At 41.7% G+C, this 69,689-nt stretch overlaps 4 protein-coding genes across 4 annotated transcripts in view; all 4 read left to right on the forward strand.

The window, feature by feature from the left end:
- Positions 1–19,106: 19,106 nt before the first annotated feature.
- Positions 19,107–26,032, forward strand: LOC311625690 (uncharacterized protein C2orf78-like; the record flags this gene model as incomplete). Its single annotated transcript, XM_084890215.1, has 3 exons — positions 19,107–19,113; positions 22,592–23,320; positions 24,153–26,032. 3 exons carry the CDS (start codon positions 19,107–19,109, stop codon positions 26,030–26,032), a joined length of 2,616 nt encoding a protein of 871 aa, XP_084746341.1.
- Positions 26,033–33,642: 7,610 nt separating this feature from the next.
- On the forward strand, positions 33,643–40,123 carry LOC311625691 (uncharacterized protein C2orf78-like; the record flags this gene model as incomplete). The annotated part of the gene is made up of 3 exons (XM_084890216.1): positions 33,643–33,649; positions 36,680–37,408; positions 38,244–40,123. 3 exons carry the CDS (start codon positions 33,643–33,645, stop codon positions 40,121–40,123), a joined length of 2,616 nt encoding a protein of 871 aa, XP_084746342.1.
- Positions 40,124–51,802: 11,679 nt separating this feature from the next.
- Positions 51,803–55,025, forward strand: LOC311625692 (uncharacterized protein C2orf78-like; the record flags this gene model as incomplete). Its single annotated transcript, XM_084890217.1, has 2 exons — positions 51,803–52,313; positions 53,146–55,025. The coding sequence occupies 2 exons, from the start codon at positions 51,803–51,805 to the stop codon at positions 55,023–55,025; spliced, it is 2,391 nt and encodes a 796-aa protein (XP_084746343.1).
- A 9,457-nt stretch (positions 55,026–64,482) lies between these two features.
- Positions 64,483–69,689, forward strand: part of LOC311625693 (uncharacterized protein C2orf78-like) — a gene marked incomplete at both ends in the record, with an annotated part of 12,307 nt that continues 7,100 nt past the window's right edge. Inside the window, 3 exons of the mRNA XM_084890218.1 lie at positions 64,483–64,519; positions 66,184–66,912; positions 67,745–69,532. Coding sequence (XP_084746344.1) covers positions 64,483–64,519; positions 66,184–66,912; positions 67,745–69,532 — 2,554 coding nt within the window. The remainder of the gene's footprint in view (positions 64,520–66,183; positions 66,913–67,744; positions 69,533–69,689) is intronic.

The following is a 69,689-nucleotide window of genomic DNA, read 5'->3' on the forward strand; positions in this document are numbered from 1 at the left end:
CCATTTGGAAGGCAGGAGGAAGGTGGCTTTCTATGTCAGCACTCCCGGCCACGGGAGGACCTCACAGAATTACAGAAGTTGGAATTAAGATCCTAGTGGTGGACGCATGTGGTTTCTTGGCCATCCATTTACCCCATTTCCAGTAACAGCCTCCAATGTTTGTGGGGGAACCACCCTTCCCAGCCTTCGGTCCCCGTGGTTTTTATGGCCCTGACAGTACCTCCCCACCACCGCCATTCCAGGGACTGTGTGTGTGTGAGACCCAGGCTTGGCACCTGATCCAAAGCATCAGTTTCTCCTGTGGTTGGTGATGGGTTCAGTGACAGACACATAACTCAAGGGAGGCAAATCAGAGCCAATCAACCTCCCTCTGTGGGTTTGTCTGGGCTGCTGGGTGTGCCCGTGGAGGCAGACTTGAACCATGGAGAAATGTTGGCTGGAGCTAGGGTTGCCATCTCGCCAACTTGCAAAGTCTGAACATGAAGCCAACAAACAGAGCAGAGGGGAGTAAAATGCAGAGCAGTGGGTTCTTGTGGGCTCTTCTGAACACTGACCATGCTGTTTCTGAAGTCAGAACTATCTCTAGGCTTTTCATTTGCAAAAGCCAACAGATTGCCTTTTTCTTGAATCGTTTAAACCACTTCGAGTTAGGTTTTCTGCACTTGCAACCAAATCCTAATTGAAATAATGTCTTGGAGATGGTCTGTCACCACATTCTACAGAAACTGAGTTTAAGTAACTGAAGATCTTAGCCAGTTGGTGGCAGCATATGAACTGAGCTTTCAGCTACCATGTACTCATCTGAACTCTTTTATTATCTCCTCTTATTTTATTTACTTGCCTATTTATTTAATTTTAAGTTCTTTAAAAAATTTGATTTCAGAAAGAGAGAGAGAGAGAGAGAGAGAGAGAGAGAGAGAGAGAGAGAGAGACTTCTTGTTCCACTTATTTAAGCATTCACTGGTTGATTCTTGTATGTGCCCTGACCGGGGGTCAAACCTACAACCTTGGTGTATTGGGATGATGCTCTAAGCCAGGGGAGGGGAACATCCCACCCACTGGCCATCTAAGGCCTATGAAATCATTAGGTCTGGTCCTGCCAAGGCATTATGGGTGAGTTAATTAAACGTTTGACCAAATATAGCAAGCTAATTTTTAAGTTGATAAGTTTGTATGGCTAGAGAATGATGTAATAAATATCCAAAATGGTCCTTGGCAGAAAAAGGTTTCCCACCCTTGCTAAGCTGTAGAGCCTATTTAAAATAAATGTTTTGAACCCAGTGACTTCATAAGCGTTAGAAATGCCAGCCCTAAACAAAAGTGCCAGCCCTGGGCAATGTTTACCTTTGCTCAACCATTTCCCCTTTCTAGGATGTCCCGTCTCTCCCTTCGTAGCCACGGAAAACAGAATATGACAGATGTCACAGATACTTTTACGTGAACTTAACAAATAGAACCTTTACTTTCTCAAAAAGAACAATAAAAGAGCCCAAAGGAGTACATTTCTAACTCAGGGTTTCCCAAACTTTGCAGCATGTGGTTAGAGGACACATTTCAGAACCTTCTCAGAATTCTCTGAACTACCAGTGAGCACTCGCAGTGAAAACTTACCAAAGATCCTGAGAAATGTCCCTCACCCATCAGACTTCATTGTGTATTACAGTGTTTTTCAACCTTTTTTGGGCAAAGGCACACTTGTTTCATGAAAAAAATCACGAGGCACACCACCATTAGAAAATGTTAAAAAATTTAACTCTGTGCCTATATTGACTATATATAAAGTAATTCTCTTGAATAGGAATCAAATAAACACAAAGAAAGTATTTTATAATTACTTTATTATGAAATATTAAGTAAACAAAATAGTGAAAAATTATAAAATTCTTGTCTTGTCTGCACCTACGGCACACCAGGTAACATCTCGCGGCACACTAGTGGGCCGCGGAACAGCGGTTGAAAAACGCTGGTGTATTACAATAGATCCACTGGACAGCTGGTTACAAAAGACTGCTGGGCTCCCTCCCCTCAGTCTCAGCTACAGTCAGTCTGGTGTGGGGCCTAAGAATTTGCATTTCTAACAAGATTACAAGTGATGTTGATGCTGCAGATCTGGACAACGGTGTCCTTTGAAGAGTGCATTTAGATTGAAGTGTCTAACTCTGAGAGGGCACGGCCAGGTGACTAAAACCTCAACATTCCTCTGCTCTAGTCCTAGGAGTTAAGCACCCACACCCACGCACCAGCAGAGGTCTGCTAAGCTTGAGGGGCAGCCTGGGTAATGGTGGGAGGGGCCCCTGGTGTCCCATAGGGAGCCCACTTGTGAATCAGATGTGGGGCCACAGCCAGGAGTCCATAAGTGCTTGGATCTGCAGATGCTTGTGGGGTGGGAAAACATTTTTTAAAAGTCCTCCCATGCTGGGAAGGTGGAAACCCTCCATAGGGCCCATCATTACATCTCTGCTATTCTGGGGTGTATAGTTCTCTGGGGCTGTTTCAGGTCTGTATGCAGGATCAATTACATCATTCGCTGGACCCAATACAAAATAGAAATACAGAGCTGGATGGAGGTTGAGGGGTCAACTCTCCCTCCCACAGGCCCTAAGTGCCAACAGCAGTGACGATCCCCAAAAGGTTGCACGCGTCACATAGCTACTCTCAGTCCCTGAGTTGAGGGTGAGCATAGACCCCTCAGAGTTGCACACCTGCAGCCTGAGGCCAAAAGGGGGCTACCTAGAATACCACCCCCAGGTGCCATGGGGTGTGTGTACCAGGCCCTGACACCCCTACCCGCACCACTGCACCGAGGTCCATGCCAGCTGTGGAAGGCCAGGTGGGGCCTGTGGCACCAGGGGCAGGGGAGGGAGTGGTGGACAACCCAACCCAGGAGACAATGGGAGGCAGGACTGGGTAGGAGCCATGCCTCCAGGCCCTGGTGCACAGACCATTGTCCTGTCAAACTACTCTGCTTTACAAATCCAGATGCACAGATGAATCAATGAAGAATTTCAGGTTGGCCAAAGCAGAGCATTAAACCCATGTGCCAGACTCTTTGGGTGTAGTGCCCTGTGCCACAGCACTGGCTGCATACCATGAAACTGTCTTGCTTTGTACTCAGATACATGAAGGCCACAACATAGCTTTCATTTCTTGTCCTATATCCCTTCCCTGGTGCCATGAGACTAGACCTGTTCTGGCTCTTGCCTGGAATGGAGTTGGGGCAGCAGGATAGACAGAGGAAGTTAGTTCCTGGTATAATAGGAATTATTGGAGGGGGGGGGCAACAACCCTATAATTATATATTTTAAACGTTTTACCAGCCCCAGTTGGGTGCCTCAGTCGGTTGGAGCATCGTCCCCTGCACAAAAAAGGTTTCGGGTTTGATTCTCAGGGCACAGACCTACCGTAGGTCGTGGGTTTGATTTCTGGTTGGTTATAAGGGGGACACCTCTACAATGAAAGGACATTTTGGGACTCACAGTACTTGTAGTGAAGATGCATTTGTGATGCTCATCTGCCTTGCTCTGCATTGGGGAGGAGAGAAGGAATAAAGGAAAAATAAAAATCCCAACATAGTGTCATTCTCTTTCCCATGAGCTGAATCCAGATGTAAATGATAGAACAAACACTCCCGGGAGCAACTGGAAGGAAAAAAGAGGAGGGCACTCCTCCAAAGGAGACTGGGTCTTTAGAGGACCAACGTGCCCCCAAGGGGGCCATCTGAGGGTAGTTACCTCAGGCCAAGTAATAGCTGACTCAGGGGGCTTACATAGTTTACTGGCCTTTGGGATTGCATGGGAAGGTGCAGGGAGTGGATTCTGTGGCCAGACCAGTTCCATGTCAATAAAAATTCTTGCATACCCCAATACATGCCAGGTTGTAGTAAGTAATACAAAGTTTGGATAAAACCAAAAACACTGCGCTAAAGTGCATGAATGGTTCCCTGAATCCCCCTGGACCTGAGTTTGACTTGTAGAGGGTTTTAACTTCTCCATTTGGTGCCAAATTTGCCATAAGTGAGAACTCTTGATACGGATGCAATTCATACCTGCATTAAACTGGGACAGAAAAAGCCATTCAAAAAGCTAAAGCTCCCAGGGAGAACAAAAAGGAAGTAGAGAAAAGCAGCCTCCGAGAGAAATGGCATTTGATAACTCAGAGCAGACAGCAGACTCCTTCTTATGGAATCAGACCGAGTAAAAAGGTTCTTCAGACAGGAGGTCAGGTGCGCATGAGAGCACACTCAAAAGGGGGAGCAATCTTCTTGGCCCGGTGCCCTTCTCCGTCAGCATGGTCTCTATGTAAAGAGAATGGTATCCTGGTTCTCAGAAGCTCATGTTTCCTCCACGTCAGGGACCCTGTTTAGCTCATGATGGGAATTTTGTCCTCATCAGCATCAGTTTTCAAAATTCCTCACTTGGCTACAAAATTAAAAGGGATGCTGAGTCCCTTTGGGATGTGTTATATCATGTATCATCAGTCCCTTCCTGATTCTCCCGAGAATGCCATCCACATACAGAGTTCCCATTGACTCCTGTGTTCCCTGTCAAAGCCACATTCAAGAATGGAAAAGATGAGCTAGAGTCAATTTCACTTTGGACTCATCAGCTAAGTTGTACAGGCAGGGGTCAGAGTGGCCTAGGATTAAAGAGGCAGAGACACAGAGCCTACTATTCAAATACATAGGGGTTTTTTAACAAAGGGAAAAAAATAAACAAATGAGACTACATCAAAATTAAAAGCTTCTGTACAGCAAAACAAATCAGAGTCAAAATGAAAAGGGAACCCATTGTATGGGAGAACATATTTGCCAATCATACATCTGATAAGGGGCTAATTTCAAAAATATATAAAGTACTCATACAACTCAACAAAAGGAAGACAAATGATCCAATTAAAAAGTAGGCACAGAACCTGAATAGACACTTCTCCAAAAAGGATATACAAATGGCCAGGAGACATATGAAAAATGCTCAATGTCACTAATCATCAGAGATGCAAATTAAAGCATAAGTGAGGTACCACTTCACATCTGCTAGAATTCCTATCATCAATTAATCAGCAAACAACAAGTGCTGGCAATGATGTGGAGGAAAAAAAAGTACATTATTAGTGGGAATGCAGACTGGTACAACCAGTATGGAAAATAGTGTACAGTTTCCTCAAAAAATTAAAAATGAAACTGCCATTTGACCCAGTAATCCCATTTCTAAGAATATAGCCTCTAAGAAGTCAGAAACACAAATCAGAAAGAATATATGCCCCCTTATGTTCACAGCAGTGTGATTTATAATAGCTAAGATCTGGAAACAGCCCAAGTGCCCATCAGTAGATGAATGGATTAAAAAACTGTGTTACATTTATACAACGAAATACTATGCAGATGCAAAAAGAGAAGAATCTTTTACCCTTTGAGACAGCAAGTAGAAACCTGGAGAGAATTATGCTAAGCAAAATAAGCTAGTCAGAGAAGGACAAATGTCGCATGATTTCAGTTATATGTAGAGTCTAATGAACAAAATAAAGTGATAATAAAAAAAAAAGATCCAGAGATATTGAAGCATGAAAAAGACTGATGCATTTCAGAGTGAAAGAGAGGAAGCAGGAAGAGATTAACCAATGAATTCATGTGCATATATGCATGACTCATAGACAATAGGGAAGGCCTGAGGAGGGGAAGGGAGCAGGAAGGAGAGAGTCAAGGGAGGGAGGAGAAGGGGCATCTGTAATTCTGTCAATAATATAGATAAATTTAAAACAACAAAATCCACACATACTTGGTGGTTTCTAGCATTCTGGTTGTAAATGCATCCAATCATTTATATGCAGACTATTTAGAAGGAGATGAAGGAACAACAAAGACCCACATGTGTTCTTTTTCAACATACAATTCAGTCCCTTTGGGTGGTAACTAGACTATAAACATGTGCAAGTAAAGGAAGTAATTTGTCAGTTTCATTTTATTTTGTTTAAATCCCAGAACAAACAAGGGAGGTACAGAGTCTGTTCATACCTGTGCCTTATAATAGGTACAGAGACATAGTAACTCTGACTATTGAAAATGCTTACATGACTTAAAAGATTCTACAAGAAAAATTATTTTTCATTAACTTTGGTTAGATCCTCTCTGTGTAGTATTCCTCACTCTTTCAGGAAGAGAAGAGAGACCACCATGTCATGGTTTTCAGAAATTTGTTCTTTAGTATCGATTCCTGTGTTATTTGTAAATAAATCACACAATTTTGATTTGTTCACTCCTTCCTTCATTCATTCACTTTGTTTAGTCAATGAGCATCAATTTAGCACAAAGTCCCTTCTGTGTACCAGGCTTTGTGCTAAATCAAAAGTCTCAACATTCCACAAGATTTAAGCTAGACCCAGAGTCTCATAACATAAGCTTAAATTATTCAGCATACCTTGAACCAGGAAGATAGGAACTCTAATATAAACATACAGTTGTTAAACTTCATTAACTGTACACAAAAAGTCAGATTTACTGTATGCTAATTTAAAAATTTTAAATGATGTCCTTTGCTTACAAGAAGTACCCAATCTAGAGCAGGGGATAGAATCACAAATGAATAATGATATAACCTTCAGCACCTATGATGTTAGAGATTCAAAGAGGGCAATGTGGGAGTACAGAAAGCTACCTAACCCAATTTGGGGAGTGAGGCGTCAGGAACTTGGGATTGGCTTCCTGGAAGAACAGATGTAATTCTGTAATTCTGTTAATTAAGACTGAAAGCATAGTAGACAAAGAGTGAAGAAGTAGAATAAATTCATGCCTATGTAAAGGGCAGCAAGAACAAAGATGTAGGCTAAATGGGCATGGGAAACTATAAATAGCTTTGTTTTATTGGGGTGGCAACTGCCAGGTGGGGAGTAGCAGAAAAGGGTGGCGGAATGCCCAGGCCGTGGAAGGCTTCCAATACCGCCATAGACCACATTAACCCAAGAGGTCATCTTATCTAGAATCTGGTCTTAGTTCTGTCAACATTAACACATTGGTCATAATGAGATATGGCACTCCTTTGGGTCTTGGGTTTTTTGGTGTTTGGTTTTTTGTTTTTGTTTTTTTGGCAGAAGCTATGGGTGTGCACTGATACCCGTCTGGGCTTCTGTTTCCCAGACTCCCTTGAAACTAGATTGGCTGTGTGATCAATCCTGCTTAATGGATGCGAGTGAAAGTGACGCATGAAATACTCAGGGCTTGGCAGTCTACAGTATTCAGGTGCCTTTCCTGAACTCTCTTCCCATTCACATTGATCTTAGAGGCCATGTGTTGAAGGGCCATGCAACAAGATGGAAGGGACCTACATCACTGAGCCGTCACTTGGAGAGAATATATCTTAGGGTGAGCAATGCCAAGGAAGAGCCTGAGGCTAACACAGATTAACAGACTGCATCAGTTTTGCAAACTCAATTTTGATTACCACATTAGTCAGTTTTAAAACACCGGAGGACAAGGACACATATGTAATACCTTAATCAATAATGAAAAAAACATCAGAACAAAAAAACACCGGAGGACAGGGAATGATAAGCACAATGGAAATGTAATATCGACTGGATCTTACAAGAAGATTGTACTAGTGTAACTGGTTCTGTGTTATACAGGAAAAGTTTATTTTACATCAAGCTGAAAACAAGATTTTAAATAAACCAGGAAACTGTGAAATGAGTTTCCCGGTCACTGTGGAGCTCCGAGGGGATAGATTCTCTAAGTGGGGCAGATCGTTTCCAAGAGTATTTTACTTACTGCTGAAGCTGGGGCTCTGTAACATAGAAATGTTTCCACCCTGTGAGAAAACATACAAATCATTACCAACACATATTTGTATCCTGGAGAAGGAGGTAGTGAATGAAGTCCATTTTGACACCTCAAGTGGATGAAAGGCAGGGGAAAATGCCCCATTAAATGCCCCACAGAGGTATGATGGGCCTTTCAGGATTGTGCTTTGGACAGGTTTGGCATTTTGGATGTACCTGAGAAGTTATCTTTGGAGATAGTGTCCAGTAGTATTGCTTGCCCCATAAAACCATCCTGTCAGTGTTCCAATGAGTAAGTCGTATGCATATTGTGATATATGATGTTGCATGCAATCAGGGAGAAGTGGTCGAACATGTGACCCCACCTATAAGTTTCTTCTAGGGTCAAACTTACAGCCTTGTTCTAACCATTTCTTACTAATTTGTTGAACAGCTAAATGCTATGCTTCCATAATGTTATCTTTTATTATTTATTTGTGGGGGTTTTTGTTGTCACTTTTTCTCTTATTTTATTTAAAATCTTGTTTTTAGCTTGATGTAAAGTAAACTTTTTCTGTATAACACAGGCCAGGAAAAATTATATTAAGAGATACATGCATTTTATGAAATTTTGGTATTATCACCAAGAGTATTTGCAACCTGGGAAAAGAGATAGTCTGCAAAATTAATATACCTGTGTTTTCTTTCTTTCTTTTTTTTCTTTTAAAAATATTTTTATTGCCGAAACTGGTTTGGCTCAGTAGTAGAGCATCGGTCTGCGGACTGAAAGGTCCCGGGTTCGATTCCGGTCAAGGGCATGTACCTTGGTTGCGGGCATATCTCCGGTAGGGGTTGTGCAAGAGGCAGCTGGTCGATGTTTCTCTCTCATCGACGTTTCTAGCTCTCTATCACTCTCTCCTACTCTCTGTAAAAAATCAATAAAATATATTAAAAATATATATATTTTTTATTGATTTCAGAGAGAAAGGGAGAGGGAGATAGAGATAGAAACATCAATGATGAGAGAGAATCATTTATTGTCTGCCTCCTGCATGCCCAACACTGGGGATCCAGCTTACAACCTGAGCATATACCCTGATCAGGAATCGAACCGTGACCTCCGGATTCATACCACTGAGCCATGCTGGTTGGGCTCTTTTTTCTTTAAATACTTTTTTTCATTTACAGTTGACATACAATATTATATTAGTTTCAGGTATATAACAATGATTAGATGTCTGTATAACTTACAAAGTGATCACCTAACATAACATTGTCTTCTAAATCCCCGGTTGCTTTAGCTTTTAACACAGGTACTTCCATTAGGCACTCAGACTGTTTTAATGCTGGTAACTTAGCAGTAATATCAGCCAAATGGTTAATTCTAATTTCTCCATGTTTGTTATTGAATGTCCAGGGATTTTTGTGATTCCTAAGGACTTATGTAGATGACTAGCCTTTAAGAGTTCTAAAGCATAAGAACTGTTTTTTATCCTTTGTCTGAAAGAAGTCAAGTATCCTCTCTGCTTCCAGAGTATACCAAAGTCATGGGCCACATCAAAGGTGTACCTACTGTCAGTAAAACGTAAGCTGTTTTACCTTTCGCTAAATTGCACATTTGAAGTCATACACAGAGCTCTGCATGTTGAACAGAAGTTGCCCAGGGCATTGGACTGGCCTCAATGGTTTTATTTAGAGAGGCAACTGCATAGCCTGTTTGATAGTGACCTGTTTCATATTTTAGGGGGGAAAAACATCAGTAAACCAAACTAATTCAGCATTTTCAAGAGATGTTTCCTGTAAATCAATCTGAGAAGTTAGTGTGTTCATGTCAGGAAGCTGTAAGGGGTTTGTTTCATAAGAAGAGCACAGGAAGGAGAGTAGTAGAGTCTAACAGTGAGCAATAGTCACTTTAGACAATGATAATAAAACAACTTCATAGGAGGTCAGTCTGCTAACAGAGAGGCGCTGAGTATGATGAAAGTTAAGAAAAGCTTCTATTTAATGAGGCACATAAAGAGTCAGTGGGAAGCCCATTATTAGCTCTTCCACTTGCTGCAGTAGATTGGCAGGGGACACAATGACTCTCACCAAAGGGAGGGGACCTTTAGGCACCAGAGCTAATTGTTGACTATAGTATCCAATGGGTCTGTGTTGGCTTTCATGTCTTTGGGTTGAGTCAGCTAAGGCATTTCCCTCTCTTTCATGGACACAAAGGAAAAACAGCAATCAATAATTAGGAAGAACATGGGATTCCTCTGTCCATGTGAGGGGCTCTGTCTGATCAGCCTTGAGAAGAAAATATAAATGTTGAGCCATGAATGACAGAAAAATCGGAAAGACCATTTCTACAATATCTCACCAAATCTAAGCACCCTCTGAGTTGTCTTTTGGTCTTGGGAACAGGAGAAGTCAAAATGCTCTGGATCCTATAAGAATCCAAGAGGAGAATCAGTAACTAACGTCCCATATAGTTAGCTTGAGTTTTACTGACTGAAGTTTTTCTAAATATTTTATGTTCCCCCCCTTTTTTGGCTAGTTCTCATAGGAGGTGGTGTTGTGGCAGAATGCACAGGAGCATGATCAGCCAGCACTCTGAGGGAGGAAAGTGTAACCTTTATTTCACAGATCTGCTAGTCCAGCGGAATTCCAAAGCCTAAACTGAACTTGTGAGGAGGGTCTGACCTATGTATCTCCTCCTGTGGCGGGCCCCTGAGGGTCCCTGCAGCTCTGCCCAAGTCAGGTCTGTGGCGGGGCCCTGGGGTTAGGCTCTGCAGCTCCGCCAGGTCAGTCTGAGAGGGGAAGTAAGACTACAGTTTCAACCAGATACTGAACTAGCTTGCAAGTCCTGTGTCTCTCCCCCGCCCCCCCCCCCCCCCCCCCCCGTCCCCCTTTCATTTCCCTTTTCAGTGGAGGCTATCTCCTAGGGATACTTACTCAGAAGATGAGTGAAGGAGGAAATCATCCACAAATTATAAAAGAGTGGATAGGTATAGAATTCTCTGTTGGCAATATGTGCCTTCAAATTTTGGAAAAGTAAGTTGGAGTTTCAGTGTAGCTCTGAGGCATTACTCTCTAAGTATATTATTGTCCTTTGTATGTGAAAGTGCATAATAACTGGCTTTCAGAATCAACAGGTACAATGAAGAATATACTATAAAGATCTGTAACCAGCCCTAACTGGTTTGGCTCAGTGGATAGAGTGTCAGCCTACATACTTATGGTTAGATTCAGGCCAAGGGCATATACCTTGTTTTCGGGCTCAATCCCAAGTACGCCCCGGGGCGTGCAGGGGCAGCTGAATCAATGTTTCTCTCTCATTTTTTTTTTTTTTTCTCTCATTGATGATTCTAACTCTCTATTCTTCTCCCTTCCTCTCTGTAAATATAAATAAATAAAGAATATATATATATATATATATATATATATATATATATATATATATATATATATCTTCTTGGAAAACAACTTACCTTTTAATGGTATGGCTAAGAGTAAGGTTGAGGATTAGGTACACCTGGGTGTTGAGGTATGATTATGTTATTTATGACTCTTGGATCTTGAACAAATCATCAAGGAATGATGAGGCCTTGGTTGAGATATTCCTTAATGGTATGTCTAATTCCTTCAATGGCCTCTGCATTTAAAGGGTATTGACGAATGTTGGGCTGAGGTTTATTTTTGTCAATTTGAATTTTCATCCCTGGTACAAAATAATGTGACTGATGTCAGTGGCATTTTTTTTGACCAGTGTTTATTTGGAAGGGAATCTAAAAGAGAACTTGGGTCAGTTAAGGTGACTGGAAAAAAAATTAGAATAGCTATGACTGAGTCCATGAACAAGTCCTCTTGAGGGTCATACGTTTAAATGTAGTAAAGGCCTTGGGGCAGCTGGGCAGAGTGGAAGGAGTAACTGGGGGGCGGGGAGGGGGCGGGGAGAAGGAGGACATCTTTAATGCATTCAACAATAAAGATAACTTTTCTTTAAAGTTCAAGATGTAAGAATATTTCTACCTTCTGAGAGAAGGAAATATAAGCTGTGTGAGCTTTCAAGAAAGTCTCATCCTAGGAGATGAGTAAAGGCAGAAGGAACCAAAAGAAATTGGTGGGTTCACTGAATAGGTCCAAGATGAAAAGGAACTAGAAGGGATTTGGAGACAGTTATGGGTTGCTTGAAAACCTCTACTGTTTGCATGGTTTCAGTACTCTGAGGAGGGGAAATGGTGAGGCTGATGGGAATAAGAACTGATAAGGTGGCTCTGGTGTCTACCAGGGCCTTGGTTACCTCATTTCCAATAGTCAGATCAATTTCTTCGAAATAACTTGTTAGAAATGTGGGAAAATCCTTTGATTCTTGGAGCAACCTTACTGCTGAGAAAGCATAGATTGGAATCCTTGAGGAGGATTCACACATTTTATTGGCCTTGTAATTGTCTTGAGTTTTAAATAATCTTTTTCCTCCCCCCAAAGTCCAGGCTTTCTGAAATAAATACGAACCCCTTTGAATGGTTATTTGTGTTTGGAACCTAGATAGACAGATTTAGCCATCAATTCCAGTAATTTTAGGCTCATTAATTGGATTGCCTGAATTTGGGCATTTAGGGCTTATAAAGCTTTCTTTTTGGATCTCTTGGACAGCTAGGGTGAGCTGCTCAGACAGTTCACTAAATCATGGGTTTTCATGGTGGCCCAATTAATTTATAATTTTTACCCATTGTTCAAGTTCATCTTGTAGACCCTCAGCAAAAGCTGAATTAGGCCCGAGCCCAACTGGTGTGACCTTCCACAAACCAGAAGGTCACAGTTTGAATCCTGGTCAGGGCTCATGCCTGGGTTGCTAGTTGGATCCCTGGTAGGAGGCATGAAGGAGGCAGCCAATTGATGCTACTTTCTCTCTCCCTCTCCCTTCCTCTCTCTGAAATCAATAAAAACATATTTTGTAAAAAGGAAGCACTGGCCCTAGGTGGTTTGGCTCAGTGAGTAGAGTGTGGGCCTGCGGATTGAAGAGTCACAGGTTCTATTCTGGCCAAGGGCACATACCTGGGTTGCAGGCTCAATCCCAAGTATGGGTCATGCAGAAGGCAGCCAATCAATGATTCTCCCTCATCATTGATGTTTCTATCTCTCTCTTTCTTCCTTCCTCTCTGAAATCGATAAAAATATTTTTTAAAGGAAGAACTGATATATCATCGACTTCATCTATGCTGAAATACTGTTTAAAATTATTTTTAAATCTGTTATGCTCACACACACACAAAAAAAACCACCAAACCAGTTTCATTTTGTTTGTTTTTTTAACACATTTTTGAATTCTCTTTTTACCAATAACTTGAGGAAAAGCCTCAGGTATCTTTTTATTAAGCTGTTTGGTCATCTTTGAGGCTTTCTTCATGGCTTCTCAGCCTTGACAGAAAAAAATCTCTCATAGGGGTGTTATATCCAGCAGTTTAATTTTAAGTGGAGCAGTATGAGAAGCCCAATTTAAAAATGAGAGTTCAGCAAGTGAAGGGTAAAGAGGAGTAGAAGGTGCAGTTAAGGAGACATCAGAACTTTTAGAAGTCTCCTCAAGTTTAGTCAGTATCTGAGACAACTCTGAACTTGCTTTGGTTAATTTAGGATTTATATTTTGGGAAGAAGCAACTTTTGATGCTTGAAGACCTCAAAATGCCAACTAATATATGCTTCCCATTCAGATTGCTTAGTTTTGTAGACAGTTGAGTGTGCAGATAGACTAACTAGGGGAGTTCTAAAGAGCCTAAGTTGAACAATTTAACTATAAATTATCACAGATAATGATGGACCAGTGAGATAGAAATTTGCAGGAGGAGGGCCTGTAATTTTTATATATAAATTCATCAACAATTCCAAGAAGTGGCTGTCTAGGAATTACCAAGTGAACTTACCATTTTTTAAAGAGTAACTACTCACCATATAGGCATTTTAAGTCTCATAGACAAAAATCTAGTAACAGAGAACACACAAATAGAGCCTAAAATTCAACCAAGATGGGAGTTAGGGTCCAGGAAGACTTGCCTCAAAAACCCAGGACCATTCTGGAGATGATAGAGTGCAATGAACTCTTGGAGGTACCTTAATCAAATCTATGAAGGCATTGGAGGAGGACGGAAGTCACTCTGGATCTCACTTCTCACACCATATTGTCAATCCATTTGGATCTAGAACTGCAAGATAAATAGAAGCTTTATTTGGGAATCTTAGGAATTGCAATTCAGAATACACAGATATCAATGGAAATATTGTACAAATTGTGTTCTAAAGACAAAAAACAAAGAACTGAGTATGTAATGACAGGAAAAGGCAGGCTTCTAAGGGACTTACACAACTTGTTTTGAAAGAGCTGTCACTGTTGCCCTCAAGCAGACTTTCACTGTGCTGTACATGTTTATTGCTTTATGTGTATTGCTAGATGAAAGGTTTATTTCTCTTTTTTATCTGAGAATCATATTCTAACTAAGTTTATATCCAAAAAACATTTACAATTCTGAAAGCTTCCACACAATTAAAAATGAGTTAATATTAGTACATGGATGTTTAAAACTTTTGTAAGTTAGCATAGCACAGTTTGCAAATTTATAATTAGGCACATTCAAATTTGGTGCTAAACATAAAGCATTCCTTTAGAATTTATGAAAAATACATAATGGACAAGTAGTGGCTAAAATATTGGTACAAATATCTATAGACTTGACAACATATAAACTACGGTATTAACCTATCAGAAACTACAAAAACAATACCTAAACAAACCCTAAATTATGCCATTCTTGTACTTCCTATTTGCTAAATGACATAAGCTTGAGATGGGAACAGACTCAGTTATAGTTGACACAAGAAAATCTATATTTAGGGACAATAGAAATTCCAGAAAGTATGGGAACTATCGAAGAATAGATCTATGAATGCGAGTGGATTTAACATGAGGTAAAAGAATGTCTTACTAGGTATGTAGTACACTAGATTGGAAAAATATAAGAGCAAAGGATATTTGGAGCACCAAGTGGCTCAGTAGTTGTTGACACTATAAAATCTAGCAGTATCTGGTAGAGCTCCAAGTACCATCCAGGGGTTTGAGGGATTCCAGTCTTCAGTTAAATCAAAAGTGAGAGTAATAAAGAGCCCAGGGGTGGATGGATTAGGTATTGTTTGGTTAAGACAAGCCCTAATTATCCTAATGGGTACAAAATGCAGGAAGTATGTCTATGGGACAAGACAATAGCCTAGGTATTTAAAAAAAAGACTTTGGGACAGGGTACAGCTAGATGCTAAGTTTCAGAGTGTTGAACAAAACTTCTTTAGGTTCCTCCTCCTATATTTAAGATTTTTTAGAGGTTAAGATGAAGCTGAGCCCATAAACTAAAGTTAAATGGCTGTAACTATGGAGAGAAAATAGTTATAGAGGATGGGAACCAGGAATGGCATAATTTAGGATTTGTTTAGGTAGGATTTTGAATGTTGAAGTTAATTAACATGTAATATAGATATAGATATTACATGTATATTATGTACTGCTACCAAGATTTATCTAACAACACTTCCTTCAATCTTATGCCACCCATCCTAATTTGTAATAGCTATGGATTCCCTTAATATCCAAGGGAACATACAAAAAGGAGAAACTGATCTGGTTTGCAGATTTTTAGCACATATTATTATCTCACATTTCATACTAGTACCAAAGAAGTTGGCAATGTAATGTATGAAGCTTAGAGAAAAACACTGGAAAACATTTATAAGTTTAAGCCACAACTCTACAGTGTAATTTGTTCTCAGATATCTCATCTTTGTAAAAACTCATATCTCATAAAAGGCATAGTTGGCCTATAAATAAAATATGTCTCTTTGTAGATCCCATCTGTATGAGCTATCATATTGTGGGCTCTTGGCACCTTGTATTACACACTTTCTACTCATTGACATTAAAGCCCCAAGTAGACTGGTTTAGACACCTTAAAAACTTACATCAAGAAAAATGACAAGGTCCATTGACTTCCTTCCCAAAACCAGTTTAATCGATAGACAGCATGGGGCAAAGAAAGTATATAGTTGTAAGAACTGGAAACACAGACTTTATAGTTGTATGATGATTATTCGTTATTGTATTATTTTCCATACAAATAACTGTAAACCTACTTTTGTTCCATCCTGTGGAAGACAGAGCTAGCAACTCAGCCCTGTCTTCTCACAGTCATAAGAGGGTGAGTGAGAAAGGCACTAACCAGGGGAAGGAACACAGAGGCAACCCAGGTCAAGTCAGGGTGAATGTACCCATCTGTTCCTTATGCTTATGTGCACAGCATAACTCACCACAATGTCCTTTTTCACAGACCACTTTTTAAGTTTCTCCACAAAATCCATCAGAACAAGTTAGTTTATGATGCTTCAAAATAAACTCATCAAGAGAAAAACATGCAATATGTACTATAATGATAGAAACTTTAAAAATGTGAGTAGGATGCTGATGGGAATGCACTGGTGTAGCCACTGTGGAAAACAGTATGGAGTTTCCTCAAAAATTTAAAAATGAAAATTCCACTTGACCTAGTAATCCCACTTCTAGGAATATATCCTAAAAAACCAGAAACATCAATTAGAAAGAATATATACACCATATGTTCAATAGCAGTACATCTTATAATAGCTAAGATTTGGAAACAGCCCAAGTGCCCAGCAGCAGATGAGTAGATAAAAAAGCTGTGGTACATTTACACAATGAAATACTACATGGCTGAAAAAATAACAGAACTCTTACCATTTGTAACAGCATGGATGGACCTAGAGCATAATATGCTAAGTGAAATAATCCAGTAAGAGAAAGATAAGTACCACATAATCTCACTCATATGTGGAATCTAATGAACAAAATAAACTGATGAACAAAATACATCCAGAGACATAGAAGCATGGAATATACTATGTAATTCCAGTGGAAAGAAAGACTAGGTGGATTGCTGGGGGTTAATTTACGAGGGAACTTATATACATAGTAGAGGCCCTCGGCCTGGCCTGCGGGGACAAGCTGAAACTGGCTCTCCGACATCCCCCGAGGATCCCGGGTGATGCACCCCAGAACTGGACTCCCTCTTCTCTAATTCTGGATGTGACACTTGAGAACCTCAGCTGCCAAGTCACCACAGCATGGCAGCTCCTGCATTGAGCGTCTGCCTCCTTGTGATCATTGTGCATTATAGCTACTGGTCGAATGGTCAAATGGTTGGGTGGTAGCTTAGGCTTTTATACATATAGATATGCATAGCCATGGACACACACAATGGAGTGATGAAGGCCTGGGAGGGTTGGGTATGGGTGGAGGTGTAGTTGGAAAAATAAAAACAAAAAAAAAGGGGAGGTCTATAATACTTTCACAAATAAAGATAAATTAAAAAGAAAATATTTAAATCTTAATGAGTTTGGCTCAGTGAATAGAGTGTCTGCCTTGCAGACTGAAGGGTCCCAGGTTCCATTCCAGTCAAAGGCATGTACCTTGGTTGTAGGCACATCCTCAGTAGAGGGTGTGCAGGAGGCAGGTGATAGATGTTTTTCTCTCAGTGTTTCTAACTCTCTATCCCTCTCCCTTCATCTCTGTTAAAAATCAATAAAGTATATACTCTATTGATTTTTTAAAATAAATAAAGAAAATGAAAGAAAATATTTTAAAAATAGGACCAGGAAAAATACATACAGACAAAACCAGAACATAAAAACAATCTGTATTCAGAAAACACACCGATTTATACAAATGAGGTAATATGATATAAAAGAAAGTAAAAAATATAAGATTATCCTCTCTAATGAACAGAATACCTTGCAGTTGCTGCCCTAGACATCTTCCATATATATATAAATTTTTCTGTTCATACAAAATGAGACGAAAATGTGTCAACTTGTTTGTCACAGAAATGTAAAAATCCACATAAATCAATTTTGTCCTGCACTTTTTCACCTTGATTGTTCCTTACTTCCAAGAATAAAGTTGTCTTTCTCTAACTAGTCTCCCCTCCTCATTTTTGCCTGGCCTTGCACCCAAGCCTGGCAGACAGAGAATCTTAGAGGCCCAAAGTTCTACAGTGGCTGTTTGCAAAGGGGGAGGAGACTGTAGTAACTGCCACACTGGATATATTTATGTGAGAGGAAAAAGAAAAATATTGTGAAGGCCTCGCATTTAAGAAGACAGGGTGACAAGATGCGTACATGGCCCTTGGAACCAGAGGGAGAACATGATGAGCAAAAAAAGTGCAACCAAAGGCTGGAAGAGGAAAGGTTTGCAGTCAGCTGACTCCTAGCCCTTTGGTATTTGCTTGTAAAGAGCAGAGTCCATTGGGGGAAGCATCAGACACTACAAAGAAGACCCTGCTGCTGGAAGTGGGCTGAAAGTAACATCCATAAGTGTCAGAATGCAGGATCAAAGCTTGTCTACAAGCAATGCCTACAATGAAGATAAAGAGAAAATAGGAGTGTAGGATATGCAAGTACAAAATGGCCATGCCCAGCCCAGGGAAGGTAGGATTCAAGGAAAAGAAGCTACAAGAGAAGAGCCTTGGACCACATCATTCTGCACAAAATGCACTCAAGAAACTTCATTTTACTTTTGAACCAATTGACAGAAAGGGCTCCTTAATCTCTTCATTTACTGCTCAAAAACCATGGTAAATTCACTAATGAGATGGACTGGTATGATTTCAGTTCAACTGTAATTGTGCAACCTAGATGTCCCTTTCCATTCTAACAATATTAGCAATATATGTATATGTCCCTTTCCATTCAACAATATTAGCAATTATATATATATATATATATATATATATATATATATATATATATATATATATATATAAAATATAGGGCATATAAGTAACTAGTAGTTAATTATAATTCATAAATGTCTGTAACAAACTTTGAGATTATTCCCCTAGCACCAACACCATAGCCTGGGAAAGTGAGAATAGAACAACTGTCCTGTCCACCAGCACATCAATCCCGAGAGCTCAGCCATTTATGTGTTGGTTTAGCTCACCTACCAATCCGTCTATCCAATCCTGTCTTCTTGGGAATCGGAGCTCCTGATTGGCTCCCTCATCCCTTTAAACTGCCTGCTTATGACATCATTCTCCCACCAAACCTACCACCACCTGGTAGAATCTTGGGGTGCCCATGGAGTTGTCTGTAAATAAATTTGGATCATCGCAACTGACCAGTGACCAGTAACTGGTGACCAGTGACCAGTGGCCAGTAGGACCAGTGACTTTCGTACTGGACACATGTGCTCTTTGGCTTCAGCCACTGAGACACCCTCATCGCTTGCATCTACAGTTGATATTTCCTTCTCTTCTTCTCTGACTATGTCAGGTAAGGAAAGAACTTTTTTAAAGTTTCTCATTAGATGTTTGTTAGTCCCTAAATTTAGCAATAGTGTCAAAAGAGAATAGAATAATTTGGGGAAACATTGAATTAGAAGTCTGAAGACCTAATTTCAGTTTGGATTTTGACATCTACTAGCAGTGTGACTTTAGACAAGTCATTAACTCTCTCACAAAAATCTGTTTTTTCCTCATCTGATACATTCGGATGTTACATTGCTTGTGAACTCTAACCCCTTCCTTTTCTAATATGGAGTTTTAAAGAACACTCATATTGAAATAAAAATCAACAGTTCTTGACAATGTTTTAACAGCAACATCTAGGTCATGTAGAAAACTAGCAATACATATATGTACAGGATATCTCATGTCTAACGATCTCCCACCACCAAGGTTACTACTTTAGTATTTTAAATTGAGTGCTGTTCCAAAAGTAACATTCATATGGTTTTGGGGTTTTCTATCCAAACTAGGTGACCAGACAAAATTGGGAGAGAGGATGCAGAGTACTGGGCTATAGGGAGGCAAGTATTTCAATGTAAAAAAATTAGAATTGCTTTCATGGGCACATGCGCACAGGAACCAGGAGGGAGGGGAAAACAGAAGCAGCAAAGAGGGGAAACCATAATAATGAAGAAGGAGAGCATGGAAGAGCTCTCAAGAGCAAAACAGGTAGTTTGGAATGGAATATTGAAGGGAACCAAAGAGTTTAAATAAAAGCAAAAGGAGCATGGAGTGAAATCAGTTCAGAGTAGGGCAAAATAATGTGGATCTCAGCAAATGCTTACATTGATAGATTAGGAAGGAAAGTAAGGCTGGAGTAGGGCACCACCAGCCAAAGCAGTGTGTCAAAGCAGTCATATTCATTTCCTGTGTTTTTCTATTGCCTGTCGGAACAATGTGACATGTTACAGCTTGGAATATAAACATTTAAAAATGTATTTCAGAAATTATGTTTCTTATATACAAGATACTAGGAGAGGTGATTATCTAGGGCAGTAGTTGGCAAACAGCAGCTCGGGAGCCACATGCCACTCTTTGGCACTTTGAGTTTTTACCAAAGGCCAACTTAGGAGTACCCTAATTAAGTTAATAACAATGTACCTACCTATATAGTTTAAGTTTAAAAAATTTGGCTCTCAAAAGAAATTTCAATCGTTGTACTGTTGATATTTGGCTCTGTTGACTGAGTTTGCCGACCAACGATCTAGGGCATTGGAAATAACAGAATTTTCAGTGTTTCAGTTCGTTCTTAATTTTAAACTATGAAAATATTTTGTCTAGTAAAAAAAAAAAAAGACTTTAAAAGATATATCCTAACTGGATCACAAAGACTACATCCTTATTTGATAAGTATGTTCCAAGTCAGAGTTGCACCTCATCTTTTCAGTTATTTTCTTCCTAACACAGAGAGCACCCTGACACACAGCCATTGCCCAATTTTAGGTCATAGCTACCGAAGGAGAAACAGAAAACATCAGGACCCATATCTCTAGTTCACATTTCTCTAAAAACTATTTTATGGATTCTTTAGAAAATTCCTACATTAAATTTTTTTTAATTGGAATCTACTGATGATGGTTTTAAGACTTTGGGTAGATTGCATTTCCTGGATGTTGAAGATGATGATAATCTAGGTTTTAAGAAAAAATATAAAAACCTTCATGATACATTTCAATGGTTCTTTTTCTTTGTTATGAAGTTACATTAATTGAAATATATATTTCTAATAGATTAAGTATCTATTACTTGCTGGGGAATATTCAGAGAAACAATAATGGAATTCCTTTACACTTATTTGGCTCTCTACTTTAAACCAGTTTTTATTGAAACATTGATCTGTATATACTGAAGGCACATATATAGCAAGATTGATTGCATTGTGCTGCTTGTTATGTAATATTTAGTGACAAATCTTCTCTGTCCATATGTACTGGCTATAAGCTTATTCAAAATCACCTATTGTGGGTTGTTTCTGGTTAACAGTATTCACTAAAATAGAATAGGCAGTATTTACTTTTATGATATTACATGTATAAAGCAAAACTTCATTCCAAGTAAACTTATTAGGATTTGATGTTTGCTACATGTCCCAATTTATACTCATGTCGATTTATTCCTCTGATATATGCTGTATTTGATTTTTTTCTTTGTCTTTTCATAACTTTTATCTTTTATATAAATCATATGAAATATATCACTTATACATGAATTATTACTGTTATCATCATTATTATAATGTTATAGATGAGTAGCCCAAAACTAAGACACTTTCTCACTCATAGTCATTTTGAAGTAGGATCCAAACCCAGGCTTAAAGAGAGTAACAATGAACTTTAATTTATTTTTATTTTTTATTTTTAAAAAATATATTTTATTGATTTTTTACAGAGAGGTAGAGAGTGGGATAGAGACTTAGAAACATTGATGAGAGAGAATCATCGATCAGCTGCCTCTTGAATACCCCCTACTGGGGATGTGCCCACAACCAAAGTACATGCCCTTGACCTGAATTGAACCTGGGACCTTTCAGTCCGCAGGCTGATGCTCTATCCACTGAACCAAACCAGTTTCGGCAAGAATGAACTTTTAAACTGGATTGAGCTTTATGTGAATTCTTCAGAATAGCATGTAAACTGTGCAGGCAAAATGAGCTGCTGAAAATAACAATGGCGATAGATCTACTGTTTGCCAAACGACAAACAAACACCTCAATCAGAAGTTCTATTGCTCCTAGATGTTGACAGGGTAATGCACAGAGCTCTGGAAAGAAAGTTAGGATGCTTAGGTTATGGGACCAGGTACTGATACTAACATAGGGAGAGAACTGAGCCATAGTTTCCTCCCTCATAAAATGAGAATGTCAGAACAGAGGTTCTCTAAAGACTCCTGGTTCTATAATGCTTCAATTCTAATAGAGAGCATACAAATCAATACTATTGCAGGTTCAAGGGTGAAATAGGTCAGGGAGCAGTTGCTTTTAGCCTAGAGTACAATGTATGAACTACACCACCTGGGTCTTGTGTACATTTATGCCCAAGTTGGGAGCACCAGCATTTAAAAGAGGATAAATTTTGAGGTTTTTTGTTTGTTTGTTTGTTTGTTTTTGTTTTTTTTATAAAATATATTTTATTGATTTTTCACAGAGGGGAAGAGAGAGGGATAGAGAGCTAGAAACATCAATGAGAGAATCATTGATCAGCTGCCTCCCGCACACCCCCTACTGGGGATGTGCCCGCAACCAAGGTACATGCCCCTGACCGGAATCGAACCCAGGACCCTTCAGTCCGAAGGCCGACGCTCTATCCACTGAGCCAAACCGGTTCCGGCAATTTTGAGTTTTGTTATCTCAGTGAGTATTGGTATTCCAGGCGTTCTGATAAAAACAATCTTAAAATAATGCTATTTTCACACATATTGTTTATCAATCTCTTTGATATTTTTCATCATCTTGTTATTCCTTACAGAGAATTTCAAAAATGCACCTTTCCTTGGAATTTCAAAGTCTCTGCAGTACTCTCTTCCCGTGGAGAGCCATGCAGCCTCCCTACCAGGAAGTGTCTGCAATTTCTACAGAGTCTCTGCTCCAGCCATCAGCTCAGCATGGCACCTGCCATCAGCCTCTGGCACCTCTTTCCAACCTCTCATGGGTGGTGCCTACTTTTACCAACATTCTAGCACAACCATGTTATCTGGAGTTCCAGCTGATTCCAATCCTGGAGTTTCTGAGTGGGCTCTCACAGGAGGCATTGGAAACAAGTCACCATCACTCAGAGACTTCACTGTGACTGTCATCGGCCAGGACACAGCTGTCTCCTCCATGTCTCTGGCGTCCCAGTGTGATCAAACCTCAGATGTCCATAACATGGCCCCTGTGTATCCACCACTTTCTGTCAGCCTTGTTCAGGAGGCACCATCTCACATTCCAAATCAGGGCCATAACCTGCCACTTCCCTACCAGGAGGGAAGCCAGGTGTGTTACTATAATCAGGGCCCTCTGCTCTCTGCAGAAAGTGGCCCCTACCTGCAGTCCTTTGGCTCTGTGTCTTACACAGAGAGCAGGGCCTCTGCCCCTGGCTCAGGGATGGTCATGGTGCTAAAGAAGGCTCAGCCCACAGATATGATACCACCAGTCTCCACCTCTGGAATCTGCTACTCTGTGCCTCCTCAACCCATCACAAGGACAGGCTTCCAAGGTGAGTACAAACAGGAACAAGGAAGAGGAATAAGGTCAGCATTCAAGAGGAATAGGGTCAATCTGTAGCTACCAAGGGGTGGATCCTCAGACAGGTAGAATGTAAGTCCGGTGACTTTAACCATTGCCACCCTCAGTCAGTGCCCTCCATTCTCAGATCCTTTATGAGGACACCTGATAGAGGTGGAGGTGGGGCACTGTAACGGCCTTGGATGCCACATGTAGGAGAAATCAAGAGCATACCCAGGGACACCACACTTTCCACTGCCCTACCTGATGAGGCCCCCTGAAATAACCTCTCTTGATTTCTTGCTTTTGTCTCTTTCTAAGGCATTTCACAATATATTGTGACAGTGTCTGTTTAACTTTCCTTAGTTGATATCTGGATGTAGGACCTCATTCCCAACATCTTGTCCAAAGCAAGCAGGCTATGATCTCCCCTTGCTTATAGACTTCAGCAGGAAGGGCCCCATTCCCTGTCTTAGTACTTGGTGTGAAGTGTTTTTATTCACTCAGGAAAGTTGAGAGAATTAAATAGGTTCCATATGAGACTAGGAAACATTTGAAAAGAATCACTTTCATTTTTTAATTTGACTTCTAACAACCCTGTGAAATGCAAAGAAAATAATGAAAAAATGATACCGAATGGTCAACATTGAGAAACACAACAGTTCCCTTTTATCGCCTAGCACAGGGTGCTGTTCATGATCCTGCTAAAGACCTTGTAGGAATGCCTTTGCCACTGTTGGAAGGCACATGATTGCTGCATTGGTGGTGCTGGGGGAGCATCTTATTACCAGGGACTGACTGACTTCCCCTTGATTCCATTGCAGTGATGGAGACTTCCCTGGGGATGGAGACTTCCCAGGCATTGCAACTTCCAGGACAAATAATTTATCTACCACCTCCAGAATTCCCCAAGTCCTGCAGGAACACACATATCCAGGTACTTAAGAGTTACCCACCACCTCAGAGTGGGGACATAGCAATGGCATCTCTAGTCCAGAGTCCTGGTAATCTCCTGGCACTGCCTCCAGCTCCAAGGCAGGAACAGAAAGAGAATAAGAATGTGGAGAATACTAAAACGACGCTTTCCAAGCATCTGAATGGCTGCCAGATCCCAAGAGAAATTCAAGCTTCTCCACTGCTCCATTTAGAATTAGCTGACATTCCCCAGGTCCTGGCCTACATCGATCCAATTGACCAAGAGAAGCAGCCTGGTGGTGACAACTCTGGTTTGAGGAAGAAGAGCCTGAGTCATAAGGACCAAGGGGCACCTGAAAATGGGACTGAATCTAATGATAGTTTTGCTGACATCACTACATTGGTGAAGGGTATTCAACTTCCACAGGTCTTAACTCCCTTGGATGACCTAGATCAGCCCCAAGATTCCACGGTGATCGAAACCAAAACCACCAGAGGCCTCAAGTTGCATGAGGTGCAGAAAAAGTCAAGTGTCGGAAAGGCTCACTCTGATGCAGGCGGGAAGATCAAACATAAAGCCTCTGAGCCTATCACTGATGCTACCAAGGCCGAGATCAAGCCTGAGAGCCCAGACTGTGTGTTCCTGGGAGAAGTGGTTCTTTGCAATGCTGCAGCTGATGGAAGGGCTTCTGGAAACATTGCCAAGCATTCTAACAGTAAACCTCAGAAGGCTGCACTTAGCAAGACCAACCAAATTAAGAGCCCTGGGCAGGAAAACCCCAAAAGAAAGAAAGAAAACTGCTCCAAGACAGCTGAGGAGAGGAAGCAGTCAGCGAACAAAGTTAAGAGACAGGAGAAGCTAGCCATTCCCAAGATGAAGAGGGGGAAAAGTCATTATGAGATGCCACAAGAGGCCATCAAAAAGCCTCGCAGCAGCCTCGGTATGCACATGCTGGAGTCTGTGCAGGTTTTCCATGCACTGGGCAAGAAGACTGATAAGAAAGCTGAGCTGTCTTCCTCACGGGCCCAGGGAAACTTAAGCAACCCCAAAGGCCCCCAGTCACGCCCAGCTATTAAAAGGTGGCGGGATTCTCCAGGGGAGGGCAAAGGTCCAGAGATAACTCAACTCAAATGCCAGAAACTACATGGAAGTGCTGACAAAGGGTCTTCATCTCCATCCCAGGACCAGCTGCCATCTCCCGGTAAGGTCAAGTTGGTGCCATTGGTTTTCCCAACCATGGACAAGCCTCAAGCTAGACGTGTTCCTTGCAGGCCACAGGCGGCATCACGTCGGCCTGCTGTGACCAACCCTGCCAAGCCTGCTGCAGTCAATGCATCCCTGCCAACTCCTGCATCTATGACAGGTCCTGTCAGCTCAGCTCAGCCAATGTCTACCAACTCAACCAGACCGGGTTTGAACAACCCTGACCAGCCTAGTGTCCCTCAGCCTCCTGCTTCTAGGCCTGCACCCTACAAAACATCATCTCATGCTTGTTTCCAGCGGGAGCCTGTTCACACTGCTGTGAGCCAGCCCTGGATCCCGCTCAAGCCTCACAACCACTATCTTCTCCAGGATTTTGCCCTCCAACCAATTCCATGGAGGAAATCTGAGGTTCTGGGGCCAGTGATGTCAACACCCATCACAGATGAGCAGAGGCCAGATCGAGAGGCCATGAAGAGGAAGGCTCAACTAGAGCGTGAGAATGCTGCCAAATTGGGAAAAATGCAGCATTTCACTGAGAGGGAGAAAGAAATGGACATTTCTCTGTACTTTGGCTATGTGATGTAGGAGATGCTGGGAGTGTTGGTGCCACTTTGAGTACCTGTTGTTTTTCCATAGACAGATAAACAGATTGATAGATCACGAGATAGGTAGATATGAATTTCTCTATTTTGATATATTTTATAACTTAATAAAACTGAATAAATATTATAAATTAGCATTATTAATAAAGAAGCATTTTGAGTTTTGAGATGCTGTTAACTGTGCTCTTTCTTTGGTGGGTATGGAGATCAAAGGCTGCCTGATAAGAATTGGAAGTTGTATGGGCAAATGAGTGACAAGGGCTAAGTACTATGAGGAAAAAAGGAACATGGGCCATGGCCATAAAAGCCAAAAGTAGAGAAATGGAATGGATTATTAAAGAGAAGCAGAAGGTGGATGTATGGGAGAAGTGAGAAGCAGGATCTGAGATTAGTTTGAAAACAGAAAAATCTTTAATAGATTTGAGAGGGCAGAACCTGAGTCTAAGTTGACCAGGAGAAATGTAAAAAAGCTCTCGAGGAGACTGACCTTATATGTCATGACCACTCGATAAGTGTTACAGAAAACAAATTCAGGACACATTTCCTATAGGATTGGGTTGCCTTATCCTATAGAATACAATGCTACTATGCAAATTGCCTGAACGGTTGCTATGATGCACACTGACCACCAGAGGGCAGACACTCAACACAGGAGCTGTCCCCTGGTGTTCAGTGTGCTCCCAGAGGGGAGCCCTGCTTAGCCAGAAGCCAGGCTCACAGCTGGCCAGTGCGGTGATGGTGGTGAGAGCTTCTCCCACCTCCACAGCAGTGCTAAGGATGTCCAACTGCCAGCCTAGGCCAGCTCCCTAGCCAGTTGTATATCCCCAAGGGCTCCCAGACTGTGAGAGATGGGGCAGGCTGCTGGGCTGAGGGATCCCCTCAGTGCATGAATCTCATGCACTGGGCCTCTAGTCCATATATGATTATAGTTAGAGAAAGTGGGGACAAATCAGGGAAACCTACCAGATGAGTGGCAAGGGCTTAGAGTTTTCCTGGAGCAGCTGATAACAGGGGCTACAGAAGTGAATGTCTGCAGTAGGAAGCCCACACAGGACAGGACGTGGGAAATAAATGATCATTTACTACAGCTATGCCCAGGCCCAACACACCACTTCAGTAATTCTTCACAACATGCAAGGGCAGTATCCCTGCGTCACATTACCAGAGAGACTCAGCAATGGGCTGCGGTCACTTTGCATGCAGTAGAGTAAAGCCTCCATTTGAGGCCTGTCTCCGAAGTCTTCATTATTTGTAAGTGCCCATAGGTGGCCAACTGGCTTTCACAGCACAGCATCCAGAGGTTACTGGTGCATGAGATCAAACATCAGATGAAGCTTAAACATTAACTTGAATAGCAAGATAGGGCCTCCTGCATGATCCCAGGCTGCACATGCCACCTTATCCAAACACCTCCATCAACTGAGTAAAGCCCAAAAGAAAAATCCTTGGAAGCATCCATGCCCACTGGCAAGAGCAATAGGGACACTGGGTCGCGGGTGACCAGCCTCCTAACTGCAGTAGCTAGGGATTCCATGGGAACACAGAGAAAGGAGGGACTGGTCTGGACTGGAGATATTTAGCTCATAGTGTTAGTCTCATTTACATACTAGTATCAGGAATTTAGGAATTAATTAAAGCAGGAATCCATGGGGGGAAAGCCTTGAAAATTTTGATAAGTTTCAGACACATCTCTACACTGCAACACTTCTCACAATTTCTTTTAGGTAAGAATGTACAATCTTGGAAAAAAACTCCTATCTCATAAGAGGAAAAGTTAGCTTATAAATGAAATATGTCTCCTTGGAGATTTCATCTATAGGAGCTACCTTCTTGTGGACATTTGGACTCTTGGATCACACACTTCATACCCAATGGCAATAAAAAGCCCCAGGTAGGTTGATCCAGGCACTTTAAAAGCTTACCATCAAGAGGAGTTATGAGATCCATAGAATTCCTCTTCCAAACCAGCTAACTCCATATATAGCTGGGACAAAGTAGGTTTACAGTTGTGAGTATGGGAAACACAGACTTTATAGTTCTATGATTTTTTATACATGATTGAATTATTTTTCATTCAAGCAACTGTATGCTTAGTTTTGCTCTCCCTTCTCGCGTCCCCCCTTCCCCCCATGTAGAAGACTGGATTAGCAACTCAGCCCTGCCTTCCCACTGTCACAAGGGTGTTAGTGAGAAAAGCACAAACCAAGGAAGAAACAAAGAGGCAAACCTGGCCACGTCAGGCTGCATATACACATCTGTTCCTTATTCTTGTATGCATAGCATAACTCACCACAATGTCCTTTTTCACAGACCCCTTTTTAAGTTTCTCCACAAAACCCATCAGAACAAGCTAGTTCATGATGCTTTAAGAAAAATTCATCAAGGGAAAAATATGCAATATGTCTTACTATGGTGGAATCTTTAAAGATAAGACTAGGGTGCTGCTAGTAATGCAGACTGGTGCCACCACTGTGAAAAACTGTCAAGAATATCTTCAAAAAATAAAAAAATGGAACTCCCATTTGACCTAATAATCTCACTTCCAGGACTATATTCTAAGAAACCAGAAACACGAATCAGGAAGGATATATGCACCCCTATGTTCAAAGAAGCACAAATTAAAATAGCTAAGATTTAGAAAACAGCCCAAGTCCCCATAAGCAAATAAGTGGATAAAACAGCTGTGGTATATTTACACAATGAAATACTATGCTGTAAAAAATGAATAAATAAATAAATAAATAAATAAATAATCTCTTACCATTTGGAAATCATAGACAGACCTGGAGAGTATTATGCTACGCTAAATAAGCCAGAGTAAGATAAGTATTAACTCATTCATATGTGGAATCTAATGAACAAAAGAAGCTGATGAGCAAAATAAATCTAGAAACATAGAAGCATGGGAACAGACTGAAAAATTTCAGAGGAAAGGTTGGAATGGGAGTGGTATGTGTGGTGGGATTAACAGGGGAACTTGTATGCATATATGCATAGCCTTTGGACACAGAAAATGTAGTGGTGAAGTTAGAAGGGAGAACAGCAGTGGTGGGATGTAGGGGTTCAATGGGGAGAAAACAAAACAGAAAATAAAGGAGACATCTCTAATCTACCTAATAAAAGAGTAACATGCTAATTGATCATACTTTGTGAAGCTCACCAGCCATCAGGAGTGAGTATGCAAATTATCCCAAAAAAGATGGTGGGTTAATTTTAAAAAATATATATTTTATTGATTTTTTTAGAGAGGAAAGGAGAGGGATAGAGAGTTAGAAAAATCTATGAGAAAGAAACATTGATAAGCTGCCTCCTGCACAACTCCTAATGGGGAGGTGTCCGCAAACAAGGTACATGCCCTTGACCAGAATCGAACCTGGGACCTTTCAGTCTGCAGGCTGACACTCTAACCACTGAGCCAAACTGGTTTCGGCAATGGTGGGTTCATTTACATAAGCAAACATTGAGCATACATGGCGATGATGTAAGCATCCTGCACCACCCCAGCTGCTCCGGGACACTGGGCAGCATGGGAAGACAGCAAGGTGGCTTTAGGCCAGAGCAGAAAGGCAGCTCTGGCCAAAGCAAAGGCAGTGCTGGCAGCCAGTGGAAAGAAGGCCCATTCTTGCACGAATCTTTGTGCATCTTGCCTCTAGTACAACAATATCAATGAATAAATAAATAAATAATACGACTAGGTAAAAAACTTGTGGACAAAATCAGAGCGCTGACACACACTATAAAAACAATCTGTGGCAGAAGCCAAGATGGTGGCATAGGTAAACACCTAAACTGTTGCCTCACACAACAATATTAAAACTACAACTAAAAGACAAAACAGTCACCACCGAAAACCACAGGAATGCTGGCCAAGTGGAAATTCTACAACTAAAAGAAAAGAGGAAAGTACATTGAGAATCAGAGGAGCTGCAGAAGGCAGAGGTTCGGACAACCGCGTGTGGAGAAGATGGGCAGCTGTGTGCATGGGCAGCTTGCTATCAAAAGCGATAGAGAGACAAAAGCTCCCAACTGCACTGAATTCCAGTTCCAGGAGAGATGCTGAGAAACCAGACTCATTTGGGGGGAAATCTGCACTGTCAGAAAAGAGAAAACATACTGAGACTAGGAAGCTGCGAAAGGCAGAGGTCTGCAGGCATGCGCACACAGAGAGGATTGACTGCTGAATGCACGGGCAGCTGAGTGTGCAGCTGGCTTTCTAAGCAGGAGGGAGAAGGCAACTCCCGACTGCATGGAACTCCAGTTCTGGGCAAGTTTCTGGAAACCCCAACTCATTCGAGGAGAAACTGGACTGTGGCAGCATGCGAAACTCGATGGCAGCTTTCTCCCAGAGGTGCTTGCAGCAATTACCAAGGGACACTTAGACCCTGGGGCTTCATAGGACAGGGCTGACGGGAAATCAAGGCTGTCTGCTCCGCCCTGAAACCCAACACCATTCAAGCTGAATACAGAGGATTTGCAATTTTGCAAGTCTTATCTCATAACAGTGTCTCCAGCACAGAAGTTCTTATAGCATAGATATAGCTGATCCTCACAACCAATTGGTCTGGAGGTCAATAACACCCAGTGATACCAACAACAATCCAGACTTAACTACAACAAGGCTGAGCACACAGTCCACAAAGGGGTGCACTAAGAGTGTCCACCTTAGGGAACTGGGGAGGCTGAGCCACTGTGCTCTAGAGAACGCCTAGCATACAAAGCTACTCTACCACTCAGGAAAGCAGTGAAAATGTGGAGACAAAGAGACGGATCGCAAAGAAAAGAAATGGAGAAACTAAATGACTGGATATAGAGTTCAAGACCATTGTTATGAGGTTATTCAAGAATTTTCTAGAAAAGGCTGATAAATTTAGCGAGACCCTACAGGATATGAAAAAGGACCAACTAGAAATTAAACATACACTGACTAAAGTAAAAAATATTATACAGAGACCTAACAGCAGACTAGAGGACTGCAAGAATCCAGTCAAAGATTTGAATTACAAAAAAGCAAGAATCACTCAGCCCGAAAAGAAAAAAGAATACAAAAATATGAAGATAGCGTACGGAACCTCTGGGACAACCTCAAGTGTACCAACATCAGAATTATGGGGGGTGCCAGAAGAAGAGAGAGAGCAAGACACTGAAAACCTATTTGAAGAAATAATGACCGAAAACTTTCCCCACCTGGTCAAAAAAATAGACTTACAAGTTCAGGAAGCAAACAAAACGCCAAACAAAGGGAATCCAAAGAGGACCACACCAAGACACATATAATTGAAATTCAAAGAGCAAAAGACAAAGAGATAATATTAAAAGCAGCAAGAGAAAAACAGTTAATTACCTACAATGGAGCACTCATACCACTGTCAGCTGATTTCTCAACATAAACTATGCAGCCCAGGAGAGAGTGGCAAGAAATATTCAAAGTGATGGATAGCAAGAACCTACAACCAAGATTACTCTACCCAGAAAAGCTATCATTCAGGACTGAAGGGAAGATAAAGAGCTTCACAGATAAGAAAAAGCTAAAGGAGTTCATCACCACCAAAGTAGTATTATATGAAATGCTGAAAGATATTCTTTAAATATGAGGAAGAAGAAGAAAAAGGTAAAGATAAAAAGTATGAACAACAAATACAGGTCTAGCAACAAGTGAATCTAAAAATCAAGTTAATAAAAAATCTGATGAACAGAATAACCTGGTGAATATAATAGGATCAGAGGCATAGAAAGAGAGTGTACCGATAATTATCAGGGGGAAAAGTTAATGGGGGGTGCAGGAAGATACTGGACAAAAAGAGTACACCTATGGATGAGGACAGTGCAGGGAGGGGGGTGGGGAGCTAAGGGCAAGTGTGGGGTGGAAACTGGGTGGAGGGAAGCTATGGGGGGGAAAAGAGGAACAATTGTAATAATCAAAACAATAAAGATTTATTAAATTTTAAAAATAAAATAAATAAAAAATAAAACAAAAAAAATCTATATTCTGCAAACACACCAATGACTTAAATAAATGAGGTCATATGACATAAAAGAAAGTGAAAATATATTTAAGATTAAAATCTCTAGTAAGCAATATACTTTGAATTTGCTACACTAGATATATATACATGTCTATAAGTTGTATATACATGTAAATTGTCTGTTCTCTTAATACAAAATGAGACCAAAATGTGTCCACTAATTTTTTACAGAACCTAAAATATCCACATAAATCTCTCTTGTCTTCTACAATTTCACTTAGCCTGTACCCTATTCTCTAAGAATGGACTTGTGTTTCTCTAACCAATCTCCTCCTCACTTTTGCCTGGCCTTGCACCCCAGCATGGCAGACAGAGAATCCTAGAAGCCCAAAGTTCTACAGTGGCTGTTTTCAAAGGGGGAGGAGACTACAGTAACTGCCACACTGGCTACACTTTATGAAAGAAGGAAAAAGGGTAATATCGTGAATGCCTCTCACCTATGATAGAGCAAGATGGCAGGATGCCTACATGGCCCAAGGAACCAGAGGGAGCACATTATGGGCCGAAGAAGTGCAAGCAAAGGCTGGAAGAGGAAAGGTTTGCAGTCAGCTGACTCCTAGCTCTTTGGTAGTTGCTTCTAAAGGGCAGAGTCCATTGGGGGAAGCATCAGACACTACAGAGAAGACCCTGGTGCTGGAAGTGGGCTGGAAGTAACATCCATAAGTGTCAGAATGCAGGATCAAAGCTTGTCTACAAACAATGTCTACAATGAAGGAGAAAAAATGAGAGTGGTAGGAGATGCAGGACAACCTAGCCAGGTCCAGCCCAGCCCAGCCCAGCCTAGGGAAGGTGGGATTCAAGAAGAAGAAACTACAAGAGTAGAGCCTTACACCACATCACTCTGCACAAAATGTGCTCAAGAAACTTCATTTTACTTTTGAACCAACTGACAAAAAGGGCATCTTAATCCTCTCCTTTGCTTCTCCAAAGCCATGGTAAATTCACTAATGAGATGGTGTCATAAATTCACTAATGATTTCAGAAAAACTGTAATTGTGCAACCTAGATGTCCCTTTCCATTCTCTCTAACAATACTACAAAATATATATAATAGTAAATATGTTATACAATATACTATATGGAATATAAGTAATTACTAGTTAATTATATTCATGAATGTCTGTAACAAACTTTGAGATTATTCTCCTAACATCATAACTTGGAAAAGTGAGTCTAGAACAACTGTCGTGTCCACCAGCACATCTGTTCTGAGAGCTCGGCCATTTACATGTTGGTCTACCTCACCTACCCCTCCCTCTATCCAATCCTGACTTCTTGGGAATCTGACCTCCTGATTGGTTCTCTCATCCCTTTAAACTGCCAGCTTGTGACATCATTCTCCCACCAAACCTACCACCATCTGGTAGAATCTTGGGCTACCCATGGAGTTGTCTGTAAATAAATTTGGATCATCGCAACTGACCAGTGACCAGTAACTGGTGACCAGTGACCAGTGGCCAGTAGGACCAGTGACTTTCGAACTGGACACATGTGCTCTTTGGCTTCAGCCACTGAGACACCCTCATCGCTTGCATCGACAGTTGATATTTCCTTCTCTTCTTCTCTGACCATGTCAGGTAAGGAAAGAACCTTTTTAAAGTTTCTCATTAGATGTTTGTTAGTCCCTAAATTTAGCAATAGTGTCAAAAGAGAATAGAATAATTTGGGGAAATATTGAACTAGAAGTCTGAAGAACTAATTTCAGTTTGGATTTTGACATCTACTAGCAATGTGACTTTGGACAAGTCATTGACTCTCTCACAACATCTATTTTTTTCCTCATCTGCTACATTCAAATGTTAGATTGCTCGTGGACTCCAACCCCTTCCTCTTTTAATATTGAGTCTTAAAGAACACTCATGTTGAAATCAAAATTAACACTTCTTGACAATGTTTCAACAGTAACAGTATGAAAACCGAGGTCATGTAGAGAACTAGCGATATATACAAGATATCTCATGTGTAATGATATCCCACCACCAAGGTTTCAACTTTAGTATTTTAAATTGAGTGCTGTTCCAAAAGTAATATTCATGTGGTTTTGGAGTTTTCTATCCAAACTAGGTAACCAGACAAAATAGGGAGAGAAGATGGAGAGTATTGAACCATAGGGATGCAAGTATTTAGATGTAAAAAAAAAAAAAAATTTGCTTTCATGGGCACATGCGCTAGGAACCAGGAGAGAGGAGGAAATAGAAGCAGGAAGGAGGGGAAACCATAATAATGAGGAAGGAGAGCATGGAAGGGCTCTCAAGAGCAAAAAGGGTAGTTGGGAATGGAATATTGAAGGGAACCAAAGAGTTTAAATGAAAGCAGAAAGAGCATGGGGTGAAATCAGCTCAGAGTAGGGCAAAATAATGTGGATTTCAGCAAATGCTTACATTGACAGACTAGGAAGGAAAGTAAGGCTGGAGTAGGGCACCACCAGCCAAAGCAGTGGGTCAAAACAGTCATATTCATTTCCTGTGTTTTTTATTGCCTGTCTGAACAAGGTGACATGCGACAGTTTAGAACATAAACATTCAAAATTGTATTTCAGAAATGATGTTTGTTATATACAAGATACTAAGAAAGGTGATTATGCAGGGTAGTGGTCAGCAAACTGTGGCTGTTGAGTCACATGCAGCTCTTTGGCCCCTTTGCTTTTTAACAGATGTCACCTTAGGAGTACCCTAATAAAGTTAATAATAATCTACCTACCTATGTAGTTTAAGTTTAAAAAATTTGACTCCCAAAAGAAATTTATATCATTGTACTGTTGATATTTGGCTCTGTTGACTGAGTTTGCTGACCACTGATCTAGGGCATTGGAAATAACAGAATTTTCAGTGTTTCAGTACATTCTGATTTTTAAACTATGACAATGTTTTGTCTACTAAAGAAAATAAGACTTTAAAAGATATATCCTAAATGGATCACAAAGACTACATCCTTTATGTGATAAGTATGTTCTAAGTCAGAATTACACTTCATCTTTACAATTATTTTTTTCCACACACAGAGAGCACCCCGACACACAGCCATCGCCTCATTTTAGGTCATAGCTACCTAAGGAGAAACAGAAAACATCAGGACGCATATATCTAAGTTGACATTTCTCTAAAAGCCTTTCTATGGATGCTTTAGAAAAATCCTACATTAAATTTTTTAATTGGAATCTAATGGTGTTGTTTTTAAGACTTTGGGTAGATTCCCTTTCCTGGAATCTACCCAAAGTCTTTTGATGTTGAAGATGATGATAATCTAGGTTTTAAGATAAATATAAAAACCTGTGTGATACATTTCAATGATTATTTTTTCTTTGTTTTAAAGTTACATTCATGAAATATATATTAATAATAGACTATCTATTACTTACTTGGGAATATTATTAATAATAGACTAAGTATCTATTACTTGCTGGGGAATATTCAGAGGAACAATAATGGAATTCCTTTACACTTATTTGGCTCTCTGCTTTAAACCAGTTTTTACTGAAACATTGGTCTGTATATACTGAAGGCACATATACAGCAACATTGATTGCATTGTGCTGCTTGTTATACAATATTTAGTGATATATCTTCTCTGTTCCTATGTACTGGCTAGAAGTTTATTGAAAATCACCTATTGTGGGTTGTTTCTGGTTAACATTATTCACTAAAATAGAATAGGCAATATTAACTTTTATGATATTGCATGTATAAAGCAGAACTTCATTTCTAAGTAAATTTATTAGGATTTAATGTTTGCTACAATTTGTACTCATGTCGATTTATTCATATGATTTATGTTGTGTATAATTTTTCTCTTTGTCTTTCCAGAACTTATGTATTTTATATAAATCATATGAAATGTATCACTTATAAATGAATTATTACTGTTATCATCATTATTATGACTTTATAGGTGAGAAGCCCAAAGCTAAGAGAGTTTCTCACTTATAGTCATTTTGAAGTAAGATCCAAACCCAGGCTTGAAGAGAGTAAGAATGAACTTTTAAACTTACCAACTGGATTGAGCTTTATGTGCATTCTTGAGAATAGCATGTAAACTGTGCAGGCAAAATGAGCCATTGAAAATAACAATGTCGATAGATGTACTGTTTGCTAAGGGACGAACGCACACCTGCATCAGAAGTTCTATTGTTCCTAGATGTTGGCAGTGTAATGCGCAGAGCTCTGGAAAGGAAGTCAGGCTGCTTAGGTTATGGGACCGGGTACTAATACTAACATAGGCAGAGAACTGAGCCTCAGTTTCCTCCCTCAGGAAATGAGAATGTCAGAACAGAGGTTCTCTGAAGACTTCTGGTTCTACAATGCTATGATTCTAGGAGAGAGCATACAAATCAATACTATTGCAGGTTCAAGGGCCAGATAGTCAGGGAGCAGTAGCTTCTAGCCTAGAGAACAATGTATGAACCACACCACCTGGGTCTTCTGTACATTTTTGCCCAGGTTGGGAGCATCAGCATTTACAAGGAGGATAAACTTTGAGTTTTGTTATCTCAGTGAGTATTGGTATTTCAGGCTTTCTGATATCAGCAATCATAAAAAAATGGTATTTTTCATACTCACATTGTTTATCAATCTCTTTGATATTTTTCATCATCCTCTTATTCCCTACAGAGAATTTCAAAAATGCACCTTTCCTTGGAATTTCAAAGTCTCTGCAGTACTCTCTTCCCATGGAGAGCCATGCAGCCTCCCTACCAGGAAGTGTCTGCAATTTCTACAGAGTCTCTGCTCCAGCCATCAGCTCAGCATGGCACCTGCCATCAGCCTCTGGCACCTCTTTCCAACCTCTCATGGGTGGTGCCTACTTTTACCAACATTCTAGCACAACCATGTTATCTGGAGTTCCAGCTGATTCCAATCCTGGAGTTTCTGAGTGGGCTCTCACAGGAGGCATTGGAAACACGTCACCATCACTCAGAGACTTCACTGTGACTGTCATTGGCCAGGACACAGCTGTCTCCTCCATGTCTCTGGCGTCCCAGTGTGATCAAACCTCAGATGTCCATAACATGGCCCCTCTGTATCCAACACTATCTGTCAGCCTGGTTCAGGAGGCACCATCTCACATTCCAAATCAGGGCCATAGCTTGCCACTTCCCTACCAGGAGGGAAGCCAGGTGTGTTATTATAATCAGGGCCCTCTGCTCTCTGCAGAAAGTGGCCCCTACCTGCAGTCCTATGGCTCTGTGTCTTACACAGAGAGCAGGGCCTCTGCCCCTGGCCCAGGGATGGTCATGGTGCTAAAGGAGGCTCAGCCCACAAATATCATACCACCAGTCTCCAACTCTGGAATCTGCTACTCTGTGCCTCCTCAACCCATCACAAGGACAGGCTTCCAAGGTGAGTACAAACAGGAACAAGGAAGAGGAATAAGGTCAGCATTCAAGAGGAATAGGGTCAATCTGTAGCTACCAAGGGGTGGGTCCTCAGACAGGTAGAATGTAAGTCCGGTGACTTTAACCATTGCCACCCTCAGTCAGTGCCCTCCATTCTCAGATCCTTTATGAGGACACCTGATAGAGGTGGAGGTGGGGCACTGTAACGGCCTTGGATGCCACATGTAGGAGAAATCAAGAGCATACCAAGGGACACCACACTTTCCACTGCCCTACCTGATGAGGCCCCCTGAAATAACCTCTCTTGATTTATTGCTTTTGTCTCTTTCTAAGGCATTTCACAATATATTGTGATAGTGTCTGTTTAACTTTCCTTAGTTGATATCTGGACGTAGGACCTCATGTCAGATCATCTTGTCCAAAGCAAGCAGGCTATGATCTCCCCTTGCTTATAGACTTCAGCAGGAAGAGCCCCATTCCCTGTCTCAGTTCTTGGTGTGAAAGTATTTTTATTCACTCAGGAAAGTTGAGAGAATTAAATAGGTTCCATATGAGACTGGGAAACAGATTTGAAAAAAATCACTTTTATTTTTTATTTGACTTCTAACAACCCTGTGAAATGCAAAGAAAATAATGAAAAAATGATACCGAATGGTCAACATTGAGAAACACAACAGTTCCCTTTTATCGCCTAGCACAGGGTGCTGTTCATGATCCTGCTAAAGAGCTTGTAGGAATGCCTTTGCCACTGTTGGAAGGCACATGAATGCTGCATTGGTGGTGCTGGGGGAGCATCTTATTACCAGGGACTGACTGACTTCCCCTTGATTCCATTGCAGTGATGGAGACTTCCCTGGGGATGGAGACTTCCCAGGCATTGCAACTTCCAGACCAAATAATTTATCTACCACCTCCAGAATTCCCCAAGTCCTGTAGGAACACACATATCCAGGTACTTGAGAGTTACCCACCACCTCAGAGTGGGGACATAGCAATGGCATCTCTAGTCCAGAGTCCTGGTAATCTCCTGGCACTGCCTCCAGCTCCAAGGCAGGAACAGAAAGAGAATAAGAATGTGGAGAATACTAAAACGACGCTTTCCAAGCATCTGAATGGCTGCCAGATCCCAAGAGAAATTCAAGCTTCTCCACTGCTCCATTTAGAATTAGCTGACATTCCCCAGGTCCTGGCCTACATCGATCCAATTGACCAAGAGAAGCAGCCTGGTGGTGACAACTCTGGTTTGAGGAAGAAGAGCCTGAGTCATAAGGACCAAGGGGCACCTGAAAATGGGACTGAATCTAATGATAGTTTTGCTGACATCTCTACACTGGTGAAGGGTATTCAACTTCCACAGGTCTTAACTCCGTTGGATGACCTAGATCAGCCCCAAGATTCTAAAGTCATCAAAACCAAAACCACCAGTAGCCTCAAGTTGCATGAGGTGCAGAAAAAGTCAAGTGTCGGAAAGGATTGCTCTGATGCCGGCGGGAAGATCAAATATAAAGCCTCTGAGCCTATCACTGATGCTCCAAAGGCCGTGATCAAGCCCGAGAGCCCAGACTGTGTGTTCCTGGGAGAAGTGGTTCTTTGCAATGCTGCAGCTGATGGAAGGGCTTCTGGAAACATTGCCAAGCATTCTAACAGTAAACCTCAGAAGGCTGCACTTAGCAAGACCAACCAAATTAAGAGCCCTGGGCAGGAAAACACCAAAAGAAAGAAAGAAAACTACTCTCAGAGAGCTGAGGAGAGGAAGCAGTCAGGGAACAAAGTTAAGAGACAGGAGAAGCCAGCCATTCCCAAGATGAAGAGGGGAAAAAGTCATTTTGAGATGCCACAAGAGGCCATCAAAAAGCCTCGCAGCAGCCTCGGTATGCACATGCTGGAGTCTGTGCAGGTTTTCCATGCACTGGGCAAGAAGACTGATAAGAAAGCTGAGCTGTCTTCCTCACAGGCCCAGGGAAACTTAAGCAACCCCAAAGGCCCCCAGTCACGCCCAGCTATTAAAAGGTGGCGGGATTCTCCGGAGGAGGGCAAAGGTCCAGAGATAACTCAAGTCAAATGCCAGAAACTACATGGAAGTGCTGACAAAGGGTCTTCATCTCCATCCCAGGACCAGCTGCCATCTCCCGGTAAGGTCAAGTTGGTGCCATTGGTTTTCCCAACCATGGACAAGCCTCAAGCTAGACGTGTTCCTCGCAGGCCACAGGCGGCATCACGTCGGCCTGCTGTGACCAACCCTGCCAAGCCTGCTGCAGTCAATGCATCCCTGCCAACTTCTGCATCTATGACAGGTCCTGTCAGCTCAGCTCAGCCAATGTCCACAAACTCAACCAGACCAGGTTTGAACAACCCTGACCAGCCTAGTGTCCCTCAGCCTCCTGCTTCTAGGCCTGCACCCTACAAAACATCATCTCATGCTTGTTTCCAGCGGGAGCCTGTTCACACTGCTGTGAGCCAGCCCCGGATCCCGCTCAAGCCTCACAACCACTATCTTCTCCAGGATTTTGCCCTCCAACCAAGACCATGGAGGAAATCTGAGGTTCTGGGGCCAGTGATGTCAACACCCATCACAGATGAGCAGAGGCCAGATCGAGAGGCCATGAAGAGGAAGGCTCAACTAGAGCGTGAGAATGCTGCCAAATTGGGGAAAATGCAGCATTTCACTGAGAGGGAGAAAGAAATGGACATTTCTCTGTACTATGGCTATGTGATGTAGGAGATGATGGGAGTGTTGGTGCCACTTTGGGTACCTGTTGTTTTTCCATAGACAGATAAACAGATTGCAAGATCACGAGATAGGTAGATATGAATTTCTCTATTTTGATATATTTTATAACTTAATAAATCTGAATAAATATTATAAATTAGCATTATTAATAAAGAAGCATTTTGAGTTTTGAGATGCTGTTAACTGTGCTCTTTCTTTGGTGGGTATGGAGATCAAAGGCTGCCTGATAAGAATTGGAAGTTGTATGGGCAAATGAGTGACAAGGGCTAAGTACTATGAGGTAAAAAGGAACATGGGCCATGGCCATAAAAGCCAAAAGGAGAGAAATGGAATGGATTATTAAAGAGAAGCAGAAGGTGGATGTATGGGAGAAGTGAGAAGCAGGATCTGAGATTAGTGTGAAAACAGAAAAATCTTTAATAGATTTGAGAGGGCAGAACCTGAGTCTAAGTTGACCAGGCGAAATGTAAAAAAGCTCTGAGGGGACTGACCTTATATGTCATGACCACTCGATAAGTGTTACAGAAAACAAATTCAGGACACATTTCCTATAGGATTGGGTTGCCTTATCCTATAGAATACAATGCTACTATGCAAATTGCCTGAACGGTTGCTATGATGCACACTGACCACCAGAGGGCAGACACTCAACACAGGAGCTGTCCCCTGGTGTTCAGTGTGTTCCCAGAGGGGAGCCCTGCTTAGCCAGAAACCAGGCTCACAGCTGGCCAGTGCAGTGGCCTCGGTGGTGAGAGCTTCTCCCACCTCCACAGCAGTGCTAAGGATGTCCAACTGCCAGCCTAGGCCAGCTCCCTAGCCAGTTGTATATCCCCAAGGGCTCCCAGACTGTGAGAGATGGGGCAGGCTGCTGGGCTGAGGGATCCCCTCAGTGCATGAATCTCATGCCCTGGGCCTCTAGTCCATATATGATTATAGTTAGAGAAAGTGGGGACAAATCAGGGAAACCTACCAGATGAGTGGCAAGGGCTTAGAGTTTTCCTGGAGCAGCTGATAACAGGGGCTACAGAAGTGAATGTCTGCAGTAGGAAGCCCACCCAGGACAGGACGTGGGAAATAAATGATCATTTACTACAGCTATGCCCAGGCCCAACACACTACTTCAGTAATTCTTCACAACATGCAAGGGCAGTATCCCTGCGTCACATTACCAGAGAGACTCAGCAATGGGCTGCGGTCACTTTGCATGCAGTAGAGTAAAGCCTCCATTTGAGGCCTGTCTCCGAAGTCTTCATTATTTGTAAGTGCCCATAGGTGGCCAACTGGCTTTCACAGCACAGCATCCAGAGGTTACTGGTGCATGAGATCAACCATCAGATGAAGCTTAAACATTAACTTGAATAGCAAGATAGGGCCTCCTGCATGATCCCAGGCTGCACATGCCACCTTATCCAAACACCTCCATCAACTGAGTAAAGCCCAAAAGAAAAATCCTTGGAAGCATCCATGCCCACTGGCAAGAGCAATAGGGACACTGGGTCGCGGGTGACCAGCCTCCTAACTGCAGTAGCTAGGGATTCCATGGGAACACAGAGAAAGGAGGGACTGGTCTGGACTGGAGATATTTAGCTCATAGTGTTAGTCTCATCTACATACTAGTATCAGGAATTTAGGAATTAATTAATGCAGGAATCAATGGGGGGAAAGCCTTGAAAATTTTGATAAGTTTCAGACACATGTCTACACTGCAACACTTCTCACAATTTCTTTTAGGTAAGAATGTACAATCTTGGGAAAAAAACTCCTATCTCATAAGAGGAAAAGTTAGCTTATAAATGAAATATGTCTCCTTGGAAATTTCATCTATAGGAGCTACCTTCTTGTGGACATTTGGACTCTTGGATCACACACTTCAAACCCAATGGCAATAAAAAGCCCCAGGTAGGTTGATCCAGGCACTTTAAAAGCTTACCATCAAGAGAAGTTATGAGATCCATAGACTTCCTCTTCCAAACCAGCTTACTCCATAGGTAGCATGGGGCAAAGTAAGTTTACAGTTGTGAGTATGGGAAACACAGACTTTATAATTGTATGATTATTTATACATGATTGAATTATTTTCCATTAAAGCAACTGTATACTTAGTTTTTCTCTCCCTTCTCGCGCCCCCTTTCCTCCCATGTAGAAGACTGGATTAGCAACTCAGCCCTGCCTTCCCACTGTCACAAGGGTGTTAGTGAGAAAAGCACAAACCAAGGAAGAAGCAAAGAGGCAAACCTGGCCACGTCAGGCTGAATATACACATCTGTTCCTTATTCTTGTATGCATAGCATAACTCACCACAATGTTCTTTTTCACAGACCCATTTTTAAGTTTCTCCACAAAACCCATCAGAACAAGCAAGTTCATGATGCTTTAAGAAAAATTCATCAAGGGAAAAATATGCAATATGTCTTACCATGGTGGAATCTTTAAAGATAAGACTAGGGTGCTGCTAGTAATGCAGACTTATGCCGCCACTGTGAAAAACTGTCAAGAATATCTTCAAAAATAAAAAAATGGAACTCCCATTTGACCTAATAATCTCGCTTCCAGGACTATATTCTAAGAAACCAGAAACACTAATCAGAAAGGATATATGCACCCCTATGTTCAAAGAGGCACAAATTAAAATAGCTAAGATTTAGAAAACAGCCCAAGTCCCCATGAGCAAATAAGTGGATAAAACAGCTGTGGTATATTTACACAATGAAATACTATGCTGCAAATAAATAAATAAATAAATAAATAAATAAAAAATAAAAAATCTCTTACCATTTGGAAAGCATAGACAAACCTGGAGAGTATTATGCTAAGCTAAATAAGCCAGAGTAAGATAAGTATTAACTCATTCATATGTGGAATCTAATGAACAAAACAAGCTGATGAGCAAAATAGATCTAGAAACATAGAAGCATGGAACAGACTGACAAATTCCAGAGGAAAGGTTGGAATGGGAGTGGTATGTGTGGTGTGATTAACAGGGGAACTTGTATGCATATATGCATAGCCTTTGGACACAGAAAATGTAGTGGTGAAGTTAGAAGGGAGAACAGCAGTGGTGGGATGTAGGGGTTCAATGGGGAGAAAACAAAACAGAAAATAAAGGAGACATCTCGAATCTACCTAATAAAAGAGTAACATGCTAATTGATCATACTTTGTGAAGCTCACCAGCCATCAGGAGTGAGAATGCAAATTATCCCAACAAAGATGGTGGGTTAAATTTTTAAAAAAATATATTTTATTGATTTTTTTAGAGAGGAAAGGAGAGGGATAGAGAGTTAGAAAAATCTATGAGAAAGAAACATTGATAAGCTGCCTCCTGCACACCTCCTACTGGGGAGGTGTCCGCAAACAAGGTACATGCCCTTGACCAGAATCGAACCTGGGACCTTTCAGTCTGTAGGCTGACACACAAACCACTGAGCCAAACTGGTTTCGGCAATGGTGGGTTCATTTCCATAAGCAGGCACTGAGCATACATGGAGATGATGTAGGCATTCTGCACCACCCCAGCTGCTCCGGGACACTGGGCAGCATGGGAAGACAGCAAGTTGGCTTTAGGCCAGAGCAGAAAGGCAGCTCCGGGCCAGAGTAGAAAGGCAGCTCTGGCCAAAGCAAAGGCAGTGCTGGCAGCCAGTGGAAAGAAGGCCCATTCTTGCACGAATCTTTGTGCATCTTGCCTCTAGTACAACAATATCAATGAATAAATAAATAAATAATACGACTAGGTAAAAAACATGTGGACAAAATCAGAGCGCTGCCACACACTATAAAAACAATGTGTGGGAGAAGCCAAGATGGTGGCATAGGTAAACACCTAAACTGTTGCCTCACACAACAATATTAAAACTACAACTAAAAGACAAAACAGACACCACCAAAACCACAGGAATGCTGGCCAAGTGGAAATTCTACAACTAAAAGAAAAAAGGAAAGTACATTGAGAATCAGAGGAGCTGCAGAAGGCAGAGGTTCGGACAACCGCGTGTGGAGAAGATGGGCAGCTGTGTGCATGGGCAGCTTGCTATCAAAAGCGATAGAGAGACAAAAGCTCCCAACTGCACTGAACTCCAGTTCCGGGAGAGATGCTGAGAAACCAGACTCATTTTGGGGGAAATCTGGACTGTCAGAAAAGAGAAAACATACTGAGACTAGGAAGCTGCGAAAGGCAGAGGTCTGCAGGCATGCGCACACAGAGAAGATTGACTGCTGAATGCACGGGCAGCTGAGTGTGCAGCTGGCTTTCTAAGCAGGAGGGAGAAGGCAACTCCCGACTGCATGGAACTCCAGTTCTCGGCAAGTTTCTGGAAACCCCAACTCATTCGGGGAGAAACTGGACTGTGGCAGCATGCGAAACTCGATGGCAGCTTTCTCCCAGAGGTGCTTGCAGCAATTACCAAGGGACACTTAGACCCTGGGGCTTCATAGGACAGGGCTGACGGGAAATCAAGGCTGTCTGCTCCGCCCTGAAACCCAACACCATTCAAGCTGAATACAGAGGATTTGCAATTTTGCAAGTCTTATCTCATAACAGTGTCTCCAGCACAGAAGTTCTTATAGCATAGATATAGCTGATCCTCACAACCAATTGGTCTGGAGGTCAATAACACCCAGTGATACCAACAACAATCCAGACTTAACTACAACAAGGCTGAGCACACAGTCCACAAAGGGGTGCACTAAGAGTGTCCACCTTAGGGAACTGGGGAGGCTGAGCCACTGTGCTCTAGAGAACGCCTAGCATACAAAGCTACTCTACCACTCAGGAAAGCAGTGAAAATGTGGAGACAAAGAGACAGATCGCAAAGAAAAGAAATGGAGAAACTAAATGACTGCATATAGAGTTCAAAACCATTGTTATAAGGTTATTCAAGAATTTTCTAGAAAAGGCTGATAAATTTAGCGAGACCCTACAGGATATGAAAAAGGACCAACTAGAAATTAAACATACACTGACTAAAGTAAAAAATATTATACAGAGACCTAACAGCAGACTAGAGGACTGCAAGAATCCAGTCAAAGATTTGAATTACAAGGAAGCAAGAATCACTCAGCCCGAAAAAAAACAAAGAATACAAAAATATGAAGATAGCATAAGGAACCTCTGGGACAACCTCAAGTGTACCAACATCAGAATTATGGGGGGTGCCAGAAGAAGAGAGAGAGCAAGACACTGAAAGCCTATTTGAAGAAATAATGACCGAAAACTTTCCCCACCTGGCCAAAGAAATAGGCTTACAAGTCCAGGAAGCAAACAAAACCCCAAACAAAGGGAATCCAAAGAGGACCACACCAAGACACATATAATTGAAATGCAAAGAGCAAAAGAAAAAGAGATAATATTAAAAGCAGCAAAAGAAAAACAGTTAATTACCTACAAGGGAGCACTCATACCACTGTCAGCTGATTTCTCAACATAAACTATGCAGCCCAGAAGAGAGTGGCAAGAAATATTCAAAGTGATGAATAGCAAGAACCTACAACCAAGATTACTCTACCCAGAAAAGCTATCATTCAGAACTGAAGGGAAGATAAAGAGCTTCACAGATAAGAAAAAGCTAAAGCAGTTCATCACCACCAAAGCAGTATTATATGAAATGCTGAAAGATATTCTTTAAATATGAGGAGGAAGAAGAAAAAGGTAAAGATAAAAATTATGAACAACAAATACATGTCTAGCAACAAGTGAATCTAAAAATCAAGTTAATAAAAAATCTGATGAACAGAATAACCTGGTGAATATAATAGGATCAGAGGCATAGAAAGAGAGTGGACCGATAATTATCAGGGGGAAAGTCATTGGGGGGTGCAGGAAGATACTGGACAAAAAGAGTACACCTATGGATGAGGACAGTGCAGGGAGGGGGGTGGGGAGCTAAGGGTAAGGGTGGGGTGGAAACTGGGTGGAGGGAAGCTATGGGGAGGGGGGAAAGAGGAACAATTGTAATAATCAAAACAATAAAGATTTATTAAATTTTAAAAATAAAATAAATAAAAAATAAAACAAAAAAAATCTATATTCTGCAAACACACCAATGACTTAAATAAATGAGGTCATATGACATAAAAGAAAGTGAAAATATATTTAAGATTAAAATCTCTAGTAAGCAATATACTTTGAATTTGCTACACTAGATATATATACATGTTTATAAGTTGTATATACATGTAAATTGTCTGTTCTCTTAATACAAAATGAGACCAAAATGTGTCCACTAATTTTTTACAGAACCTAAAATACCCACATACCGTATTTTTCGGACCATAAGACGCACCAGACCATAAGACACACCAGTTTTTAGAGAAGGGAAATGAAGAAAAAAAGATTCTGAAACAAATAGTGTCCTAAAATATTTTATGTGCATTAAAACCCAACATCACAGTCATAAACACAGGTAATCAACCCTGTAAAGTAAACAGCAGCATTTAGAACCATTTAGAACCATTATTAACAAATACAGTCAGCAAAAGACAAAATGTACTGTAAAACACAATAACGAGAGACTTCAGTAATAAATTAGAATAAAGTTGAAAATTTAACTTTATGGTAAAGGTTCTGCTGAGATCTACAGTACGCCTACCCAGTAGTCAAGCACGGCAACAGAGGGCGGAGAGGAATGATTGGGGGAATAGACGCGGCATTCTTCCGGGCACGGAGTACGGGCCAGCAAGGGGTACAGGTGATGATTACGGTTTGGATTACGCAGTTACCGTACACCGCACCTGGGCTGACATGGAGATATGGCTGCAGCGAGGGCATGGAGGCTGACTACCATACATGGGAACTCCTCTACCACTCGGGGTTTACAGAGCGGGGCAGACACTCTGGGCACGGAGGAATGGACAGTGGCTGCAGCAAGCACACAGAGCCGGGCAAGCACACAGAGACCACACAGAGCCGGGCAAGTAAAAAAACTTTTTTTAAAAAGTATATGTGTAGGCTATATTTGGAACATAAGACGCAGGGACTTTTTCCCCCCACTTCTGGGGGAAAAAAAGTGCGTCTTATGGTCCGAAAAATACGGTAAATCTCTCTTATCTTCTACAATTTCACTTAGCCTGTTCCCTATTCTCTAAGAATGGACTTGTGTTTCTCTAACCATTCTCCTCCTCACTTTTGCCTGGCCTTGCACCCCAGCATGGCAGACAGAGAATCCTAGAAGCCCAAAGTTCTACAGTGGCTGTTTGCAAAGGGGGAGGAGACTACAGTAACTGCCACACTAGCTACACTTTATGAAAGAAGGAAAAAGGGTAATATCGTGAATGCCTCTCACCCATGATAGAGCAAGATGGCAGGATGCCTACATGGCCCAAGGAAGCAGAGGGAGCACATTATGGGCCGAAGAAGTGCAAGCAAAGGCTGGAAGAGGAAAGGTTTGCAGTCAGCTGACTCCTAGCTCTTTGGTATTTGCTTCTAAAGGGCAGAGTCCATTGGGGGAAGCATCAGACACTACAGAGAAGACCCTGTTGCTGGAAGTGGACTGGAAGTAACATCCATAAGTGTCAGAATGCAGGATCAAAGCTTGTCTACAAACAATGTCTACAATGAAGGAGAAAAAATGAGAGTGGTAGGAGATGCAGGACAACCTAGCCAGGTCCAGCCCAGCCCAGCCCAGCCTAGCGAAGGTGGGATTCAAGAAGAAGAAACTACAAGAGTAGAGCCTTAGACCACATCACTCTGCACAAAATGTGCTCAAGAAACTTCATTTTACTTTTGAACCAACTGACAAAAAGGGCATCTTAATCCTCTCCTTTGCTTCTCCAAAGCCATGGTAAATTCACTAATGAGATGGTGTCATAAATTCACTAATGATTTCAGAAAAACTAATTGTGCAACCTAGATGTCTCTCTCCATTCTCTCTAACAATACTATCAAAATATATATAATGGTAAATATGTTATACAATATATGGAATATAAGTAATTACTAGTTAATTATATTCATGAATGTCTGTAACAAACTTTGAGATTATTCTCCTAACATCATAGCTTGGAAAAGTGAGTCTAGAACAACTGTCTTGTCCACCAACACATCTGTCCTGAGAGCTCGGCCATTTACATGTTGGTCTACCTCACCTACCCCCTCTATCCAATCCTGACTTCTTGGGAATCTGACCTCCTGATTGGCTCTCTCATCCCTTTAAACTGCCATCTTGTGACATCATTCTCCCACCAAACCTACCACCACCTGGTAGAATCTTGGGCTACCCATGGAGTTGTCTGAAAATAAATTTGGATCATCGCAACTGACCAGTGACCAGTAACTGGTGACCAGTGACCAGTGGCCAGTAGGACCAGTGACTTTTGTACTGGACACATGTGCTCTTTGGCTTCAGCCACTGAGACACCCTCATTGCTTGCATCTACAGTTGATATTTCCTTCTCTTCTTCTCTGACCATGTCAGGTAAGGAAAGAGCCTTTTTGAAGTTTCTCATTAGATGTTTGTTTGCCCCTAAATTTAGTAATAGTGTCAAAAGAGAATAGAATAATTTGGGGAAATATTGAACTAGAAGTCTGAAGAACTAATTTCAGTTTGGATTTTGACATCTACTAGCAATGTGACTTTGGACAAGTCATTGACTCTCTCACAAAATCTATTTTTTTCCTCATCTACTACATTCAAATGTTAGATTGCTTGTGGACTCCAACCCCTTCCTCTTTAAATATTGAATCTTAAAGAACACTCATGTTGAAATTAAAATGAACACTTCTTGACAATGTTTCAACAGCAACAGAATGAAAACCTAGGTCATGTAGAGAACTAGCGATATATACAAGATATCTCATGTGTAATGATATCCCACCACCAAGGGTTCAACTTTAGTATTTTAAATTGAGTGCTGTTCCAAAAGTAATATTCCTGTGGTTTTGGAGTTTTCTATCCAAACTAGGTAACCAGACAAAATAGGGAGAGAAGATGGAGAGTATTGGACTATAGGGATGCAAGTATTTAGATGTAAAAAAAAAAAAAAAAAAAAAAAAAAAATTGCTTTCATGAGCACATGCCCTAGGAACCAGGAGGGAGGGGGAAATAGAAGCAGGAAGGAGGGGAAACCATAATAATGAGGAAGGAGAGCATGGAAGGGCTCTCAAGAGCAAAAAGGGTAGTTGGGAATGGAATATTGAAGGGAACCAAAGAGTTTAAATGAAAGCAGAAAGAGCATGGGGTGAAATCATCTCAGAGTAGGGCAAAATAATGTGGATCTCAGCAAATGCTTACATTGACAGACTAGGAAGGAAAGTAAGGCTGGAGTAGGGCACCACCAGCCAAAGCAGTGGGTCAAAACAGTCATATTCATTTCCTGTGTTTTTTTATTGCCTGTCTGAACAAGGTGACATGCGACAGTTTAGAACATAAACATTCAAAATTGTATTTCAGAAATGATGTTTGTTATATACAAGATACTAAGAAAGGTGATTATGCAGGGTAGTGGTCAGAAAACTGTGGCTGTTGAGTCACATGCAGCTCTTTGGCCCCTTGGCTTTTTAACAAAGGTCACCTTAGGAGTACCCTAATAAAGTTAATAATAATGTACCTACCTATATAGTTTAAGTTTAAAAAATTTGACTCCCAAAAGAAATTTATATCATTGTACTGTTGATATTTGGCTCTGTTGACTGAGTTTGCCGACCACTGATCTAGGGCATTGGAAATAACAGAATTTTCAGTGTTTCAGTATATTCTGATTTTTAAACTATGACAATGTTTTGTCTACTAAAGAAAATAAGACTTTAAAAGATATATCCTAAATGGATCACAAAGACTACATCCTCTATGTGATAAGTATGTTCCAAGTCAGAATTGCACTTCATCTTTACAGTTATTTTCTTCCACACACAGAGAGCACCCTGACACAGCCATCGCCTCATTTTAGGTCATAGCTACCGAAGGAGAAACAGAAAACATCAGGACGCATATATCTAAGTTCACATTTCTCTAAAAGCCTTTCTATGGATGCTTTAGAAAAATCCTACATTAAATTTTTTAATTGGAATCTAATGGTGTTGTTTTTAAGACTTTGGGTAGATTCCCTTTTCTGGAATCTACCCAAAGTCTTTTGATGTTGAAGATGATGATAATCTAGGTTTTAAGATAAATATAAAAACCTGTGTGATACATTTCAATGATTATTTTTTCTTTGTTTTGAAGTTACATTCATTAAATATATATTAATAATAGACTATCTATTACTTACTTGGGAATATTACTAATAATAGACTAAGTATCTATTACTTGCTGGGGAATATTCAGAGAAACAATAATGGAATTCCTTTACACTTATTTGGCTCTCTGCTTTAAACCAGTTTTTACTGAAACATTGGTTTGTATATACTGAAGGCACATATACAGCAACATTGATTGCATTGTGCTGCTTGTTATACAATATTTAGTGATATATCTTCTCTGTTCCTATGTACTGGCTAGAAGTTTATTGAAAATCACCTATTGTGGGTTGTTTCTGGTTAACATTATTCACTAAAATAGAATAGGCAATATTAACTTTTATGATATTGCATGTATAAAGCAGAACTTCATGTCTTAGTAAATTTATTAGGATTTAATGTTTGCTACAATTTGTACTCATATCGATTCATTCATATGATATATGTTGTGTATAATTTTTCTCTTTGTCTTTCCAGAACTTATATATTTTATATAAATCATATGAAATGTATCACTTATAAATGAATTATTACTGTTATCATCATTATTATGACTTTATAGGTGAGAAGCCCAAAGCTAAGAGAGTTTCTCACTTATAGTCATTTTGAAGTAAGATCCAAACCCAGGCTTGAAGAGAGTAAGAATGAACTTTTAAACTTACCAACTGGATTGAGCTTTATGTGCATTCTTGAGAATAGCATGTAAACTGTGCAGGCAAAATGAGCCATTGAAAATAACAATGTCGATAGATGTACTGTTTGCTAAGTGACAAACATACACCTGCATCAGAAGTTCTATTGTTCCTAGATGTTGGCAGTGTAATGCGCAGAGCTCTGGAAAGGAAGTCAGGATGCTTAGGTTATGGGACCGGGTACTAATACAGACATAGGCAGAGAACTGAGCCGCAGTTTCCTCCCTCAGGAAATGAGAATGTCAGAACAAAGGTTCTCTAAAGACTTCTGGTTCTACAATGCTATGATTCTAGGAGAGAGCATACAAATCAATACTATTGCAGGTTCAAGGGCCAGATAGTCAGGGAGCGGTAGCTTCTAGCCTAGAGAACAATGTATGAACCACACCACCTGGGTCTTCTGTACATTTTTGCCCAGGTTGGGAGCATCAGCATTTACAAGGAGGATAAACTTTGAGTTTTGTTATCTCAGTGAGTATTGGTATTTCAGGCTTTCTAATATTGGCAATCTTAAAAAAAATGTTATTTTTCATACACACATTGTTTATCAATCTCTCTGATATTTTTCATCATCCTGTTATTCCCTACAGAGAATTTCAAAAATGCACCTTTCCTTGGAATTTCAAAGTCTCTGCAGTACTCTCTTCCCATGGAGAGCCATGCAGCTTCCCTACCAGGAAGTGTCTGCAATTTCTACAGAGTCTCTGCTCCAGCCATCAGCTCAGCATGGCACCTGCCATCAGCCTCTGGCACCTCTTTCCAACCTCTCATGGGTGGTGCCTACTTTTACCAACATTCTAGCACAACCATGTTATCTGGAGTTCCAGCTGATTCCCATCCTGGAGTTTCTGAGTGGGCTCTCACAGGAGGCATTGGAAACACGTCACCATCACTCAGAGACTTCACTGTGACTGTCATTGGCCAGGACACAGCTGTCTCCTCCAAGTCTCTGGCGTCCCAGTGTGATCAAACCTCAGATGTCCATAACATGGCCCCTGTGTATCCACCACTTTCTGTCAGCCTTGTTCAGGAGGCACCATCTCACATTCCAAATCAGGGCCATAGCCTGCCACTTCCCGACCAGGAGGGAAGCCAGGTGTGTTACTATAATCAGGGCCCTCTGCTCTCTGCAGAAAGTGGCCCCTACCTGCAGTCCTATGGCTCTGTGTCTTACACAGAGAGCAGGGCCTCTGCCCCTGGCCCAGGGATGGTCACGGTGCTAAAGAAGGCTCAGCCCACAGATATGATACCACCAGTCTTCACCTCTGGAATCTGCTACTCTGTGCCTCCTCAACCCATCACAAGGACAGGCTTCCAAGGTGAGTACAAACAGGAATAAGGAAGAGGAATAAGGTCAGCATTCAAGAGGAATAGGGTCAATCTGTAGCTACCAAGTGGTGGGTCCTCAGACAGGTAGAATGTAAGTCCGGTGACTTTAACCATTGCCACCTTCCGTCAGTGCCCTCCATTCTCAGATCCTTTATGAGGACACCTGATAGAGGTGGAGGTGGGGCACTGTAACGGCCTTGGATGCCACATGTAGGAGAAATCAAGAGCATACCCAGGGACACCACACTTTCCACTGCCCTACCTGATGAGGCCCCCTGAAATAACCTCTCTTGATTTCTTGCTTTTGTCTCTTTCTAAGGCATTTCACAATATATTGTGACAGTGTCTGTTTAACTTTCCTTAGTTGATATCTGGATGTAGGACCTCATTCCCAACATCTTGTCCAAAGCAAGCAGGCTATGATCTCCCCTTGCTTATAGACTTCAGCAGGAAGGGCCCCATTCCCTGTCTTAATACTTGGTGTGAAGTGTTTTTATTCACTCAGGAAAGTTGAGAGAATTAAATAGGTTCCATATGAGACTAGGAAACATTTGAAAAGAATCACTTTCATTTTTTAATTTGACTTCTAACAACCCTGTGAAATGCAAAGAAAATAATGAAAAAATGATACCGAATGGTCAACATTGAGAAACACAACAGTTCCCTTTTATCGCCTAGCACAGGGTGCTGTTCATGATCCTGCTAAAGACCTTGTAGGAATGCCTTTGCCACTGTTGGAAGGCACATGATTGCTGCATTGGTGGTGCTGGGGGAGCATCTTATTACCAGGGACTGACTGACTTCCCCTTGATTCCATTGCAGTGATGGAGACTTCCCTGGGGATGGAGACTTCCCAGGCATTGCAACTTCCAGGACAAATAATTTATCTACCACCTCCAGAATTCCCCAAGTCCTGCAGGAACACACATATCCAGGTACTTGAGAGTTACCCACCACCTCAGAGTGGGGACATAGCAATGGCATCTCTAGTCCAGAGTCCTGGTAATCTCCTGGCACTGCCTCCAGCTCCAAGGCAGGAACAGAAAGAGAATAAGAATGTGGAGAATACTAAAACCACACTTTCCAAGCATCTGAATGGCTGCCAGATCCCAAGAGAAATTCAAGCTTCTCCACTGCTCCATTTAGAATTAGCTGACATTCCCCAGGTCCTGGCCTACATCGATCCAATTGACCAAGAGAAGCAGCCTGGTGGTGACAACTCTGGTTTGAGGAAGAAGAGCCTGAGTCATAAGGACCAAGGGGCACCTGAAAATGGGACTGAATCTAATGATAGTTTTGCTGACATCGCTACATTGGTGAAGGGTATTCAACTTCCACAGGTCTTAACTCCCTTGGATGACCTAGATCAGCCCCAAGATTCCACGGTGATCGAAACCAAAACCACCAGAGGCCTCAAGTTGCATGAGGTGCAGAAAAAGTCAAGTGTCGGAAAGGCTCACTCTGATGCAGGCGGGAAGATCAAACATAAAGCCTCTGAGCCTATCACTGATGCTCCAAAGGCCGTGATCAAGCCCGAGAGCCCAGACTGTGTGTTCCTGGGAGAAGTGGTTCTTTGCAATGCTGCAGCTGATGGAAGGGCTTCTGGAAACATTGCCAAGCATTCTAACAGCAAACCTCAGAAGGCTGCACTTAGCAAGACCAACAGAATTAAGAGCCCTGGGCAGGAAAACACCAAAAGAAACAAAGAAAACTACTCCAAAAGAGCTGAGGAGAGGAAGCAGTCAGGGAGCAAAGTTAAGAGACAGGAGAAGCCAGCCATTCCCAAGATGAAGAGGGGGAAAAGTCATCCTGAGCTGCCACAAGAGGCCATCAAAAAGCCTCGCAGCAGCCTGGGTATGCACATGCTGGAGTCTGTGCAGGTTTTCCATGCACTGGGCAAGAAGACTGATAAGAAAGCTGAGCTGTCTTCCTCACGGGCCCAGGGAAACTTAAGCAACCCCAAAGGCCCCCAGTCACGCCCAGCTATTAAAAGGTGGAGGGATTCTCCAGGGGAGGGCAAAGGTCCAGAGATAACTCAAGTCAAATGCCAGAAACTACATGGAAGTGCTGACAAAGGGTCTTCATCTCCATCCCAGGACCAGCTGCCATCTCCCGGTAAGGTCAAGTTGGTGCCATTGGTTTTCCCAACCATGGACAAGCCTCAAGCTAGACGTGTTCCTCGCAGGCCACAGGCGGCATCACGTCGGCCTGCTGTGACCAACCCTGCCAAGCCTGCTGCAGTCAATGCATCCCTGCCAACTTCTGCATCTATGACAGGTCCTGTCAGCTCAGCTCAGCCAATGTCCACAAACTCAACCAGACCAGGTTTGAACAACCCTGACCAGCCTAGTGTCCCTCAGCCTCCTGCTTCTAGGCCTGCACCCTACAAAACATCATCTCATGCTTGTTTCCAGCGGGAGCCTGTTCACACTGCTGTGAGCCAGCCCCGGATCCCGCTCAAGCCTCACAACCACTATCTTCTCCAGGATTTTGCCCTCCAACCAAGACCATGGAGGAAATCTGAGGTTCTGGGGCCAGTGATGTCAACACCCATCACAGATGAGCAGAGGCCAGATCGAGAGGCCATGAAGAGGAAGGCTCAACTAGAGCGTGAGAATGCTGCCAAATTGGGGAAAATGCAGCATTTCACTGAGAGGGAGAAAGAAATGGACATTTCTCTGTACTATGGCTATGTGATGTAGGAGATGATGGGAGTGTTGGTGCCACTTTGGGTACCTGTTGTTTTTCCATAGACAGATAAACAGATTGCAAGATCACGAGATAGGTAGATATGAATTTCTCTATTTTGATATATTTTATAACTTAATAAAACTGAATAAATATTATAAATTAGCATTATTAATAAAGAAGCATTTTGAGTTTTGAGATGCTGTTAACTGTGCTCTTTCTTTGGTGGGTATGGAGATCAAAGGCTGCCTGATAAGAATTGGAAGTTGTATGGGCAAATGAGTGACAAGGGCTAAGTACTATGAGGAAAAAAGGAACATGGGCCATGGCCATAAAAGCCAAAAGGAGAGAAATGGAATGGATTATTAAAGAGAAGCAGAAGGTGGATATATGGGAGAAGTGAGAAGCAGGATCTGAGATTAGTGTGAAAACAGAAAAATCTTTAATAGATTTGAGAGGGCAGAACCTGAGTCTAAGTTGACCAGGAGAAATGTAAAAAAGCTCTTGAGGGGACTGACCTTATATGTCATGACCACTTGATAAGTGTTACAGAAAACAAATCCGGACACATTTCCTATAGGATTGGGTCGCCTTATCCCACATGTGTCAAACACAAGGCCCGCGGGCCAAATCCAACCCGCCAGGCCTTGCAATGTGGCCCGCACTGCGCTGTCATCACAGCACTCGGCTGTCAGTTTATGACATTGTCAGTTTATGACTGTTCAGTAAACCATTCGGCCCCGATTTAGGCTGGATTTTAGATTTTGGCCCCTTCTCCGATTGAGTTCGACACCCCTACCTTATCCTATAGAATACAATGCTAATATGCAAATTGACTGAACGGTTGCTATGATGCACACTGACCACCAGAGGGCAGACACTCAACACAGGAGCTGTCCCTGGTGTTCAGTGTGCTCCCAGAGGGGGGCCCTGCTTAGCCAGAAGCCAGGCTCACAGCTGGCCAGTGCAGTGGCCTCGGTGGTGAGAGCTTCTCCCACCTCCACAGCAGTGCTAAGAATGTCCAACTGCCAGCCTAGGCCAGCTCCCTAGCCAGTTGTATATCCCCAAGGGCTCCCAGACTGTGAGAGATGGGGCAGGCTGCTGGGCTGAGGGATCCCCTCAGTGCATGAATCTCATGCACTGGGCCTCTAGTCCATATATGATTATAGTTAGAGAAAGTGGGGACAAATCAGAGAAACCTACCAGATGAGTGGCAAGGGCTTAGAGTTTTCCTGGAGCAGCTGATAACAGGGGCTACAGAAGTGAATGTCTGCAGTAGGAAGCCCACCCAGGACAGGACGTGGGAAATAAATGATCATTTACTACAGCTATGCCCAGGCCCAACACACCACTTCAGTAATTCTTCACAACATGCAAGGGCAGTATCCCTGCGTCACATTACCAGAGAGACTCAGCAATGGGCTGAGGTCACATTGCATGCAGTAGAGTAAAGCCTCCATTTGAGGCCTGTCTCCGAAGTCTTCATTATTTGTAAGTGCCCATAGGTGGCCAACTGGCTTTCACAGCACAGCATCCAGAGGTTACTGGTGCATGAGATCAAACATCAGATGAAGCTTAAACATTAACTTGAATAGCAAGATAGGGCCTCCTTCATGATTCCAGGCTGCACATGCCACCTTGTCCAAACACCTCCATCAACTGAGTAAAGCCCAAAAGAAAAATCCTTGGAAGCATCCATGCCCACTGGGAAGAGTAATAGGCACACTGGGTCGCTGGTGACCAGCCTCCTAACTGCAGTAGCTAGGGATTCCATGGGAACACAGAGAAAGGAGGGACTGGTCTGGACTGGAGATATTTAGCTCATAGTGTTAGTCTCATTTACATACTAGTATCAGGAATTTAGGAATTAATTAAAGCAGGAATCCATGGGGGGAAAGCCTTGAAAATTTTGATAAGTTTCAGACACATCTCTACACTACAACACTTCTCACAATTTCTTTTAGGTAAGAATGTACAATCTTGGAAAAAACTATCTCATAAGAGGAAAAGTTAGCTTATAAATGAAATATGTCTCCTTGGAGATTTCATCTATAGGAGCTACCTTCTTGTGGACATTTGGACTCTTGGATCACACACTTCATACCCAACGGCAATAAAAAGCCCCAGGTAGGTTGATCCAGGCACTTTATTTATTTATTTATTTATTTATTTATTTATTTATTTATTTATTTATTTTTAAATATATTTTATTGATTTTTTACAGAGAAGAAGGGAGAGAGATAGAGAGCTAGAAACGTCAATGAGAGAGAAACATCGACCAGCTGCCTCTTGCACACCCCCTACTGGGGATGTGCCCGCAACCAATGTACATGCCCTTGACCGGAATCGAACCTGGGACCTTTCAGTCCGCAGACCGACGCTCTACCACTGAGCCAAACCGGTTTCGGCTGATCCAGGCACTTTAAAAGCTTACCATCAAGAGGAGTTATGAGATCCATAGAATTCCTCTTCCAAACCAGCTTACTCCATATATAGCTGGGGCAAAGTAGATTTACAGTTGTGAGTATGGGAAACACAGACTTTATAGTTGTATGATTATTTATACATGATTGAATTATTTTCCATTCAAGCAACTGTATACTTAGTTTTGCTCTCCCTTCTCGCGCCCCCCTTCCCCCCATGTAGAAGACTGGATTAGCAACTCAGCCCTGCCTTCCCACTGTCACAAGGGTGTTAGTGAGAAAAGCACAAACCAAGGAAGAAACAAAGAGGCAAACCTGGCCACGTCAGGCTGAATATACACATCTGTTCCTTATTCTTGTATGCATAGCATAACTCAACACAATGTCCTTTTTCACAGACCCCTTTTTAAGTTTCTCCACAAAACCCATCAGAACAAGCTAGTTCATGATGCTTTAAGAAAAATTCATCAAGGGAAAAATATGCAATGTGTCTTACCATGGTGGAATCTTTAAAGATAAGAGTAGGGTGCTGCTAGTAATGCAGACTGGTGCCGCCACTGTGAAAAACAGTCAAGAATATCTTCAAAAAATAAAAAAATGGAACTCCCACTTGACCTAATAATCTTGCTTCCAGGACTATATTCTAAGAAACCAGAAACACTAATCAGAAAGGATATATGCACCCCTATGTTCAAAGAGGCACAAATTAAAATAGCTAAGATTTAGAAAACAGCCCAAGTCCTCATGAGCAAATAAGTGGATAAAATAGCTGTGGTATATTTACACAATGAAATACTATGCTGTAAAAAATGAATAAATAAATAAATAAATAAATAATCTCTTACCATTTGGAAAGCATAGACAGACCTGGAGAGTATTATGCTACGCTAAATAAGCCAGAGTAAGATAAGTATTAACTCATTCATATGTGGAATCTAATGAACAAAACAAGCTGATGAGCAAAATAGATCTAGAAACATAGAAGCATGGGAACAGACTGACAAATTTCAGAGGAAAGGTTGGAATGGGAGTGGTATGTGTGGTGGGATTAACAGGGGAACTTGTATGCATATATGCATAGCCTTTGGACACAGAAAATGTAGTGGTGAAGTTAGAAGGGAGAACAGCAGTGGTGGGATGTAGGGGTTCAATGGGGAGAGAACAAAACAGAAAATAAAGGAGACATCTCTAATCTACCTAATAAAAGAGTAACATGCTAATTGATCATACTTTGTGAAGCTCACCAGCCAATCAGGAATGAGTATGCAAATTATCCCAACAAAGATGGTGGGTTAAGTTTTAAAAAAAATATATATTTTATTGATTTTTTTTAGAGAGGAAAGGAGACGGATAGAGAGTTAGAAAAATCTATGAGAAAGAAACATTGATAAGCTGCCTCCTGCACACCTCCTACTGGGGAGGTGTCCGCAAACAAGGTACATGCCCTTGACCGGAATGGGACCTGGGACCTTTCAATCTATAGGCTGACACTCTAACCACTGAGCCAAACTGGTTTCGGCAATGGTGGGTTCATTTACATAAGCAGGCTCTGAGCATACATGGCGATGATGTAGGCATCCTGCACCACCCCAGCTGCTCCAGGACACTGGGCAGCCTGGGAAGACAGCAAGTTGGCTTTAGGCCAGAGCAGAAAGGCAGCTCCGGGCCAGAGTAGAAAGGCAGCTCTGGCCAAAGCAAAGGCGGTGCTGGCAGCCAGTGGAAAGAAGGCCCATTCTTGCACGAATCTTTGTGCATCTTGCCTCTAGTACAACAATATCAATGAATAAATAAATAAATAATACGACTAGGTAAAAAACATGTGGACAAAACCAGAGCGCTGCCACACACTATAAAAACAATCTGTGGGAGAAGCCAAGATGGTGGCATAGGTAAACACCTAAACTGTTGCCTCACACAACAATATTAAAACTACAACTAAAAGACAAAACAGACACCACCAAAACCACAGGAATGCTGGCCAAGTGGAAATTCTACAACTAAAAGAAAAGAGGAAAGTACATTGAGAATCAGAGGAGCTGCAGAAGGCAGAGGTTCGGACAACCGCGTGTGGAGAAGATGGGCAGCTGTGTGCATGGGCAGCTTGCTATCAAAAGCGATAGAGAGACAAAAGCTCCCAACTGCACTGAACTCCAGTTCCGGGAGAGATGCTGAGAAACCAGACTCATTTGGGGGGAAATCTGCACTGTCAGAAAAGAGAAAACATACTGAGACTAGGAAGCTGCGAAAGGCAGAGGTCTGCAGGCATGCGCACACAGAGAGGATTGACTGCTGAATGCACGGGCAGCTGAGTGTGCAGCTGGCTTTCTAAGCAGGAGGGAGAAGGCAACTCCCGACTGCATGGAACTCCAGTTCTCGGCAAGTTTCTGGAAACCCCAACTCATTGGGGGAGAAACTGGACCGTGGCAGCATGCGAAACTTCATGGCAGCTTTCTCCCAGAGGTGCTTGCAGCAATTACCAAGGGACACTTAGACCCTGGGGCTTCATAGGACAGGGCTGATGGGAAATCAAGGCTGTCTGCTCCGCCCTGAAACCCAACACCATTCAAGCTGAATACAGAGGATTTGCAATTTTGCAAGTCTTGTCTCATAACAGTGTCTCCAGCACAGAAGTTCTTATTGCATAGATATAGCTGATCCTCACAGCCAATTGGTCTGGAGGTCAATAACACCCAGTGATACCAACAACAATCCAGACTTAACTACAACAAGGCTGAGCACACAGTCCACAAAGTGGTGCACTAAGAGTGTCCACCTTAGGGAACTGGGGAGGCTGAGCCACTGTGCTCTAGAGAACGCCTAGCATACAAAGCTACTCTACCACTCAGGAAAGCAGTGTAAAATGTGGAGACGAAGATACAGATTTCAAACGAAAGAAATGTAGAAACTAAATAACTGGATATAGAGTTCAAAACCATTGTTATAAGGTTATTCAAGAATTTCCTAGAAAAGGCTGATAAATTTAGCGAGACCATACAGGATATGAAAAAGGACCAACTAGAAATTAAACATACACTGACTAAAGTAAAAATAATTATAAGGAGACCTAACAGCAGACTAGAGGACTGCAAGAATCCAGTCAAAGATTTGAATTACAAGGAAGCAAGAATCACTCAGCCCGAAAACAAAAAAGAATACAAAAATATAAAGATAGCGTAAGGAACCTCTGGGACAACCTCAAGTGTACCAACATCAGAATTATAGGGGGTGCCAGAAGAAGAGAGAGAGCAAGGCACTGATAGCCTATTTGAAGAAATAATCACCAAAAACTTTCCCCACTTGGTCAAAGAAATAGGCTTACAAGTCCAGGAAGCAAACAAAACCCCAAACAAAGGGAATCCAAAGAGGACCACACCAAGACACATATAATTGAAATGCAAAGAGCAAAAGACAAAGAGATAATATTAAAAGCAGCAAGAGAAAAACAGTTAATTACCTACAATGGAGCACTCATACCACTGTCAGCTGATTTCTCAACATAAACTATGCAGCCCAGAAGAGAGTGGCAAGAAATATTCAAAGTGATGAATAGCAAGAACCTACAACCAAGATTACTCTACCCAGAAAAGCTATCATTCAGAACTGAAGGGAAGATAAAGAGCTTCACAGATAAGAAAAAGCTAAAGGAGTTCATCACCACCAAAGCAGTATTATATGAATTGTTGAAAGATATTCTTTAAGAAGAGAAGGAAGAAGAAAAAGGTAAAGATAAAAATTATGAACAACAAATACAGGTCTAGCAACAAGTGAATCCAAAAATCAAGTTAATAAAAAATCTGATGAACAGAATAAACTGGTGAATATAATAGGATCAGAGGCATAGAAAGAGAGTGGACCGATAATTATCAGGGGGAAAAGTTAATGGGGGGTGCAGGAAGATACTGGGCAAAAAGAGTACACCTATGGATAAGGACAGTGCAGGAGTGGGGGTGGGGAGCTAAGGGCAAGGGTGGGGTGGAAACTGGGTGGAGGAAAGCTATTGGGGGGGGGAAGAGGAACAATTGTAATAATCAAAACAATAAAGATTTATTAAATTTTAAAAATAAAATAAATAAAAAATAAAACAAAAAAATCTATATTCTGCAAATACACCAATGACTTAAATAAATGAGATCATATGACATAAAAGAAAGTGAAAATATATTTAAGATTAAAATCTCTAGTAAGCAATATACTTTGAATTTGCTACACTAGATATATATACATGTTTATAAGCTGTATATACATGTAAATTGTCTGTTCTCTTAATACAAAATGAGACCAAAATGTGTCCACTAATTTTTTACAGAACCTAAAATACCCACATAAATCTCTCTTGTCTTCTACAATTTCACTTAGCCTGTACCCTATTCTCTAAGAATGGACTTGTGTTTCTCTAACCATTCTCCTCCTCACTTTTGCCTGGCCTTGCACCCCAGCATGGCAGACAGAGAATCCTAGAAGCCCAAAGTTCTACAGTGGCTGTTTTCAAAGGGGGAGGAGACTACAGTAACTGCCACACTGGATACACTTTATGAAAGAAGGAAAAAGGGTAATATTGTGAATGCCTCTCACCTATGATAGAGCAAGATGGCAGGATGCCTACATGGCCCAAGGAACCAGAGGGAGCACATTATGGGCCGAAGAAGTGCAAGCAAAGGCTGGAAGAGGAAAGGTTTGCAGTCAGCTGACTCCTAGCTCTTTGGTAGTTGCTTCTAAAGGGCAGAGTCCATTGGGGGAAGCATCAGACACTACAAAGAAGACCCCGTTGCTGGAAGTGGGCTGGAAGTAACATCCATAAGTGTTAGAATGCAGGATCAAAGCCTGTCTACAAACAATGTCTACAATGAAGGAGAAAAAATGAGAGTGGTAGGAGATGCAGGACAACCTAGCCAGGTCCAGCCCAGCCCAGCCCAGCCTAGGGAAGGTGGGATTCAAGAAGAAGAAACTACAAGAGTAGAGCCTTACACCACATCACTCTGCACAAAATGTGCTCAAGAAACTTCATTTTACTTTTGAACCAACTGACAAAAAGGGCATCTTAATCCTCTCCTTTGCTTCTCAAAAGCCATGGTAAATTCACTAATGAGATGGTGTCATAAATTCACTAATAATTTCAGAAAAACTGTAATTGTGCAACCTAGATGTCCCTTTCCATTCTCTCTAACAATACTAGCAAAATATATATAATGGTAAATATGTTATACAATATAATATATGGAATATAAGTAATTACTACTTAATTATATTCATTAATGTCTGTAACAAACTTTGAGATTATTCTCCTAACATCATAGCTTGGAAAAGTGAGTCTAGAACAACTGTCTTGTCCACCAGCACATCTGTCCTGAGAGCTCGGCCATTTACATGTTGGCCTACCTCACCTAACCCTCCCTCTATCCAATCCTGACTTCTTGGGAATCTGACCTCCTGATTGGCTCTCTCATCCCTTTAAACTGCCATCTTGTGACATCATTCTCCCACCAAACCTACCACCACCTGGTAGAATCTTGGGGTGCCTATGGAGTTGTCTGTAAATAAATTTGGATCATCGCAACTGACCATTGACCAGTAACTGGTGACCAGTGACCAGTAGCCAGTAGGACCAGTGACTTTCGTACTGGACACATGTGCTCTTTGGCTTCAGCCACTGAGACACCCTCATCGCTTGCATCTACAGTTGATATTTCCTTCTCTTCTTCTCTGACCATGTCAGGTAAGGAAAGAACCTTTTTGAAGTTTCTCATTAGATGTTTGTTTGCCGCTAAATTTAGTAATAGTGTCAAAAGAGAATCGAATAATTTGGGGAAATATTGAACTAGAAGTCTGAAGAACTAATTTCAGTTTGGATTTTGACATCTACTAGCAATGTGACTTTGGACAAGTCATTCACTCTCTCCCAAAATCAATTTTTTTTCCTCATGTGCTACATTCAAATGTTAGATTGCTTGTGGACTCCAACCCCTTCCTCTTTTAATATTGAGTCTTAAAGAACACTCATGTTGAAATCAAAATTAACACTTCTTGACAATGTTTCAACAGTAACAGAATGAAAACCTAGGTCATGTAGAGAACTAGCGATATATACAAGATATGTCATGCGTAATGATATCCCACCACCAAGGTTTCAACTTTAGTATTTTAAATTGAGTGCTGTTCCAAAAGTAATATCCATGTGGTTTTGGAGTTTTCTATCCAAACTAGGTAACCAGACAAAATAGGGAGAGAAGATGGAGAGTATTGGACTATAGGGATGCAAGTATTTAGATGTAAAAAAAAAAAAAATGCTTTCATGGGCACATGCCCACAGGAACCAGGAGGGAGGAGGAAATAGAAGCAGAAAGGAGGAAAAACCATAATAATGAAGAAGGAGAGCATGGAAGAGCTCTCAAGAGCAAAAAGGGTAGTTGGGAATGGAATATTGAAGGGAACCAAAGAGTTTAAATGAAAGCAGAAAGAGCATGGGGTGAAATCAGCTCAGAGTAGGGCAAAATAATGTGGATCTCAGCAAATGCTTACATTGACAGAGTAGGAAAGAAAGTAAGGCTGGAGTAGGGCACCACCAGCCAAAGCAGTGGGTCAAAACAGTCATATTCATTTCCTGTGTTTTTTTTTATTGCCTGTCTGAACAAGGTGACATGCGACAGTTTAGAACATAAACATTCAAAATTGTATTTCAGAAATTATGTTTGTTATATACAAGATACTAAGAAAGTTGATTATGCAGGGTAGTGGTCAGCAAACTGTGGCTGTTGAGTCACATGCAGCTCTTTGGCCCCTTGGCTTTTTAACAAATGTCACCTTAGGAGTACCCTAATAAAGTTAATAATAATGTACCTACCTATATAGTTTAAGTTTAAAAAATTTGACTCCCAAAAGAAATTTATATCATTGTACTGTTGATATTTGGCTCTGTTGACTGAGTTTGCTGACCACTGATCTAGGGCATTGGAAATAACAGAATTTTCAGTGTTTCAATACATTCTGATTTTTAAACTATGACAATGTTTTGTCTACTAAAGAAAATAAGACTTTAAAAGATATATCCTAAATGGATCACAAAGACTACATCCTCTATGACGTGATAAGTATGTTCCAAGTCAGAATTGCACTTCATCTTAACAGTTCTTTTCTTCCACACACAGAGAGCACCCTGACACACAGCCATCGCCTCATTTTAGGTCATAGGTACTGAAGGAGAAACAGAAAACATTAGGACGCATATATCTAAGTTGACATTTCTCTAAAAGCCTTTCTATGGATGCTTTAGAAAAATCCTACATTAAATTTTTTAATTGGAATCTAATGATGTTGTTTTTAAGACTTTGGGTAGATTCCCTTTCCTGGAATCTACCCAAAGTCTTTTGATGTTGAAGATGATGATAATCTAGGTTTTAAGATAAATATAAAAACCTGTATGATACATTTCAATGATTATTTTTTCTTTGTTTTGAAGTTACATTCATGAAATATATATTAATAATAGACTATCTATTACTTACTGGGGAATATTATTAATAATAGACTAAGTATGTATTACTTGCTGGGGAATATTCAGAGGAACAATAATGGAATTCCTTTACACTTATTTGGCTCTCTGCTTTAAACCAGTTTTTACTGAAACATTGGTCTGTATATATTGAAGGCACATATACAGCAACATTGATTGCATTGTGCTGTTTGTTATACAATATTTAGTGATATATCTTCTCTGTTCCTATGTACTGGCTAGAAGTTTATTGAAAATCACCTATTGTGGGTTGTTTCTGGTTAACATTGTTCACTAAAATAGAATAGGCAATATTAACTTTTATGATATTGCATGTATAAAGCAGAACTTCATTTCTAAGTAAATTTATTAGGATTTAATGTTTGCTACAATTTGTACTCATGTCGATTTATTCATATGATATATGTTGTGTATAATTTTTCTCTTTGTCTTTCCAAAACTTATATATTTTATATAAATCATATGAAATGTATCACTTATAAATGAATTATTACTGTTATCATCATTATTATGACTTTATAGATGAGAAGCCCAAAGTTAAGAGAGTTTCTCACTTATAGTCATTTTGAAGTAAGATCCAAACCCAGGCTTGAAGAGAGTAAGAATGAACTTTTAAACTTACCAACTGGATTGAGCTTTATGTGCATTCTTGAGAATAGCATGTAAACTGTGCAGGCAAAATGAGCCATTGAAAATTACAATGTCAATAGATGTACTGTTTGCTAAGGGACGAACACACACCTGCATCAGAAGTTCTATTGTTCCTAGATGTTGGCAGTATAATGCGCAGAGCTCTGGAAAGGAAGTCAGGATGCTTAGGTTATGGGACTGGGTACTAATACAGACATAGGCAGAGAACTGAGCCGCAGTTTCCTCCCTCAGGAAATGAGAATGTCAGGACAGAGGTTCTCTGAAGACTTCTGGTTCTACAATGCTATGATTCTAGCAGAGAGCATACAAATCAATACTATTGCAGGTTCAAGGGCCAGATAGTCAGGGAGCGGTAGCTTCTCGCCTAGAGAACAATGTATGAACCACACCACCTGGGTCTTCTGTACATTTTTGCCCAGGTTGGGAGCATCAGCATTTACAAGGAGGATAAACTTTGAGTTTTGTTATCTCAGTGAGTATTGGTATTTCAGGCTTTCTGATATCAGCAATCTTAAAAAAAATGTTATTTTTCATATACACATTGTTTATCAATCTCTTTGATTTTTTTCATCATCCTGTTATTCCCTACAGAGAATTTCAAAAATGCACCTTTTCTTGGAATTTCAAAGTCTCTGCAGTACTCTCTTCCTATGGAGAGCCATGCAGCCTCCCTACCAGGAAGTGTCTGCAATTTCTACAGAGTCTCTGCTCCAGCCATTAGCTCAGCATGGCACCTGCCATCAGCCTGTGGCACCTCTTTCCAACCTCTCATGGGTGGTGCCTACTTTTACCAACATTCTAGCACAACCATGTTATCTGGAGTTCCAGCTGATTCCAATCCTGGAGTTTCTGAGTGGGCTCTCACAGGAGGCATTGGAAACAAGTCACCATCACTCAGAGACTTCACTGTGACTGTCATCGGCCAGGACACAGCTGTCTCCTCCATGTCTCTGGCGTCCCAGTGTGATCAAACCTCAGATGTCCATAACATGGCCCCTGTGTATCCACCACTTTCTGTCAGCCTGGTTCAGGAGGCACCATCTCACATTCCAAATCAGGGCCATAGCCTGCCACTTCCCTACCAGGAGGGAAGCCAGGTGTGTTACTATAATCAGGGCCCTCTGCTCTCTGCAGAAAGTGGCCCCTACCTGCAGTCCTATGGGTCTGTGTCTTACACAGAGAGCAGGGCCTCTGGCCCTGGCCCAGGGATGGTCATGGTGCTAAAGGAGGCTCAGCCCACAGATATCATACCACCAGTCTCCAACTCTGGAATCTGCTACTCTGTGCCTCCTCAACCCATCACAAGGACAGGCTTCCAAGGTGAGTACAAACAGGAACAAGGAAGAGGAATAAGGTCAGCATTCAAAACTAGGGTCAATCTGTAGCTACCAAGTGGTGGGTCCTCAGACAGGTAGAATGTAAGTCTGGTGACTTTAACCATTGCCACCCTCAGTCAGTGCCCTCCATTCTCAGATCCTTTATGAGGACACCTGATAGAGGTGGAGGTGGGGCACTGTAACGGCATTGGATGCCACATGTAGGAGAAATCAAGAGCATACCAAGGGACCCCACACTTTCCACTGCCCTACCTGATGAGGCCCCCTGAAATAACCTCTCTTGATTTCTTGCTTTTGTCTCTTTCTAAGGCATTTCACAATATATTGTGATAGTGTCTGTTTAACTTTCCTTAGTTGATATCTGGATGTAGGACCTCATGTCCCAACATACTGTCCAAAGCAAGCAGGCTATGATCTCCCCTTGCTTATAGACTTCAGCAGGAAGAGCCCCATTCCCTGTCTTAGTTCTTGGTGTGACCGTGTTTTTATTCACTCAGGAAAGTTGAGAGAATTAAATAGGTTCCATATGAGACTGGGAAACATATTTGAAAAAAATCAATTTTATTTTTTATTTGACTTCTAACAACCCTGTGAAATGCAAAGAAAATAATGAAAAAATGATACCGAATGGTCACCACTGAGAAACAGAACAGCTCTCTTTTATCGCCTAGCACAGGGCGCTGTTCATGATCCTGCTAAAGAGCTTGTAGGAATGCCTTTTCCACTGTTGGAAGGCACATGATTGCTGCATTGGTGGTGCTGGGGGAGCATCTTATTACCAGGGACTGACTGACTTCCCCTTGATTCCATTGCAGTGATGGAGACTTCCCTAGGGATGGAGACTTCCCAGGCATTGCAACTTCCAGGCCAAATAATTTATCTACCACCTCCAGAATTCCCCAAGTCCTGCAGGAACACACATATCCAGGTACTTGAGAGTTACCCACCACCTCAGAGTGGGGACATAGCAATGGCATCTCTAGTCCAGAGTCCTGGTAATCTCCTGGCACTGCCTCCAGCTCCAAGGCAGGAACAGAAAGAGAATAAGAATGTGGAGAATACTAAAACCACACTTTCCAAGCATCTGAATGGCTGCCAGATCCCAAGAGAAATTCAAGCTTCTCCACTGCTCCATTTAGAATTAGCTGACATTCCCCAGGTCCTGGCCTACATCGATCCAATTGACCAAGAGAAGCAGCCTGGTGGTGACAACTCTGGTTTGAGGAAGAAGAGCCTGAGTCATAAGGACCAAGGGGCACCTGAAAATGGGACTGAATCTAATGATAGTTTTGCTGACATCGCTATACTGGTGCAGGGTATTCAACTTCCACAGGTCTTAACTCCGTTGGATGACCTAGATCAGCCCCAAGATTCCAAGGTGATCAAAACCAAAACCACCAGAGCCCTCAAGTTGCATGAGGTGCAGAAAAAGTCAAGTGTCGGAAATGCTCGCTCTGATGCAGGCGGGAAGATCAAACATAAAGCCTGTAGGCCTATCACTGATGCTCCCAAGGCCGAGATCAAGCCTGAGAGCCCAGACTGTGTGTTCCTGGGAGAAGTGGTTCTTTGCAATGCTGCAGCTGATGGAAGGGCTTCTGGAAACATTGCCAAGCATTCTAACAGTAAACCTCAGAAGGCTGCACTTAGCAAGACCAACAAAATTAAGAGCCCTGGGCAGGAAAACACCAAAAGAAACAAAGAAAACTACTCCAAGAGAGCTGAGGAGAGGAAGCAGTCAGGGAGCAAAGTTAAGAGACAGGAGAAGCCAACCATTCCTAAGATGAAGAGGGAAAGAAGTCATCCTGAGCTGCCACAAGAGGCCATCAAAAAGCCTCGCAGCAGCCTCGGTATGCACATGCTGGAGTCTGTGCAGGTTTTCCATGCACTGGGCAAGAAGACTGATAAGAAAGCTGAGCTGTCTTCCTCACGGGCCCAGGGAAACTTAAGCATCCCTAAAGGCCCCCAGTCACGCCCAGGTATTAAAAGGTGGCGGGATTCTCCGGGGGAGGGCAAAGGTCCAGAGATAACTGAAGTCAAATGCCAGAAACTACATGGAAGTGCTGACAAAGGGTCTTCATCTCCATCCCAAGACCAGCTGCCATCTCCCGGTAAGGTCAAGTTGGTGCCATTGGTTTTCCCAACCATGGACAAGCTTCAAGCTAGACGTGTTCCTCGCAGGCCACAGGCGGCATCACGTCGGCCTGCTGTGACCAACCCTGCCAAGCCTGCTGCAGTCAATGCATTCCTGCCAACTCCTGCATCTATGACAGGTCCTGTCAGCTCAGCTCAGCCAATGTCCACGAACGCAACCAGACCAGGCTTAAACAACCCTGACCAGCCTAGTGTCCTTCAGCCTCCTGCTTCTAGGCCTGCACCCTACAAAACATCATCTCATGCTTGTTTCCAGCGGGAGCCTGTTCACACTGCTGTGAGCCAGCCCCGGATCCCGCTCAAGCCTCAGAACCACTATCTTCTCCAGGATTTTGCCCTCCAACCAAGACCATGGAGGAAATCTGAGGTTCTGGGGCCAGTGATGTCAACACCCATCACAGATGAGCAGAGGCCAGATCGAGAGGCCATGAAGAGGAAGGCTCAACTAGAGCGTGAGAATGCTGCCAAATTGGGGAAAATGCAGCATTTCACTGAGAGGGAGAAAGAAATGGACATTTCTCTGTACTATGGCTATGTGATGTAGGAGATGCTGGGAGTGTTGGTGCCACTTTGGGTACCTGTTGTTTTTCCATAGGTAGATAAATAGAT

Source organism: Pipistrellus hanaki, assembly GCF_964339955.1.
Source record: "Pipistrellus hanaki genome assembly, chromosome: 7".
NCBI lineage: Eukaryota > Metazoa > Chordata > Mammalia > Chiroptera > Vespertilionidae > Pipistrellus > Pipistrellus hanaki.